This window comes from Ornithorhynchus anatinus, chromosome X3 (assembly GCF_004115215.2).
Source record: "Ornithorhynchus anatinus isolate Pmale09 chromosome X3, mOrnAna1.pri.v4, whole genome shotgun sequence".
Classification (NCBI taxonomy): domain Eukaryota; kingdom Metazoa; phylum Chordata; class Mammalia; order Monotremata; family Ornithorhynchidae; genus Ornithorhynchus; species Ornithorhynchus anatinus.
In genome coordinates, this window is record NC_041751.1 from 31,371,598 (window position 1) to 31,441,898 (window position 70,301).

Consider the following 70,301-nt stretch of genomic DNA (forward strand, 5'->3'; position numbering starts at 1 on the left):
GCAAGTCACTTCACTTCTCTGTGCCTCAGTTACCTCATCTGTAAAATGGGGATTAAAACTGTGAGCCCCACGTGGGACATCCTGATCGGTTTGTATCCCCCCAGCGCTTAGAACAGTGCCTTGCACATAGTAAGCGCTTAACAAATACCACCGTTATTATTATTAGTAGGTTGAATGAGAGGGATGAGTAGAAGATAATGCCAAGGTTAAGGGCTTGAACGACAGGGAAGATAATGGTTTTGTTTACAGTGATGAGAGAAACAGGCGGAGGACAGGACTTGAGTAGAAAGATGAGGAATTTCTGTTTTGGACATGTGAGCTTTGAAGCGTCAGCGGGACATTAGAGAAGTTCTGAAGGCAGGAGGGAATGTGAGACTGCAGAAAAGCAGGAGAGGGGTAGGTATAGGAGTAGGAGGAGTAGGAGAGGGGTCAGAGCCTGAGAGAGAGATTTGGGAATCATCTGTGTAGAGATGGCAGTTGAAGCCATGGGAGCGAATGAGTTCTCCAAGGGAGTGGGTTTAGCTCTGCACACAATAAGCGCTCAATAAATACGACTGAATGAATAGAATAGGCTCCTGGCCTCTTGGCTCTACACCGTCCACTGCGGCCCACTCCCCCAACCCCATTCCATTACCCTCTCCCGCCAAGGGAGGTGGGAAGGGAAACGGGTAAGCCTGCAGCGATGAAAGAGAGGGAAGCAAAAGAAAAAGAAAGAAATATTTGTGGAGATTTTATTTAAGGGGGGAAGTGGGAGAGAGATACGCCAGAGTGTGATCGCTGCTGCCTCGGCTTTGGCTTGATAACCCTGGGGAGGCGGGGGGGTGGTGAGTAGCAGGCGCTCCACAGCTAGTAGTTGACGGGGACAGAGAAGGGCTGGGGTTGAGGGTTTTGTAGCTAGCGGGGGTGGCAGCTATTTATGGGCCTCATGCCATTATATTCCCCCTATCCAGCTGCTTGTGGCCACTGGGGAGGTGGGGGGAGGAAAGGGAGGAAATTCAGCAATCACCTGCAGGGGAGTCCAGACACAAAGAGAAAACTCAGATAGAATTTTTCCAAATAACATGCGAAACTCAAAATCTCAAAGCGAGAACAGTCCTGATAACCATTCATTATTTTTTGTCAGGAATAGTCCTTGGATTCTCTGAAGGACGAGTAACAGCATGAGGTCTGGCCACTCCCCTGATATTGGAGTGAAAGACCCGCCACCCGGAAGACACCCTGCAGCCTCCGTTCCCCCTCGACATCAGGGCCCCACCTGCCCTCTCCACTGCGGCCGTTGGACTCAGAACAGCGCTGCCAAAACAGAGAGGAGCGGGAATCTCGGCCTTTAGCCACACTGTGCTGCTACTCCTATGCTGTTTGTTCTTTATCCTGCTCTTTTGATAGAATTTTTCTGTTTTTTATTATTTCAACCTTCTCCTTACGTGTCTGTCATCAACCCTCTACCTTTTATTTCTTTGTTTTTATGGTATGTAAGCGCTTCCTATGCACCAGGCACTGCACTGGGGTAGATACAAGCAAATCAGGTTGGACACGGTCCCTGTCCCACATGGGGCTCACACGCTTAATCCCCATTTTACAGATGAGGTAACTGAGGCCCAGAGAAGTTAAATGACTTGTCCAAGGTCACACAGCAGATAGGAGGCAGAGTGGGAATTAGAACCCATATCCTTCTGATGCCAGGCCCGTGGTCTATTCACGAAGCCGTGCTTCTCGTCACGTACAAGCCCCCAGCCGCCGTCTCGGCTCCAGGATCCTTAGGTTAATGGCGAAGTTAGAGCTATGTTCCCCCCGACCCCATTTCTTTTCATACCCCCAGGTTGGGGCTGCCCACTTAGCCACTGGAGGTAGTCAGGTTGGCTCCTCCGGGCTCACGGGGCAAAAGGCTCAGCCCTCTTGGCCACTGGCTCTTCCTCAGAGAATCAACTCGTGCTCTGCTCCGGGGCCAAGATGGGCAGGACAGCAACTGCAGGCTCTCAAGGTCCCAGGATCCCGGGCGGGATCAGGCGGATAGGCTGGGATTCCCACTGGGCTCTATAATCCTTCTCTATGCATGCTTCCAGGACTGAGGTTGGGCTCTGGCCACCCATGCTCCCACACAGCGGGCAAGTGGTTGAGCAGGGATTAGAACCCAGGTCCTCTGACTCCCAGACCCGGGCTCTTTTTACTAGGCTGCGTGCCTCCCACCCGTGGGATCTGTTAAGCACTTACTCTCTGCCAAGCCATCTACTAAGCACTGGGGGTAGTTTCAAGTCAGCCGAGCCTCCCATGGTGCTGGCAGTCTAAATAGGAGGGAGAACAGGTATTGAATCGCCATTTTGCCCATGAGGCAACTGAGATGCAGAGAAGATGAGTGGTGATTAGGGTTAGAGAGGAAGGGTGGAGAAGCAGCGTGGCTCAGTGGAAAGAGCACGGGCTTTGGAGTCAGGGCTCATGAGTTCGAATCCCAGCTCTGCCACTTGTCGGCTGTGTGACTGTGGGCAAGTCACTTCACTTCTCTGCGCCTCAGTTCCCTCATCTATAAAATGGGGATTAAGACTGTGAGCCCCACGTGGGACAACCTGATTCCCCTATGTCTACCCCAGCGCTTAGAACAGTGCTCGGCACATAGTAAGCGCTTAACAAATACCAACATTATTATTAAGTCTGAAATATTCCTTCAGCCTTTCTGCCCTCATTTTATCTTTAACCCCTAGTGGTATGAGTCCTTCTAATGTTGGCTTTGACTGCCCGGTTCAGTCATCACCCCTATTAGCAAAGCACTCAGCATTAGGCTGCTCCGTGGAGATTCCGAGCAACAACAGTATTTGCTACAGAAAAACTCGCAACTAAAAGCTCACCCCTCCCTGCAGGCAAGTCCCTTGAGTTTTCTTCCCCAGTCATTTGCAGAGGCTGCCTGCCATCTCCTTTTCTCCCGAGTGAGGAAAACAAATGGGATGGAATTTTAAAGATTCAAAGTTTTCTTCATTCTGCAATGAAATTATTTTCTCTTGATTGTCCTCAGACCTCTACCCCTCTTGATGACTAGTCGTGTAAAATAGAAATCAGCTTTCATCTTTTGCCATTCATCTTCTAACTATGCTTTTTTTTCTAAAAGCCAATGGCTGTTTTAGTCAGATCTCTCCCACGTGGTGTAACTATGTGTAAGTATTCGGTTAAAAATAGCTCTCTTGACCACTGCCCTAATTTGGATTTTATTGCTGGACGGAAAGAAATCAAAGTCCAGTAGATGGCAGTCTTTCAGTTCTATAATTAATCGGCAGTTGTTTCAATTAAGCCCCCGGGAAGTGTTTTTCTTAAATCAGCTGAAAAGTCAGAGTCTGAGAATCAAATTGATTTCCCTTCTCTTGAAAGCATCTTGTTGTTTCACATCTCCCTCCTCTTTTTTTTTTTTTTTTTGCTTTGTCTCAGCTTCAACTAAATCTCCTGCCCCCATGTTTCATTTATTCATTCAATCGTATTTAGTGAGCGTTTACTGTGTGCAGAGCACTCTACTAGGCGCTTGGGAAAGTATGATACAACAACAAACTACAGTGACATTCCCTGCCCACAACGAGCTTACAGTCTAGAAAGGGGGAGACAGACATCAATGCAAATAAATAAAATTACAGATATGTATGTTGAGTGCTGTGGGGCCGGAAGGGGGAAAGAGCAAAGGGAGCAAGCCGTTTTCCTCCTTAGTGGGACCCAGCCCTCGGCTCAGCTGGGAACAGGCAAAGGTAGACTGCTGAAATCTTTTTTTTTTAATGGTATTTGTTAAGCACTTACTATGTTCCAGATACTGTACAAAGCGCTGGGTAGATAAGCTTATCAGGATGGACACAATCCCTGTCCTATATGGGGCTCACAGTCTTAATCCCCATTTTACAGACAAGGTAAATGAGGCCCAGAGAAGTGAAGTGACTTGCCCAAGGTTACACAGTAGACAAGTGCTGGAGTGGGGATTAGAACCCAGGTCTTTCTGACTCCCAGGCCTGTGCTCTATCCACTAGGCCATGGTGCTTCCAGCTGAATTCCAGGATTAAGGATAGCTGGGTGTTTCAGCTCTCACCACTAAGTCCTAGGGTTACTTTGAGAGCTTTTAGGGCTTGCTCCATGATTTAGACCAGGACTACGGTGGATTCAGGGAACACCCTTCGGCAACAGCGGTCTTAAGCCGTCCGCTGCAAGCTAAACTCACCCCTCTCTGTCCACAGGGAGGTATGGCCTTAGAACCACCCTACCAAAAGAAGGAACCTTCCTGAATGGCCCCAGGATCACATCCTTCCTCGGGACCTCTGGAGTTCACAACTCTCTGGGATTCTTGGACTGAGAATTAGTCCAATCTGACCACCGTCCATCAGCAGTGAGGAAAACAAGGAGGGAAAAGAGACGTCTGGGCAGACTCTATTTGGAGGCTGAAATGCAGCGTGACCATCAGGGTTCCATCTGTTAAGTTGGGATCATTTAGCAGTTCAGATTATTTGCCGTTAGTTCCCGAGAAAAGATCAGTTGCGGGCTTTGGAGCGTGCAAAACCAGTTTAGGAAATATTGAAATTTGGCATCCTTATGTTTTTTTTAATCAGTGCCACAGCATTCCGTGAAGCCCAGATAGAAGTATTTTTGTCGCATGTTGTATGAGTTTTACCCTAGGTTTTGGAGAGAGATTTGGGGATTCTCTTCACCTCTCTCTTGGAGCGGGCAGTGGGCATGGGAGTGGGTGGGCTGGAGGGGGGAGGCGGGGTGGGAGAGGGAGAAATCGTGTTGCTGAGAAGTACCTGACACTTTTTTCACTTCTGTCTCTTGCTAGTCTGATTTTCCAAATGTCTCTGGACTTAGGGTATCGCCCATTTATATTTGCTGCAGCCCAGACTTGTCCATCAGCTGTTATCTCCTGTGTGACCATCGTTTGTCATGGTATTTACTGAACACTTACTGTGGGCAGAGCAATGTACTAAACGTTTAGGCGAGTACAAGGTAATATGGTTGTTAGAGATGGCCCCTGTCCACAAGGAGCTTACAGTCTAAAGAGGGAGATACGTAGGAGGAGGGAGTCCCATGTCGGAGGGAGGGCGTGAGCAAGGATAGAGGGCAAGAGAGAATGGATAGAGAAGCAGCGTGGCTTAGTGGAGAGAGCATGGGCTTGGGAGTCAGAGATCATGAGTTCTAATCCCGGCTCCGCCACTGATCAGCTGCGTGACTTTGGACAAGTCACTTGACTTCTCTATGCCTCAGTTACCTCATCTGTAAAATGGGGATTGACTGTGAGCCCCACGTGGGACAACCTGATTACCTCGTCTCTACCCCAGCACTTAGAACAGTGCTCGGCACATAGTAAGGGCTTAACAAATGCCATCGTCATTATTACTATTATTAAGAGAGAGATGGCAACAGAATGAGGTACAGGTTAGTGTGAGAGGAGTGAAGTGTGTAGGTTGGGTTGTGGGAGAGGAACGAGGATAAGTAGTGGGGAAGAGAGTTGTCTGAGTGTCTTGAATCTGATGGTGAAGAGTTTCTGCTTGATGCAGGGATGAGTGGATAAACATTGGGAATTTTGAGGAGTGGAGAGATGGGTGCAGAACAATTTTTTCCAAAAAATATTCCAGGCAGGAGAGTGAAGTATGGGCTGGAGAGGGGAGAGGCCGGAAGCAGGGAGTATAGAGAGGAGGCTGATGTAGATGCTGATGATGGGACTGGATTAAAAAAAAAAAAGAGGGCATCGTGGCCTAATGGAAAGAGGATGAACATAGGAGTCAGAAGACCTAGGTTCTAACCCTGGTTCTGCCACTTGTCTGCTGTATGACCATGGACAAGTCACTTAAATTCACTGTACCTCAGTTACCTCCTCTGTACAAGGATTAAATCCTACTCCCTCCTACTTAGACTTTGAGCCCCATGTGGGACAGGGACTGTGTCCAATCCTATTATCTTGTATCTACCCCAGCATTTAGTATAGTGCTTGGCACATAGTGCTGAACAAGTACCGAATGATCTTTATTACTATTATTATTATTATTATCATGTACTGGAACCAGTGTGATAGCAGTATGGATGGAGAGAAGGGAATTCTGGAGATGTTGTGAAGGTAGAATTGACAAGATTTAGTGATTTACTGAATATGGGGGTTGAAGGTCAGAGATGAGTCAAGGATACTGCCAAGTGACCTAATTGGTGATATCAGAACCTGTGGTGGTCGTCTCTTAATTCATCCTCACCCTTAGGTTCCAGTTACCTTGAAAGGGAATCTACCAAACTGCTGCAGCAAACACCCCTAGCATTTTGGGAGGATGGATAGAGGTAGCAAAAATAAAGATAAAGAAACAGAGAGAAACCAAAATAAGTTGGAAAAGGAAAGGGAAGAGACAAAAATAAACAAGAGACAGAGAAGAGAGAATGGGTAAACTTATTAAACAGTCCTAGAAACAATTTTTTTTTCTAGAGGATGGAAAGTAGAAAAGGCAAAGGCAAACATATGAAAAGGCCACCGTAATGGAAAAAATATAATAGGGAGAAATAGCAGCCAAAACAGAAAAGCACAGAGGTAGTAGAAATAAAGCCAGTGAGTGAACAGAAAAAGCATCTCCCAGCCCTTCCCCCACCTCACTTTCCCCCCTCCACCCACCGTAAACAGTTTGACTCTGATGCGGGCTAACACTTTCAAAACCAATCACGCTTTTGGCTTTGAGGAGAAAGTCAGTGTAGAGCACAGCCCACTGTCCCCTTATTACCTGCAGCCCTGGTTGTGAGAGGGAAACAGCCCCAAATCAACCTGTTCTGTACCTGAAGATGAGGAGAGATTTGGCTACCTTTTCTATTCTCGGGGCGAGAGAAGGTATGATCTCCTTGAGCTCACACAAAGGTCTGAAATTTGGGCAATGGAAGGGAGTGCGCTGTTTTAGTTCTTTCTCATGCCAGTCCATGCTATCATTTTTCTAAAAAAATGAATCTGCACACTCTTCCCACTCCTCAAGTGCCTTCAATGGTTGCCCACGCATCTCCGCATCAAGGAGAAACCCCTCACTATCAGATTCAAGGCACTTAATCAGCTCTCTCCACACTACTTATCCTTGAATTTCTCCCATTACACCCCAGCCTTCTCACATCACTCCTCTAATACCAACCTACCCGCTGTCCCTCGATGCCCACGTGATTTTCCCTCCCCACTGCCTCTCCCATACACTGAGTCCCACCCCAAAGCACTTAGATGCTCTCCCCATCTCCACCCCCACAGACCTTTTTGTACACATCTTTTTACTCTGTTGCTTCCCTCACCTGTAATTTATTTTAACATCTGCCTCCCCCATTAGACTGTAACCTCCTGAAGGGCAGAGATGAGGTCTGCCGACAGTATGTACTTCGCCAAGTGTTTAATACAGTGCTCGGTACAAAGTGAGTGCTCAGTAAATACCATTGACTGACTGATTGATAGATGTTGGGCCACGTGTAATCCAGACAAGTATTTGGCAAGCAGAAAGCCCAGTGGACCTAGTAAGGTGGGAATTTCAGGAAATTGCTTTCTTTCTGAGGCATTTTTTAGAAGAAGTAGTAAAAGGTTCATATTGAGTATCCAGACCCGAGCTTGGGAGTCAGGGGGCCTGGGTTCCAATCTCGGTTCCGCCACCTGGTCTCCTTCGCTGGAGCCTCCTCCCCCTCCCATCCTTTAACTGTTGGAGTTCCTCAAGGGTCAGTTCTTGGCCCTCTTCTGTTCTCCATTTACACTCACTCCCTCGGTGAACTCATCCGCTCTCATGGCTTTGACTACCATCTCTACGCAGATGACACGCAGATCTACATCTCCGCCCCTGTCCTCTCCCCCTCCCTTCGGGCTCGCATCTCCTCCCGCCTCCGGGACGTCTCCACCTGGATGTCGGCCCGCCACCTAAAACTCAACATGAGCAAGACTGAGCTCCTCATCTTCCCTCCCAAACCCGGTCCTCTCCCAGACTTCTCTATCACCGTCGATGGCACGACCATCCTTCCCGTCTCTCAGGCCCGCGATCTCGGTGTCATCCTTGACTCGTCCCTCTTGTTCACCCCACACATCCTATCCGTTACCGAGACCTGCCAGTTTCACCTCTACAATATTGCCAAGATCTGCCCTTTCCTCTCCACCCAAACGGCTACCTTACTATTACGGGCTCTCGTTATATCCCGGCTAGACTACTGTGTCAGCCTTCTCTCTGACCTCCCTTCCTCCTCTCTCGCCCCGCTCCGGTCTATTCTTCACTCTGCTGCCCGGCTCATCTTCCTGCAGAAACGATCTGGGCATGTCACTCCCCTTCTTAAACAACTCCAGTGGTTGCCTATCGACCTCCGCTCCAAACAAAAACTCCTCACTCTAGGCTTCAAGGCTCTCCATCACCTTGCCCCTTCCTACCTCTCCTCCCTTCTCTCTTTCTACCGCCCACCCCGCACACTCCGCTCCTCCGCCGCCCACCTCCTCACCGTCCCTCGGTCTCGCCTATCCCGCCGTTGACCCCCGGGTCACGTCCTCCCGCGGTCCTGGAACGCCCTCCCTCCTCACCTCCGCCAAACTGATTCTCTTTCCCTCTTCAAAACCCTACTTAAAAATCACCTCCTCCGAGAGGCGTTCCCAGACTGAGCTCCTCTTCCCCCTCTACTCCCTCTGCCATCCCCCCTTTACCTCTCCGCAGCTAAAGCCTCATTTTCCCCTTTTCCCTCTGCTCCTCCACCTCTCCCTTCCCATCCCCACAGCACCGTACTCGTCTGCTCAACTGTATATATTTTCGTTACCCTATTTATTTTGTTAATGAATTGTACATCGCCTCGATTCTATTTAGTTGCCATCGGTTTTTACGAGATGTTCTTCCCCTTGACGCTGTTTATTGCCATTGTTCTTGTCTGTCCGTCTCCCCCGATTAGACTGTAAGCCCGTCAAACGGCAGGGACCGTCTCTATCTGTTGCCGACTTGTTCATCCCAAGTGCTTAGTACAGTGCTCTGCACATAGTAAGCGCTCAATAAATAATATTGAATGAATGAATGTGACCTCGGGCTGGTCACTTAACTTCTCTGTGCCTCAGTTAACTCATCTGTAAAATTGGGGTTAAGACTGTGAGCTCCATGTGGGACAGGATCTGTATCAGACCTGATTATCTTGTATCTACCCCAGTGCTTAATACAGTGCCTGGCACATAGTAAATATTTAACAAATACCACCGTTATTATTATCCACTGGGTGAAATGTGCTGTACTGTATGAGAGAGCACAACAGAAGCATGAGACTTTTTTAAGCTATTTAAGTGCTTACTATGTGTCAAACACTGTTCTAAGTACTGGGGTAGGTACAAGTGAATTAGGTGGGAAACAGTCCCTGTCCTGTATGGGGCTCACAGACTAAGTAGGAGGGATAGCAGGAGAACTGAGGCACATAGAAGTGAAGTGATTTGCCCAAGGTCACACAGCAAGCAACTGGCAGAGCCAGGATTAGAATCCAGCCCCATGGACTTTTCAGCGGGCCATGCTGCTTCTCTGCCTTCCCTGCCGACAAGGAGCTCACATTTTAATGGGCTAGGCAGACATAAAAATATTTACAAATGGGGAAATCAGAATTAATAAGTTGTATACTCTATCAAGCAGTGCAGTAATGTACTCCCTGAGCTCTCAGTAAATACCCTTGATTGATTAATCATCCATAGGTACATGAGTTCTGAGTGGGGTATAACCAAATAAATACATACATAAGTTCTGGAGGCCACTGATGGGTTGAAGTGACTTGGGTTTGGGGAATTGGAGAGGGTGGGATTTTAGAAGGGTTTTGAAAATGAAAGAGAGCTGTGGCCTGTTGTGATGGGGAGTCCCAGTCTGATGGAACAGCATAAGCAAGTGAGCAAGAGGACAGAGGCAGGAGAATCGAGAAAGGGCCACAGTTAGAAGATCTGGATAGTAGCCGGTGAAGAGGGCTGATGTGTAAGATGGGGAGAGTTGGTGGAGGACATTGAAGCTGACTGTGCTCGATGCAGAGAGAAACTGAACGATGTTTCGAAAAGATGATCTGTGAGGTAGCTTGTACTAGGGACTGGAAGGAAGAGTGGCAGGAGGCAGGAAGATCAGCGAGGAGGCTGAGATGGTAATTTAATCATGGAATGACAAGAACTTGGACCAAGATGGTAGTAGTTTGGATGGAGAGAAATAGGTGGAGTGGGAAACGTGAAGGAAGAGCCAGGAAGATTTAGTGGTAGTTTGAATGTGAGAGTTGAATAGTGAAGAATTTTTTGAGTAGGTTTTTTTATGTTATTTGTCAAGCGCTCGCTGTGTGCCAAATTTTGTACTAAATGCTGGGGCAGATATGTTACTTAAGTGGGACAGAGTCCTGTTCCCACAGGGGGCTCACAATCTAAATAGGGAGTAGGATTTAATCCCCATTTTGCAGATGAGGAAACTGAGGCCCAGAGAAGTTTAGTGACTTACTCAAGATCACACAGCAGACAAGTGGCAGAGCTGGGATAAGAACCCAGGTCCTCTGACTCCCAGGCCTGTGCTCTTTCCACCAGACCATGCTGCTTTTGAGGAGTTGAGGATCGCTCCAAGGTTGCAACTTCTGGGACAGGGAGAATAGTGGTGCCATCAACAGAGGTGGGAAAGTTGGAAGGAGGAATGGGTTTAGGATGGAAGAGGAGGAGTTCGGTTTTGGACTCTAACAAACGAAACTGAAAAGGAGTGGTCAGGGAGGTAGAAAGAGAACCAAATGAATATCGGGCTGGCAAAGCCCATACCTGAGAACATTTCAAGGAGGTGCGAGTGGACCACAGTGTCAAAGGCTGCTGTAAGGTCAAGGAGGAATAGAAGAGAATCCAGCCCACTGGATTTAGCTATTTTGCCTCTGATAGACAGTAGGGTAACAGACGCCACTACAACACGCTGAAATCTTCTGATGTAATTAGCTATTATTAGTAGGACAATAATCTCCATGAGCTTAAGGGTTCCCAATGTAAAGCTTTAAATGTCCCCAGTCACATGGTTTAATCTGCTGTCGTAGGCACCCAAGGGCCAATTGTCAGTCACTCGTACTTATTGAGCACTTACTGTGTGCCAAGCACTTGGGAAAGTACATTGCAGCCCACAATGAGCTTATGGTTTACGTTCGACAATCAATCTAGGTGGAAAATTCCCCAGTGTTACGCATGGAACTGAATAACACAATTTTAGGAAGGAAAAAGAGTTATTATGGTATTTAAGTGCTTACTATGTGCCAGGCACTGTACTAAGCACTGGGGTGGATCCAAGCAAATCAGGTTGGATACAGTCCCCGTCCCACATGGGGCTCTCAGTCTCAATCCTCATTTTACAGATGAGGTAACTGGGGCCCAGAGAAGCGAAGTGACTTGCCCAAGGTCGTGCACAGCAGACAAGTGACGGAGCCGGGATTAGAACCCATGATCTTCTGACTCCTAGGCCCGTGCTCTATCCACTACGTCATGATGCTTCCCACAGGTAATTCAAGAGATGGGTGGATGGGGTTTTTATGGATTCCCAAAAGCAGGAATATAGCTCAGAGCATTCCAACCCACCCATCAGAATCAGGAACGAAAGATGCCTGTCACCTCTCCACATGGTAGGAAATTTTTTCAGTTTGATAGCTTCTCAAAAAACATGGACGTTTCTAAACTCTTTTTTGTATTCTATTCTATTTGTATGTATTCTATTGTATTGTAGTTCTCTTTAAAAACTGCTGAAAATGCTAGAGACCTCTAGTAATGTATAGAAATGCACAGAGAGGTATGAAAAGGAAAATGGGGAGATTGACATAATTAGCATCATCAGCATATTGAATGTACTTGTTATTTTTGTTTAATGGTAATTGTTCAGCATTTACTATATGCCAGGCACTGTACTAAGTGCTGGGGTAGATGTAAAACAATCAGATTGGACACAGTCCATGTCCCACATGGGGCTCCTAATCTTAATCTCCATTTTACAGATGAGGGAACTGAGGCCCAGAGAAATGAAGTGACTTGCCCAAGGTCACACAGCAGATCAGGAGCAGAGCTGGGATTAGAACCCAGGTCCTGTTCCTCCTAGGCGCATGCTCTTTCCATTAGGCCATGCCGCTTCTCTACTTTAAATATTATTCAAGACCCAGTGTCATCACAGGTTGAAATTAAAGATCACTACTAGTGATAGTAACACAAAGGTTTATTTTGACTTTTGATTTGTAAATTCAGATCCAATCTGTCTACACCTCACTCCCCACCTCAACTCCCCTCTACAACACAGGGATGGAGTGAGAAGACAAAAGGACAGTGGTGGAATATCCTGGGAAGAGACAAGAAGAAGCAGCATGCCCTATTGGAAAGAGCATGGGCCTGGGAGTCGGAGGACCTGGGTTCTAACGCAGCTCTGCCAAATGATTGCTGTGTGACCTTGGATACATCTCTTGACTTCTCTGTGCCTTGGTTCTCCTGTTCTCCCTTCTACTTAGCCTGTGAGCCCCATGCAGAACAGGGACTGTGTCCAGCCTAATTTACTTGTTTCTACCCCAGTGTTTAGAACAGTGTTTGACACAGAGTAAGCACTTAACAAAAACCACACACACAAAGATTTGTTCTGAAGCTTCCGCTATTTATTTCCTTAAATGGGCAAGTTTTTTTTATCATAAGACAACAAAGATTGATTTTTTTTTTTTAATCTTCTGTCCCTTTGGGACTGTTATTTCAGGAGCTCCAAGGGTTTAGAACAGAAATAGGCAACTGTTTTGTGCAAAAAGCCCAACAAAATTGTGTCATGTTGCACCTGGCACAACCTGCTGTGCCCTAAATATGCAGCTGCTCCAGAGCAACAGCTGTTGATGTCAGCCTGGCTAGCTCTGTCACGTCACGTTCCCCCATCCCACCAAACTCCTCCCAGCCCGATCCCTAGCCGAGAAGGGAAAGCGGAGGTGTAGGGCCACTGAACGGTACTGGCATCCCTACCCAAATCACCACCAGCGGCCCTCAATCCTGCCCAGATCCGTCCCTGTCTCCCACAGGTGGGGCTGGGGAGGGTGGGTGGGGCTCCAACTGGGAAATAGAAATCCAGTCTTATGGCCGACCTGAGGTTATCTCGTGCCCCGGCTGATTTTTAAAAACCTCAGCTCACCCTGATAGAGCCCACTATCGACAAGAGGAGCCAATCTCCTCCCGGTGTGTTCCAATAACTTGTCGGAAGTGTAGGCAAACCTAGCTACTTTGCCCCATGGGTATTGTAGTCCTGTGGCTATGCCTCCTTCCCTACAACCCTTCAGCCCAAACTGTCTTGAAAGTATTTCTAAAATAAATGACATTTAGTATTATCGGCCCATTAGGAGTACTTGTTACCTTTTTTTAAATAAAAAAAGGTATATTTGGCACTTACTATGTGCCAGACACTGTACTAAGTGCCGGGGTAGATAGAAGCTAATCAGATTAGACACAATCTATATCCCAGATAGGTTTACAGTCTTAATCCTCATTTTATAGATGAGGTCACTGAGCCCCAGTAAAGTGACTTAACCAAAGTCACTCAGCAGACAAGTGGCAGAGCCAAGATTTAGAACCCAGCACCTTCTGACTCTCAGGCCCACGATCTATCCACTGGGCCACACTGCTTCTCTCTTCTTCTACTGTTTACTCTGTGCAAAGCACTGCACTAAATGCTTGGGAAAGTGCCGTACAAGAGAGTTGGTAGACATAACCCCTGCCTGCAAGGAGCTTACAGTTTAGAGGGAATTCAATGTTTGTGAACCCCCTGGTCAACATGCAGGATAGGTGGCATTTTTTACCTGGTTAAGGGAAGCGTTTCAAAGGAAAAGTGGATGCTGCAGACTCTCACCCTGATTTAGATGGATTTGTACCGGTTTAATGTAAATCGGCAAAGCAATTAGTCCATCGCACTGTCACTCAATTCTCCAAAATGGAGCCATCCATATAAACTCTGAAAGACAGAGTTATTTTTTCTTTCCTCTTGGGGCTCAGGAATCAGCTGATGGAATGCATGCAGACAATCGGTGTAGATACAGAAGAAGGTTTGTACCAGAATGAAAAGAGGATGATAACAAATAGTTTGGAGGTTTGTTGTTAAGTTGTGCATAGAAATGGCCATGTGGTGGGAGGAATTGAGTAAGTAAGAAGCAGTGTGGATAGAACAGGGGTCTGGGAATAAGAAGGAACTGGTTTCTAATCCCGGGCCTGCCACTTGTCTGCTCGGTGACCTTGGGCAAGTCATTTCACTTCTCAGTTACCGCATCTGTAAAATGGGGATTAAGACTGTGAGCCCCATGTGAGACATGGACTGTGTCAGTCAACCAATGGTTCTGAGCAAGTCACTTAACCTTTTTGTGCTTCAAAAAGGGTGGGGGTGGGGAGGGTGCCATGATGCCCCAATGAGTGAAGGCCACGGAAGGCTAGGGGATCCCATTTTGTTCCTCACAGGAGACTCGCCCCATGGTGCCCTCTCTGCCTGCAATTCCAACCTATCATTTTTACAATTCTAACACTGGTGGCAGGAACCTTGGGGGTAAAGGGGAGACGGGGGCAGGTGCCCCAAGGACCGGGGCTCAGCTTGGGAATCTGTGTCCCTATGGGCGGGGCCGAGGGCAGGGGATGAGTTGGAGCCAGCAAAAACCCTTACTCCTGGTTCCAACAGCCATGGTCACCTCTGGTGTGGTCCATCAAATTGTGTGCAAACACAGAGATGCCACGAAAGCTACCCTAGCTCTGCTTGCCTAGGGAGACATTCTCCCTCCCTCCATTAAGGCAGGAGGAACAAACTGTATTCCGCTCTATGCTTACAACGACACAGGCTCACAACAGCCTTTCTCCCCTTCCCCGGTCAAACTATCACTCCTGACCTTTGACGGAAACACTTCCTCCATGCAGAAAGCTCTGTGTATGAAAAGGTGGAATTGAGATAGGAGTCATTTTGTTAGCTGGGGATTATTATCCCTTATCTGGGGATTAGACTTCAGGGGCATATGCTTATTTGTATTTTAAAGACCTTCCAGTGTCTAAAATCTCCCTACAGAGAGATATCCCAAGTGATGTTCTTGATTTGCTGTATTGATTACACTAGGTTCGCTTTGGCATTTTGGAGAAAACTGAAGTAAGAATGTTTTTAAGTGCTGAGGGAGAGGCAAGAGTGAATTAACTGGCAGATTTAGTGTGAGTCATCTGATCTGTTTGACTGAGAAGATCTGTCCTCCCCCAGATTCCCCATAATCATCGTTAAGAAATACTTTGCTGATGACAGTAAATTTGTTCAGAGTTGTCGCCCTGCTGGATCCTCACCAAGACAAGTAGCTGCTCTGGTCCCATGAATGTCCAGGAGAAATAGTCGTCTCCAACGCGATTCTGGGATTAGACCTTCCTACCTAAAATCCCATTGATCCAGAAGATTCACGATGAGCGTTAGTAAAGAAGAGGTAGAGAAATTTCTCGACGACAACCCTGCGTTCGTAGAGCGATACTTTGAAAAGAAACTGAACCCCGAGAATGTAGCCACGGCATCGGCGGGCGGCCGGCCTGCTGATTTTGCAACTTTCAAGGAACTCGGTCAGCTGGAAGAGAGTGAGATCCTTTTTGAGGTGATTCAAGACATGCAGGAAAACATTAACATGGAGAAGGTCGTTTTCAAGATCCTGAGGAGAGTGTGTGCTCTCATCTCGGCCGAGCGGTGTAGTCTCTTCATGTACCGTCAGAGAAACGGCGTAGCCGAGCTGGCAACGAGGCTCTTTAATATCCACACAGATAGCACCCTGGAGGAGTGCTTGGTACCTCCAGATTCAGAAATTGTCTTCCCTCTGGACATTGGCGTTATAGGGCACGTTGCTCAGACCAAGAAAATGGTGAACGTCAAGGACGTGAACGAGGTAGGTTTCCCAGTACTTTGTTAGCCGGTGCACACCCCGTTGGTACTTAGAGGGTTGAGCGAAAAGAGATCAGTAGGTAGTTCTGGAATGCCATTCCAGATATCCAGACTGGAATGTCTGTGCAATTCTGTTAACTCTGCTCACGTTTAAACTTCATCCTTGCATTTGGAAGTAGTGAGCCACCAAACCCCAAAAGAGAGAGTTTACTGATGTGTGTGACAGAAACACGTTTCTCTGTCTGCTCAAACATGAAATTATCAACCAGATAAAGAATTTAAATTGAAATGGCAATAATGACGGCAATCCATTTATTTTAATCTGTTAGAAATAAATCCACAATCCATGTGACCTAAATATAGTATCTGGGATTAATCATCTTTAGTTCCTGTTTTGGCAAGTGGGTCACCTTTGAATCGAGTGGCATAGAATGAATAAAATATAAATACAAAAACAGAAAATTCTTGAGAACCTATTACTCAAGACATCTAGTGCCCAAGGCACTGGAAAAGCTTAATTCACTTTTTCTTTTCCTTTTGTAAGCGAAGGCAAAGCATTTCAGGACATGTCTAATTTTAGGGAGGACCAACAGCCGAACAATGGACCGCACCTTCCTGCTTGGAAAAAAGCTGGGAATTGGGCATTAATTACCACTAGGTAAAGAAAGGCTACTCAAGTGTGGAAGACGCATCAGATTTGTCTAAATAAGAGGATGAACTTCAGATTCGTAAACTAAAATGACAGTCTGGGGGATTCATTAGGATTTATTGAATACTCACAATGGTCTTGCTCTATCCAGAACATCCTGAAGATCCAGATACTTAATGCACCCCAATCTTTTTTTTCTTGGTATTTGTTAAGCACTTACTGTGTGTCGAGCACTGTGTTAAGTCCTGGGGGAGATATAATCGGGTCCCACATGGGGCTCATAATCTAAGTGGGAGGGAGCATGGTGATTCGATCCCCATTTTGCAGTTGAAGAAACTGAGATACAGATGAGTTAAGTGACTTGCCCAAGATCACACAGCAGTAAGGCAGTCCTTTAGACTTATTATAAGCTTATTTTGGGCAGGGAATGTGTCTGTTTATTGTAATATTGCAATCTCCCAAGTGCTTAATATAATGCTCTGCACACAGTAAGCGCTCAATAAATATGACAATGAATGAACGAAAGAAGGAAGTGGCAGAGCCAGGATTAGAACACCTAGGGCACTTAGGGTGAAGAGGGGGAGGAGAAGAGGGGGTCTAAGAAGGTCAGGTAAAGGAGCAGGAGGGTTCCCAATCCTGGCATTAGGGAATGTTGGGCGGGGGGGGAGGTGAGTGGGCCCATATGTGACAGCAAGCACAGCTCCTCCACAATCAATCAATCGTTTATTGAGCACTTACTGTGTGCTCAATAAACTGTACTAAGCACTTGGGAGAGTACAATATAACAGATTTGGTAGACATATTCCCTGGCTACAGTGAGCTCACAGTCTAGAGAGGGAGACAGACATTAATATAAATATGTACATAAGTGCTGTAGGTTTGAGGGATGGGTGAATAAAGGGTGGGAATCCCAGTGCAAGGGCTCTGCAGAAGGGAGTGGGAAAATAAGAAAGGATGGTTTAGTCAGGGAAGGCCTCTTGGAGGAGGTGGGCCTTCAGTAAGGCTTTGAAGGTAGGGAGAGTGATCATCTGTTGGATATGAAGAGATAGGGCATTTGAGACCAGAGGTAGGAGGTGGGTGAGAGGTCGGTGGCGAGATAGACAAGATCGAGGTAGAGTGAGTAGGTTCATTCATTCATTAGGTAGTATTTATTGAGTGCTTACTATGTGCAGAACACTGTACTAAGCGCTTGGAATGTACAAATGGGTAACAGATAGAGACAGTCCCTGCCCTTTGACGGGCTTACGGTCTAATCGGGGAGATGGACAGACAAGAACAATGGCAATAAATAGAGTCAAGGGGAAGAACATCGCATTAAAACAATAGCAAGTAAATAGAATCAGGGTGACATACATCTCATTAACAAAATAAATAGGGTGATGAAGATATATACAGTTGAGCGGACAAGTACAGTGCTGAGGGGAGGGGACGGGAGAGGGGGAGGAGCAAAGGGAAAGGGGGGAGAAGAGGGTTTAGCTGCAGAGAGGTGAAGGGGGGGTAGAGGGAGCAGAGGGAAAAGGGGAGCTCAGTCTGGGAAGGCCTCTCGGAGGAGGTGAGCTTTAAGTAGGGTTTTGAAGAGGGGAAGAGAATCAGTTTGGCGGAGGTGAGGAGGGAGGGCGTTCTAGGACCGGGGGAGGACGCGGCCCAGGGGTCGAAGGCGGGACAGGCGAGACCGAGGAACGGTGAGGAGGTGGGCGGCAGAGGAGCGGAGCGTGCGGGTTGGGCGGTAGAAAGGGAGAAGGGAGGAGAGGTAGGAAGGGGCGAGGTGACGGAGAGCCTCGAAGCCTAGAGTGAGAAGTTTTTGTTTCGTGCGGAGGTCTATAGGCAACCACTGGAGTTGTTTAAGAAGGGGAGTGACATGCCCAGGGCGCTTCTGCAGGAAGATGAGCCGGGCAGCGGAGTGAAGAATAGACCGGAGCGGGGCGAGAGAGGAGGAAGGGAGATCGGAGAGAAGGCCGACACAGTAGTCTAGCCGGGATATTACGAGAGCCCGTAGCAGTAAGGTAGCCGTTTGGGTGGAGAGGAAAGAGTGGATCTTGGCGATGTTATAAAGGTGAGACCGGCAGGTCTTGGTAACGGATCGGATGTGCGGGGTGAACGAGAGAGACGAGAGGAGCAAAGTGTGCGGGTTGGGTTGTAGTAGGAGAGCACTGAGGTACGGTAAGAGGGGGCAAGGTGATCGACTGCTTTAAAGCCGATGGTAAGAAGTTTCTGTTTGATGCGGAGATGGATGGGCAATCCCTGGAGGTTCTTGAGGAGTGGGGAAATATCAACTGAACGTTTTTTCAGGAAAATGATCCGAGCAGCGGAGCGAAGTATGGACCGGAGTGGGGAGAGACAGGAGGCAGGGAAGTCAGATGGAGGCCGACGCAGTAACCAAGCCAGGATAGGATAAATTCTTGGATTAATGTGGTAGTAGTTTGGATGGAGAGGAAAGGGCGGAATTTAGCCACAACTTCCCTTCAGTTCTGTTCCAGGATTCGGTGTATTGTCAAAAAGAAGGAAGCCACTTTCCTTCTAAAGGGAAGTTCTAGGGTGCTTGATTAGCCTCCCTTTATACGCTCATCCTAGTGGGGGATTTGGAAATGTGGGGATCGAAGTAGAGGTGGATGGGAGGATCTGTCCCTGTTTAGAGTGCCACTCAGCCTGGGGGAGAGAGGGATTCCCCCAGCCGGCCTCTTGCGGTTCTGAGGTTGAGTCAGGGGAAAGAGAGAGCCCAGAGGCCTCGCCGAAAGCAGATCAAACCTTCGGAGCCTGGACGGTTGCGGGGTGGGGAGGGAAGGTGCCCCCTAATGCAAGAAGCCGTACTTAGAAATCACAGTGACATCTGCATCTAGATAGTCATAGTTCCCTGTCTGAACGTCAACAATCCTGAAGGCTGTGTTTCACATTAAAAGAAAAAAATGCCTTGCTCTCATTTCCCAGCACAAAGCAGGCTGCCTCTTGAAGAAAGGCTGAAAGGTGATTTCACCTAGCATTTTCTGCAACGATATCACCAAAATCATACCTCGTTTCTGATTTCTTTTTAAACCAGTGCTCCCACTTCAGTCCGTTTGCTGACGAGACTACGGATTACGTTACTAGAAACATTCTGGCGACACCCATCATGAATGGCAAAGATGTTGTCGCTGTAATCATGGCTGTGAATAAAACCGATGGCTCGTTTTTCACCAGCTCAGATGAAGATGTGAGTATTCGAAAGATATGGGAAGAGAGTGTGTGTGTGTGTTTTTTTTTTTTTGGAGGGGGGGTGCATGTCCCTGTATTGGTCTTGATGGAATTTGGGCTCTTTATTATAAAATTAAGATGGCATTTTCTCTGTCCTCTTCAATTTGAACTTTGAGTTCTGTTCTCTTGGCGTTTGCGATTGAATTTGGAATTTTCCTTATCCTCTGTATTAGATGACACTATTCACAGGAGGATTTCATCCTTGTGTGTAAGTGTGACCAAAGGAAGGGCCTCTCCCATGCAGTCGTTTCACTCATTCCCATTCATCAGTGCATGCCTGAGCTTGGCACGCCAGGTAGCGGGCACAGGGTTCCAAACTGACTCCAGTTGCTGAGAGGAGGAGAAAATATGGTGTGTGCATGACAGTTATGACTGGCTAGTAGCCTATTTCAATACTAGTTTTGTAAGGCTCTGTGTAAACCTATAAAGTCATAAATGTGATTGAGATTTTTCACTGTCTTTTCAGATTTTCTTGAAGTATCTGAATTTTGCCTCCTTAAATCTGAAAATTTACCATTTGAGTTACCTTCACAACTGTGAGACACGAAGAGGCCAGGTAAAATAAAGAGGTGGATTTTCTTACCGCTTCCTATTTTTAGACTCAGATGGGTTTTTCTCAGACCTCTTCAGTTTAGCAGAGTTTTAACTTTGAATTCTGTTTTATTGGAGTTGGGGAAGTTGTACTGGGAAATCAGAAGCACCTTGTTAAGCGGATCAAGCATATATTAAGTATTTTAACAGATGACGGAGTGCTTCTCCGGAAGAATGAAAACATGATAACAAACTTGGAAGGAGGTATCATTTCTGCAGTTCTAGCGCCACATTGCTCATTCTTATTGGCCGTGGGCCTCTATGGGGCAGGAGTAGTTTGGTTTGAATTTGCCCAAGACAGATATAACATCTGTTGCCAAACTGTACATTCCAAGCGCTTAGTACAGTGCTCTGCACATAGTAAGTGCTCAATAAATACTATTGAATGAATGAATATAACATAAGTGTCAAGCTCACATCAGTGAGGCTAACTAACACTGTGCGGACAGACAGAGAAGCAGCGTGGCCTGGTGGATAGAGCACAGGCCTGGGAGTCAGAAGGCCTGGGTTCTAATCCTACTGTGCCACTCTGCTGTGTCACCTCGCGCAAGTGGCTTCACTTCTCTGTGCCTGTCACCTCATCTGTAAAATGGGGCAGGGACTGTGTCCAACCCAATTTGCTTGTATCCACTCCAGGGCTTAGTACAGTTCCTGGTACGTAGCAAGGGCTTAATATCACAATTATTAATGATTATTGTTTATTACAGAATGGATTTTTAATGGTATTTGTTACCGTGCGTCAGGCACTGTAGTAAGCCCTGGGATATTTTGCGATCCACCTGTCACTAGTCTTCCCTGTGAGCCCACCTTCGGGAGCCAAGACATCAGTATACGCAATGACACAAAGACAGCATTTCAGAGTCTTCCATACCCAGCCCCCTTCATTTGGAACAAAGCCCTCTGCCCGCCAAAGGGAGGCCATCCCTGCCCAATCAGAGACTGCACCATCTCCTCACTTGGAATCCTCTTTGACTGGAGGTTCTGGACAAGGGAGAGAGAGCTCCTGGTGGGGCTTGGGAAGGTGGGCACGCAGCTGGAGGCAGGGGAATTCCTGGGAATGACCCTCTCCAGAGGTCAGAAATGTGGGCAGACTTCAGGTTAGTGATTCTATGGGGTTTCCATTGTCTTGGGTCCACCAGAGTCTTAATCTCACTCTGGCTCTGACCCCTGTCTCGAAGCCAATCCGCTCCACTCCAGCAGCACCGAAGTAACTGCTAGTGGCAATAGGTATGGCAGAGGAGGATGAGTGTAAGAGGAGGTTAGGAGGGTGGTGATGGGGAGAAGGAATAACCTCTTTCTCTTCCCTCTCGCCCTAATAATAATTATGGTATTTGTTAAGCACTTACTATGTGTCGAGCACTGTTCTAAGCGCTGGCCCTACCAACAAAGGTTAGGGAAAAGGGACTTACGGAAAGGGGAAGATTGTAATTGGGGCTGACCAAAGTAGAGGATCCCAGGGTTGTAGTTCATTTACTGGGATTGGGATTGTATTTTGTTCTGGAAAAAGATTGAAAGCTGGTGGTTCTTGAAACTGAAAGAGGGCTCCACATAGCAAAGGAGCCAGAAAAAGCAAAGGGTGGAGCAAGGGATGAAGGACTGTGAAATCATTAAATCTACTTTCAGCCTTGGGTATGTGCTTTTCTTGGGCAATTCAATGTTGTCAAAACGTAGGCACTGGGGAAATGCTTTCACGGAGGTTTTTGTTCGTTTGTTTCCTGCACGTACGGCCGACACTCCATCTTTCTGAGGAAAGGTTCTCATGTGTTTGCTCCTCAGGTGCTACTGTGGTCAGCTAATAAGGTCTTTGAGGAGTTGACAGACATCGAGAGGCAGTTCCACAAAGCTCTTTACACAGTGAGAGCCTATCTGAACTGTGAGAGATACTCTGTGGGGCTTCTGGATATGAGCAAGGAAAAGGTAAGCCCTTACGAGTAACAGAAGATGGAATAATAATAATGTACATATATTATTATTATAATGATATCATTTACTAAGTGCTTCCTATGTGCTAATAAGGGCTAGTTCCTAAGAAGCTGCTAAAGAAAAGACCAATTATAAGGTCAGGCTTTCCCCTGCCTACTTCAGCCAGTGAAATGTAGCTTTCCTGAGCTCTAATGAATGGTTCTGTTTCTGTCTTTTCTCTTCAGGAGTTCTTTGATGTGTGGCCAGTTTTAATGGGAGAAGTCCAGCCCTACACAGGACCTCGGACCCCAGATGGAAGGGTAAGTCAATTACCTCAGTATGAGTCCTTCTTTATCCAGCATGATATATGCTTCTGAAAGGCCTATAATCAACCCATTAATCATTGGTATTTATTAAGCACTTACTGTGTGCAGAGTACCGTACCACATGCCCGGGAGAGTACATACAATAGTCGGTAGACACATTCCCTGCCCACAATGAGCTTACAGCCTTAAGGAGGAGACAGACATTAATTAATCAATGAATCAAGCACTTTAAAGCCCTCAATCACCTTGCCCCCTCCTACCTCACCTTGCTACTCTCCTACTATAACCCAGCCTGCACATTTCGCTCCTCTAATGCCAACCTACTCACTATATCTCGATCTCGTCTATCTCGCCACCGACATCTCGCCCACGTCCTGCCTCTGGCCTGGAACGCCTTATATCCGACAGTTACTCACCCGGCCTTCAAAGCCTTATTGAAAGCAAATCTCCTCCAAGAGGCCTTCCCTGACTAAGTCCTCTTTTCCTTTTTCTTCCACTCCTTTCTGCATCGCTCTGACTTGTCCCTCTAGTCCCTCTCTCCTCCCAACCCTACAGCACTAATGTACAGATCCGTAATTTAATTATTCTAATGTCTGTTTCCCCCTCCAGACAGTAAGCTCTTTGTGGGCAGGGTATGTGTCTGTAATATTGTTATATTGTACACTCCCAAGCTCTTAGTACAGTGCTCTGCACAGAGTAAGTGCTCAATCAATATGATTGATTGATAATTAGTGGTATTTATTGAGCACTTACTGTCTGCAGAGAACTGTATTAAGCACCTGGAAGCGTACAGTACATTAGAGTTGGTAGACACGTTCCCTGCCCTGAGGAGCTAACATGTAGTGGAGGAGTTTACAGTCTAGTGAAATAACTTGTTTGTTTTTTTTTGTAGGAAATACTCTTTTACAAAGTCATTGATTACATCCTCCATGGAAAAGAAGATATTAAAGTTATTCCGTAAGTAACAAACTTTATAGAGAAAATGCTACAGTTTAAAATGAAGGGGAGACATAAGCCAAGCAAATCACCTTAATCCACATTTCGATCTGCTGCTGTGCTTTCTCTTTCTCATTCACTATTTCTAGACAGCCTGTGGAGCCATTTAGTTTTCTTTTAAAAAAAAAAACATATTCATTAATCCCTTACTCTGTAACACTATAATAAGTGCTGGAGTAGATACAAGCTATTCAGGTTAGACACAGTCCATGTCCCATATGAGTTTCACCATCCCATTTTATAGATGAGGAAACTGAGGCACAGAGAATTGAAGTGGCTTGACTGAGGTCACACAGCAGACAAGTGGCAGAGGTGGGATTAGAATCAAGTCCTCTGTCTCCCAGGCCCGTGCTCTTTCCACTAGACCATGTTGCTTCTCCAGTTACTTAGTTATTTTCACCTCAACAGTAAAGGTAGACCACATTTTTCCAGAGTCTTTTTTTTTCTTTCAAAACCCCTCTTCCTTAGGAAGCTGAATTGTGGTTGCCACCAAATTGTCTCTCCTCTCTCTGCTACTGGAGAATAATCCCATTTTGCAGCCTAAAAAATGACCTACAAGGGTTCTGAAAGGCTCTCAGGCCAGGTAGTGGGGTTAAATAAAAGGACATGTGAGTTCTGGCCCCCAGAAAGGTATTCTCCAACCACTCTGGAAGTGAGTTGAACCAGTATTTTGCTTGTTTTGGAAGATCTGGAAAATGTTTGCTCCTGTCCTATTCTGAATGAATGGGATTTACCTGAAATTAGATTTGTTTTTCAAAAACGCTTCAAAATGTGAAACACTTTTAAAGCAACCTGCACCACTCCACACCTCCTCCTTTGAACCAGATTAGTCGATGGAAATATTTCCCAATAAAGCCCTCTCACCCTGCAAATCACCCCATCCCAGGATTGTGAGGTGATGTGAATAGAGAAAGAGGGATCATCTCAACCTTTGACATTAAGCAGTCTGGAAAGTCTGCCTTCAGCAAGTTCAAAATACCTGGAGCTGAAAGGAATGCTTAAGAACTTTGAGCGGGGGAGAGGACAGTGAGGCAAAGAGAAGGCAAGCCCAACTCTACGTCAACGAAGTGGTAGGCTACTCCATGCCAGTTGAACAAGTGAACTGAATTGGGAGTGGAGAGTAGAGGACAAATGTTACACACCCTCCAACGATTTTTAAGTCAGTAAATTTGGTAGTCAAAAGTCTACATTTGGTTCAACGATGCCTTCTCATATATCGCTCAAAGGAACAAGGAATCAAAGATGGCTCCAGGCTTCCACTGTGGCCTACAGTGGAAGCCTGGAGCCATCTTTGATTCCTTGTTCTTGTTCTGCCTCACAAACGTGGTAAAGGGGGACTCGAAATATTAGTATTAGGCAAAGATAGGAGAAGGACCAGTTTGCAGAGGAATGATGATTAATCTGTCTCGGACTGTGTTCGGTTTGAGACAGGTCATCCAACTGAAGGCATCCTGGCCACTGGGAAAGATGCAAGACAGTGAAAGATGTGGAATTGAAAAGCATATTAACAGTCAGGACTGGAGACATATATCCAGGCTTCACCGATTTGCTTTCTTATGACAGCCGAAGCCCTCTGAGGAGGAGAAAAAGGGATTTTTCACCCGGGAACCAGTGACCTGGGCTCTTTTGTCTAGTGCATGGTGAACTCTGAGGTACAGGAGAAAGGGTGTGGCTTTCTGCAGTGTTTTGGGTAAAATCAAAATTGCTATTCCCTGTGAAGCTCTCATTCAAAGCAATTCTCTAGAAGGGGGGGGGGGAACCCAAAAAACTGCTCCCTGGGCAACACACGGTCATGGCCAGACATGGCCATGGGGAGATTTCTAAAAGAGGGGAGGTTGGGGAGGGACTGACAACTAGGGAGCCCAGTATTCAGCTCGGTCATCTATCTCCTTCCTTGACATTTTCTGCTTCAGTTTCTCTCCGTCTCTAGAGGCCCTGCAGTCTGGGCACTAGAAAAACATCTAAAATTTGATTAGTGCTATTGTTCAACCAAGGAGGAAAAGAAATGCCAAGGGCCTTCCACAGGGAAAGCTTGCCTCCTTGTCCTCGAGCTTAATCTCAACTGTCTTGAGTCTATCATGTTCTCCCTTTTTGGCTTTTGGAGCTCATCAGGGCTTCACCTTTCTCTCTTAAACTGCATATGCTTTCTCAAAAAGATCCGGGCCACGTTGGAGTTGCCTAGGCCATACAGGCCTGGGGTTACAGATTGGCGGTCCGAATCCATAATCTGCCGCCTTAGTCTGTGGCTGGGGCGTTTGGGCCTCGTGGTGGTGGACTGTGATAACCCAAGCCTCCCACCTCTCCCACTGCTTCTCATTGCCAGGCCTGACGGTATGGAAAGAGTTCTCAGGAGAGGCGACTTGCTCCCTGCTAATCCTCCTCCTCCCAGGAGGTTGCCGTCTATCTTGAGATCCCATCTGAGTCGCGGCAGGGAGCCGACGGCAGTGTCTGTGACTTCCATTCCTCTACGGCCGCCCAGTTCCCCACTTGGTCAACAGCCGGCAGGAGGGTCGGGGTATCACAAAAGTTCCTCCCTACAGTGGAGCCCTTGGAGCTTGCCGCACTTACTTCACCCCATCGGCCCGGCCCTGCCTAGGGTGATGAAGGCCGTCCCAGAATGGGACACCACTGGGAACCCCAGGGAGATGTGCAGCTTCTTGATCACATTGCACCAGCACCTTAAGGATCTTAGGGACCTCCAAAGGATCCCCTATCCCTAGGGGCCATTCAATCAACTACAAGGTTAGAGACTTGGAAGGTCTGCATGATGCCGATGGCAACGCTGAAATAGCATCAATGCTTCATGCTGAGGCTGATGTCATTTATAATGTCTCGCCCTCCCCTCATCTCTCACTCTGGACTATGGAGTCCAGTGATCGACTATACCACCTAACCCTGACTCTCTGCTGCTTATTTCAGTGCTAGGGAGTCCAGGGCACCTAAAGTCTTTTAAGCAGTGCTCTCTAAACTGTAGTTTGGGGTTATTAGTGGCCCCTATAAAGGATTTTGGTGGCCCTCATCACCACCCCCAGTACCCTTATCCTGGCTCAATCGATCTCCTTTTTCTGGTGTAGAAGACTTGTGCCCACTTGTGTGGTTGACAGTGAGCAAAAGAAGCATATACCTTGGAATGACCACCACAGGATAGAAATGATCCAGTTGGAACTTAAAAATTGCCTGAGACTAGATGGCACAGTCTCTAGATGGTGAATTATCGGCCAAATGTACCATAGGGTGCCTTTTTCATACACTCTGGGGAGGCCCTTAGATATATCCTGAAGGAAATAGGGGTGAAACTTATCTTGGACAAGTGGGGTGGCTGCCCCAGGATCTCTGAGTCCTGCGGGGGGTTTGGGAGAGGCTGGGGGGCAGGGAGAGGCTTTCATCACTCTGGGTGTCACATCCCTCTCCTTTCCCCTCCCCTTCCACTGTAGTTCTATGACAGAACAAGTCGTTGGGGTTTATTTGGGGTTAGGAGAATGTACCTTACTATAATTCCTAATCCATGGGCTCTATGTCCAAACGTTTATTGACCTGGTCTCCTAGTGGCCGGGCAAATGTTGAGTTATTTTTTAATCAAAAAGAGGTGTTCTGCTTCAGACTTTTTCCGGAGTGTTTTCGTGGACATGAATTCTGCATTTTTCTTTTCATTCAGAAACCCCCCAGACAATCACTGGGCGCTGATCAGTGGCCTGCCAACATATGTAGCAGAGAGTGGCTTTGTAAGTTCCTTCCTTCATTCAAATTTCACTGAATGCTTTAGACCATGGGTCAGCCACCCTGGCGCAGGTACAAGAGGGTGGCCCGCCCAACCGTCCTGGCCGGCTGGCACACTGGTGCTGCTGATGCCCTTTTCCGGCATGCTAGGCTACTTCCAGATCCACAGTGCCACTGCTTGTTCAGAGCTGCTGCTCCAGAGACCTACAGGAGGTCAAACCGGCTTCAGATTTATTACAGAGAAATCCCACATACAGGCAGCGGGGATTGGAGGGGTGGAAGTTTCCCCCACTCCCAATGACCAGTCTCTTTAACGGCTCCCAGGAGCTGCCTGCTCGGATCAAAACCACTTGCAGCGAAACATGACCCCGAGTGGTCCTGAGAGGCCCTGACAGATGCACCAGCCCACTGAAATTTTCCCAATATCCCACTGGGCCTGGGCAACTATCCGGGTCCCCTCCTTGACTCCCTCCTGCAGCTGGGCAGGACACAAGAGCAACAGCTACGTCTCAGCCCGACTCAGAAGCGGCAGCCATAGCTATGCCTGAAACTTCAGCTCCTCTCTATAGGAGCCTGGCCTAGGCTTCCCTGAGAACGGCATAGCTCCGTGGCATTATCGTGCAGTGATGGAATTGAAACTCATATTTGTACTTTGCTAACTCCGGGCACATTAAATTATTCTGAGGTGCATTGAATCATTCATTCTTAATCTGAGAGGGCGAGTGGCCAGTTTGCTTATTCTTATCCAGTTACCGGTGCGATTATTTGTGTCGGAAAGTATCATTTAATGTTAATGTAAAATAAAATAATCTTTCTGTTCCTCTTCCAGATCTGCAACATTATGAATGCTCCAGCAGAGGAGATGTTTAAATTTCAGGTAAGTTTTCATCTAGCTGTTGAGAGGAATTATATTTTGTTATTCTCAGAAGTCTTTCCTGCCCCAAAATAATGCATAAAAGATCGTTTCGATCTATAGGATGCTGCGTTCCTGAAATTCACATTCTCAGTTTAATACACCAAAATAAGAAGATTCAAGTACCATCATTTATTTGTTCTTAGCAGACTGTGTTGGCTCATCCTTTAGACTCTGCATTGTAACCTCATTGTGGGCAGGGAATGTGCCTACCAACCGTATGGCTGATTGATGCCAAACTCAGGTGGTTCAAGTGGGCCTAGTCACCTCACTAATAATGATAATAATGATAACTGTGATATTAGTTAAGTGCTTACTATGTGGCAGACATTGTACTGAGCGCTGAGGAGGATACAAGCAAATCGGGTTGGACACGGTCCCTGTCCCACATGGGGCTCTCAGTCTTAATCCCCATTTTACAGTTGAAGTAACTGAGGTACAGAGAAATGAAGTAACTTGACCAAGGTCGCACAGCAGACAAGTGGCAGAGCTGGGACTAGAACCCAGGTCTTTCTGACTCCCAAGCGTTGTGCTTCTCACAATAACATGGCTGACACGTGCCAAACTCTTGGGATTCAAGCGGGCCTAGTCAACTCACTAATAATAATGATGATGATGATGATGATTGTGGTATCTCTTAAGCGTCTACTATGTACTAAGCACTGGAGTAGATGCAAGATAATCAGGTCGATCACAGTCCCTGTCCCACATGGGGTTCACGGTCTAAGAGGGAGGGAGAACAGGTCTTGAATCCCCATTTTACAGATGAGGAGACGGATCAGAGAAGCAAAGCAACTCGCCCAAGATCACACAGCAGACAAGTGGCAAAGCCGGGATCAGTAGCCAGCTCCTCTGGCTCCCAGGCCCGTGCCCCTTCCACCAGGTCACCCTGTTTCCAATTTCGCCCTTATTCGAGGTTGGAGGCTGGATCCGTCACATAAACCATTATCCCCTAGTCTCCTGGCCCTGCTTCTGGATGGGACCAGTCTCGTCATTCTGAAGCAGCGTGGCTCAGAGGAAAGAGCCCGGGCTTGGGAGTCAGAGGTCGTGGGTTCTAATCCTGGCTCTGCCACTTGTCTGCTGTGTGACCTTGGGCAAGTCACTTCACTTCTCCGGGCCTCAGTTACCTCATCTGGAAAAATGGGGTTTAGAAAATGTGAGCCCCAAGTGGGACGATCTAATTACTTTGTATCTACCCCAGCGCTTAGAATGGTGCTCCGCACATAGTAAGCACTTAACAAATGTCATCATTATTATTATTATTCTTGTCTGGCTCGGCCCCAAGATGCCAGAGGCAAAAACAGATCCCAGATCGGGATTGGAACTGGGCTTGCACTTCGATCCGTACCTTTTATTCACCCCTTCACTCAGCCCCACAGCACTGATGACCATATCCACAACTTTACTGCTTGCTATTAATATCTGTCCTACCCTCTAGACAGTAAACTCGTTGTGAGCAAGGAACGGGTCTACCAACTCAGTTACACTGTATGTTCCCAAGTGCTTAATGCAGTGCTCTGCTTGTATTAATAAATACACTTCATTGATCGATCAGAACTAGGGCAGGCCAAGTTGAACTAGGCCTCATCTATTTGGTCCGTGTGCTGCTCCATCTAGATGTGGTTTTTCTCCCCTCCCCACCCAGGGAGTTTAATGGCCGGGGACGGTGAGGACCGGGACCTTAGCTGGTGTCGTGAGAAAGAAATGAAGCCTCAGTAAGGGCAGGGGAAATGGGGCAAAAAAGAGAGGGCTCATTCATTCATTCATTCAATTGTATTTATTGAGCACTTACCGTGCACGGAGCACTGTACTAAGAGCTTGGGAGAGTACACTCTAACAATGAACAGACACATTCCCTGCCCACAGCGAGCTTATAGTCTAGAGAGGCTGCCACTAGGGCTGCAGTGGGAAATGAAGGATGAGAGCAGAAGGAAAGGGATGGCAAGGATTGGTTGGAAATCTTACCTCAAAACCATTTTCAATTCTGAGCCAGATTCCCTGTCTGTCACTGTGCTGCACAGACTATCGTTTAGCATGTTAGCATTTAAGAAGCCGAAGGGAAAAATACATCCCGTTTCATCCAATTGCATTTTCCCAGTACATGTGTTCTTCCCCGTCTTCTTTAGATCGTAAACATCTCCAGGGCAGAGCAATTCACTATAGCACCTAGACCCAGTACAGTGCTCGGCCCAGATTGATAGCCGATAAATACATTTTTTGGATGATAATTCATCTTTTTTTATTTATTTTTAGGAAGGCCCTTTAGATGACTCTGGGTGGATTATCAAAAATGTCCTTTCCATGCCAATAGTTAACAAAAAAGAAGAAATTGTTGGTGTCGCCACTTTTTACAACAGGAAAGATGGAAAGCCATTTGATGAACAGGACGAAGTACTCATGGAGGTAGAAGTGTTGATTACAGTACATCTGAATGAGCTTTTGGAAAAAACAAACCCAAAAACCTTAGGCTAAATCCCTGGAACCCCACAGTGCAATGGTTCAGAATATTTTTGCAGTTCACTTGCCCCAGAGGATGCCGGGATGTTCAGGAGCCATATCACTTGTGTGAACACTTGGTGTTGATCCCAAACCCTGAAGGACCCATTGCTTAGGACTGGCAGGCTGACCTGAGGGCACACGGTCCAGTCTTGGTGTCGTTGGGAATTATCCAGTTGGGTCCATGTTGAACTGGAGAGCCTGACTTCCCTTCCGACTTTAAATCACCTTGTCGCGAGTCATCCACCAGGGATGTGTGATCCAGTTCAGAAAGGAGGCTGACAGGGTCCACTTCAACCTATTTTGTTGTCGAATTTTTGAATTTGAAACAAGATAGTTGTAGTTCTCAAAAAGTCATTTGGGAGGTGATGAACTTGAAGGTGAGAAGTGGGATGGGGAGGAAAAGCTGGATAAATCACCATTTTATCGCATAATTGAAGAATTTGTGGAGAATATTTTTTCTAGAACTATGAAACCAGATTAAAAAGAAGTATTCAAATAAGTGGCATTGGAGACCTATAGTTCAACTGCTCTGTTTGGTTTTGAAGTCTCTAACACAGTTTCTCGGCTGGTCTGTACTCAATACCGATACCTATGACAAGATGAATAAATTAGAGAATCGGAAGGACATTGCTCAGGACATGGTGCTGTATCATGTGAAATGCGACAAAGATGAAATTCAAGAAGTCCTGGTATTTGCATTTTAGATCTCTAGAATGCTAGAGCATTAGTCATATTTAGATGACTAGATTAAAATTCATAGCATGATTCATATTTGTGGGCTATTTAAATGATCTTTAATCGTAATAAAAACAAATTTGATTTTTGAATTAAATTTCCAAACTATGGTTGCATAATATAGCAATATCAAATGATAAATGTTATTATCCTGGAAATATAAACAAGCTGGAAAAAATGAAAAGCAGCATTTTTATTATATCATTAAGGTCAGAAAGTATGATAGTCTCAGATCATGTTAGGGCAACATGAAGAATCTCTCTTTAAGCCTACATAACTCATTTCTAAAAGGAGTCTGCTTTCATATTTTCTCCAGAGGTGAAGGATTATACAGTGATTTGATAGGATTGAGCTCAAATAGCTTTTTTTTTAATGAATCTAGCACTTACGTTGATGATTCCTAAGATTTAATTAAAGCAGTTTAGATGGGTTGGTCCTACTCAGGAGACTCACCATATAATATCTACCGCTTTAAATATGAAAATTTTCACAAATACATAAAAACAAATATCATTCTCTCTTTAGCCAACACGAGAGAAACTGGGGAAAGAGCCGGCAGATTGTGATGAAGATGAGCTTGGTAAAATATTGGTAAGAGATCGACCTCCAAGTTTCCTGCCAAAGAAAGGGATGGAAAGGTGCAGCTGGAGCCCCGAAGGAGTTTGGGCAAGCCAGGGATCCCACAGATCTGAAATGCTAGAGGGGGGTATGATTTACACAAAGCTGACTCGGGCCAGCCATTCCCGGCTGCTCATTCATTCATTCAATCGTATTTATTGAGTACTTACTATGTGCAGAGCACTGTACTAATTTGGGATCACAGCATGGCAACCCCTGAATTGAAAATTTGTGGGGTCAAACAGGAAATGGCTTCAAAATCACTTCTAGGGAATGCTGTGGCACATGACAGCTACCCTACGGGGCAGCAGGAAGTACTATGATCGATTCAATCGGATTTATTGAGCGCTTATTTTGTGCTGAGCACTGTACTAATCTCTAGGGAGAGCACAATACAACAATAAACATATTAGTGAAGAGAACATTGATTTGGGAATCAGGAGACCTAGTTGCTGCCCCTAGATCTACCCCAGCCTGCTGAGTGAACTTGGGCAAGCCACCTTTTTAAAAAAAGAGTTTAAAAAAAGGTATTTGTTAAGCGCTTACTTCGTGCCAGGTACTGGGGTAGATACAAGCTAATCAGGTTGGACACAGTCCATGTTCCACATGGAGCTCACAGTCTTAATCCCCATTTTACAGATGAGGTACCTGAGGCACATAGAAGTGAAGTGACTTGCCCAAGGTCACCCAGCAGATAAGTGGCAGAATTGGGATTAGAATCCAGGTCCTTCCGACTCTCAGACCTGTGCTCTATCCACTTGGCCACGCTGCTTCTCCACCTGTCCTCTCTGGAACTTAGCTTTTCTTTCCTGTAAATGGGAATGGTAATACCTATCCCTCTCTACCTCAAATGAATGTGGGAGAATAAAACAAGTTAGCCGAGGTTAAAGTGCTTTGGAAAAATGAAAGAGTTATCCACATTCTAGGTGTTATTCTTATAGAATTAACGTGCGTGAGTAGCAGTGCTCTTGAAAGTGGTTAAATTAGGTAGCCTAAATGGTAGGGGATGCTATAATTCTAGGACAAAGGTTCTTCAAAACTCCCAGCAAAGAGAAAGCACAGTAGTCATTCAACTTTCTCTAATTCCTTAGTGAGAAGGAAAGCGGTGAAAGGGCAGTTTGTTAAATTCCACATTCCTTTCATGAGGGAGAGAAAGTAAGAGTTGTGTAAACTTTTACAGAAGTGAGAATGGAAGCCCAGAGAGGGAAAGGCACTCTCTTTGCATCGCACAGAGAGTTAATGGCAGGAAGCAAAATTACAAGCCAGGCCTCTTGACTGCTGGGCCCAGGCCCTTTATCCTCCATTGCTGTTGCCCTTCTGGATTGTTTCGTCTGGACCAGCAATTTCAGGGCCGGAAACCATATTATCATCTAATAATTGTGGGGAATCTGAAAATCAATAGCTGTCTTGGTGACCTGATTATCTTGTATCTCCCTCTATTATTATTCCCTCTAGACTGTAAGCTCGTTGTGGGCAGGGAATGTGTTGTATTGTACTCTCCCAGGCGCTTAGTACTGTGCTCTGCACACAGTAAGCACTCAATAAATACGGTTGAATGAATGAATGAAAGTGGATTTCAAGCCATTTCTGACCGGCCTCACTCCTGTTCCGTGCTTTGATCCATACTAAATGGATCTGGAACGAGCAGGGGCCGGAACTCGGTTGAGCACAGACAAGGACTGGACTGGGCTACATTCTGGGATTCCCAGATGGCGGGGAATGAGTCTCTAGCTCCTTGAAAATATTGTCCTTAACCAGTGAGAGAGAGAGAGAGAGAAAGAAAGTGTGTGTGTGTGTGTGTGTGTGTGTGTGTGTGTCTACAGACGGTAGATTCCAGCAAAAATGCTTTTGAACATGTAATTGAGGTAGGGACAAGAAATGCAGCGTGTGACTCAGAAGTGAATTTTAATTAAAAAATAATTTGATCTCCCCTCAGTGGCATGGAATGTATGACAGAATGAGTCTCATTTTAATTTGATTGGCTGTTGCATAGCAAATATGAATGCTTACGTTCGAATAGCTAAATTCGGGTTCAGTATATGACTACAGCTATGATTGCCATTTCAAGGAAAGGGTGGGAGCAGGAAGTCGGTGGAAGGAGAGGCGAGAATGTGGGTATTGTGAGTAGATTAGCTTGAGAGGTTGAAGACTGAGTGTTGGGGCGTAGTGGGAAAGCGAGTTGATATGTAGGATGGAGAAAACTAATTGAATGCCGTAAAAGCAACGGTCCCATCTGAAAGAGAAGCTGTTCCTGTAACACTTAGCTTTAAGAGGAATTTGTGATATTGATTTAAGAAATGGCTGAAGCACTGAAATTCTCCCTAACATTTGTTTTCAGAAAATGGAATTGCCAGGTCCTAACAAATTTGGGATCTACGAGTTCCATTTCTCTGATTTGGAATGCACCGAACTTGAGCTTGTGAAATGCGGCATTCAAATGTACTACGAGCTTGGAGTGGTGAAGAAGTTTCAGATTCCACAAGAGGTAGGTGACCGTCTTGATTTAAAAATGAAAATAGGGGAAGACATTTGAAGACAACGACAATTGGAGGTTCATAATGTTTCCTGTATGAATGGATTACAGTAGTCCCTCTCTAAAGCACTGGCGCTCTGCTATGATCACTTTGGCTGTAAATGAGTTTTTTTACATAAAGTTTTCCGTGCACGTCACTCTCGCCATCTGCTGCACCTCTGCCCATCTAATCCCTTGTTGCACCCACTGCCCCAGTGGGAACATGATTGACAGGGGGTGAGAGTGTGTCAGTTTGCACAACCACTAGCACTAAAATCATTTCCTTCTCAGGGGGTTCTCAATCCCAAAATCTCCATGCTTTACACAGGAGACTCCATCGTCATCCCTCCCTCTCTAATGCTACCAAATATGGTCTTCAGAGGCCATACTGTGGTAACATTTCAACCCTCAGTCAATCAATCAATCGTATTTGACGGAGCACTTACTACGTGCAGAGCACTGTACTAAGCGCTTGGGAGAGTACACTACAACAGAAATCCGTCCATAATGAGCTTACAGTCTAGAGGGGGAGGCAGGCATTAATATGGATAATATTCAATATCCAATAATATGAATGATATAATGTGAATTAATATGATTTACTCTCTCCACCAACCTCCTCATTGCCCCCATATATACTTTTCGTACCTGTTAAAATTTATACAAATATGTCAATTCTGTTAGGATACTTTACAGTAATAAGATAAGACTACGTAAGAATAAATTTAATAGAGTAATTATATAGTTGTAGAGACAGTAAAAATGAACTCTTACTGTGAAGCGAAACCAAAATTCGGGAAAAAACTCACTGTTTAAAAGCACAATACCACAGTTTTCCGTAAGGTTTTTTTTTTCTTTTTCATTATTTTCCTCAGACCATTCACTTGCAAACTCTCCTCCATACTTACAAAATTTGGTGCCCAAAAGTAAATAATTCAAGTGCAAACCTGATGATATTGAGACCAACGAAGTCATTTCCTGAGTCTGAGTTCTTTATTCTAGGTCACCTTTCTGTCTATCCACCTTTGACAGGTTCCTACGCTGTGTCTAATTCCTCCAAAAAGAATGACTGGATAGCTTATGCTCCAAAAACTGTTATTGACTGTAACAGCATATTAAGTCTGCAAGTCATGGTGTCAGGCAACCCTTAGCACTTATGCAGATATCAGTCGACATGCTCCACTTATTTATTCATTCGTTTCATTTTTCCATACTTGTGCTATTACCAGTTTCATCTCAATTTTTCCTCCTGCTCCTGGTGTATTCATACAATTTATATGTGCCTGTCTCCATTGCCACTTGACTGCTATGTGACCTTGGGCAAGTCAGTTAGCTTCTCCGGGCCTCAGTCGCCTCATCTGTAAAATGGGGACTGAGGCCCTGAGCCCCGTGTTGGGACGTGGATTGGGTCCAACCTGATTATCTTGCATCTACCCCGGAACTTAGTACGGTGCCTGGCACATAGTAAGCGCTTAACAAATACCGTAAAAAACAAAACTCCCGAAAAGCGGGTCTTTCCTGCCCTCTCTCCTGCCCTTTCCGCAAACATCCCGCTGCCGCTCCCCAGCCGACCAGATTTTTATCTGCTGGTTTTAGAGAAGAATCTAGGCGTGGGAGAAAGGGAAGGAAGAGGGTTTTTCTCTACTTGGTGTGCAGTAGAGGATATCACTGGTATGACGAATCGGGATCAATCTGTTGTTTGGCAACTGTGTTGCTCTCCTTCTCTTTGTGTCCAGGTGCTGGTGAGATTTCTGTATTCAATCAGCAAAGGCTACCGGAGGATTACTTACCACAACTGGCGTCACGGTTTCAATGTGGCACAAACCATGTTCACCCTTTTAATGGTAATTTACTGGGGTTTTAAAAATTTTTATTCTCTTTTCCCTTCCATTTCTTGTAAGGCCATGCACTCTTTCTACCGGGCTTGGCCTCCAGGATTGTCCCAGTGTTAGAATGCCCAAGATCACGAGGATGTGCAATATCGTGGATGCATGGGAATTTGAGGAAGGTACACTCCTCTGCTTCCCCCTCTAGACTGTAAACTCACTGTGGGCGGGAAATGAGTCTGTTATATTGTACTCTGTCGAGCATTTAGTACAGCGCTCTGCACAGAGTAAGTGCTCAAAAAATACGATTGACTGACCTCTTCCAATCCTGAGTAAACTGCCGATCCACTTAGCAGCGGATCATCTTCGGTTTGGAGGAGACAGAAGCAGGTGGCTCTCTCAAATTGCTTTGCTGTGACCACCATCTCCTCCAAACAGCTGATCTCTAATCAGCTCTTGAGTAGATGGGCCCGGCAGCATGTAACAATGTGATTCTTGGCCGTAATGATGTGGAATATTTTTATCCTTGACATTTTTCCATCAGCATTACCGAAGTGGCAATTTGATAAGTATCCTGAGGGAATAAGACCAACTTCTAGAGCAAGCAGCTGCTAAGATCACTCTAATTCCAGCGGCAGCCTTGGGGTAAACCACATCTCAAAAACATGCTATTTGTAAGCCTTTTTCTGCTGTAGAGGAAAAATCATTCTTGCCTACAAGAGATTGCTGCTGTGGCTGCTGATTAAAGGGGCGGCGCCCAAATGCGAAGACTGATAGTTTACGTCTTCACATTACTAAAGAGCCAACTTTCAAACTATTATTCATTTTTACTGGATCTATAATCTAGCTTCGGCTTTAAATCATAGAAAAATCGTTATCCTTTTAGATCATTTTCTTCCTAAACTCTGACTTGGGGAACCGCAGCACGTTTTCTGGTGCCCCGGTCAACTGGTCAATCAATCGATCGATCAGTTGAACTTATTGAGCACTTTTGGTGTGCAGAGCACTTTGCCAAGCCCTTGGGAGAGTATAATATAACAGAGTTGGTAGATGCGTCCCCTGCCCACACCGAGCTTACAGTCTAGAGGGGGAGACGGACATTAGCATAAATAAATAAATGACGGATACGCAGGTAAGTGCTGGGGGGCTGAGGGAGGGATGAATAAAGGATGCAAATCCAAGCACAAGGGCCCTGCGGAAGGGAGCGGGAGGAGCGGAAAGGAGGGCTCAGTTAGGGTCCATACAAAGCCAAGTCCCACCTGCGATGAAAGGTCGGAAAGCCAAACTAAGACGGGGGAAGAAACAGTTAAAGGGGATTTTTTGAAACTGGATGGATTTAAATCATCAGACCCTGATGATGTGAATCCTAGAGTACTTGAGAAGTCGACCGATGTTACCGCAGAGTCGCTAACCCTTATTTTTGAGGGCTCACGGGAGCCTGAAGTCCTCAGGGATTGGAAATAGAACAAATGTTGTTTCTGCCTTGAAAATGAGATGAGAAAGATGACGATTCGGTATAGATCGGCCAGATTAAGATTGAAACCTCTTTAACAATCAATTTGCAACCACTTGGAAGAGCATACGTTAGTAGGAGGCAATCGACAGGGTTTGTGAAGAGCAAATCTATATCGGACAAATTTAATTCCCTTCTCTAATAGAGTGACAGACCATACAAGCAAGGACGAAGAAGACTTTTGATTCTATCCAACCTGATGCCCTTAATGACAAGCTCGGAAATGCTAGGCTCAACAATATTACTGCTAGGCGGATGTCCGGCTGACTTGAGAGGGACTGAAAGGGCAATCAATCAATGGTATTTATTGAGCGCTTACCCTGTGCAGAGCACAGTACTAAACATTCGGGAGAGTCCAAGACAACAGAGTCGGTAAACATGAAGCAGTATGGCTTAGTGGAAAGAGCACAGGCTTGGGAGTCAGAGGTAGTGGGTTCTAATCCTGGCTCCGCCACTTGTCTGCTGTGTGACCTTGGGCAAGTCACTTAACTTCTCTGTGCCTCAGTTACCTCATCTGTAAAATGGGAATTAAAAAATGTGAGCCCCACGTGGGACAATCTGATTACCCTGTATCTATCCCAGCGCTTAGAACAGTGCTCTGCACATAGTAAGCGCTTAACAAATACCATAATTATTATTATTATCCCTGAGATCTTTAGGGAAAGAACATTCAACCATGAATAATCAGTTTTTTACTAGCCTGAAGGCAGGGAATCAGAACAGATTCATGAGCCCATGATTTAAGAATTCCTTTCTTGGCATAGCTTTTTACCTACGAACTCTGTTACACTGTACTCTTCCAAGCTAGAAATATATTGAATTAACAGCATAAGATCACTTCTTCCCTGATACCTAATCGGAAGCTTGTATACAGTATCAATCCCTTAACTCCTATTTTTAAAACTAGTAAACCAGTCTTTTAGTAATTCTAAATGAATCTACCTCTTTTTTTAAGACGAGGTTTTGCCACAAGACAGTTCTCAAACAGTCAGAAGAGGAATCACCGTGTTAGTCTGAGAGATGCAGTCGTATACGGAAGTGGCAGCCGGCTTAGTACAGCGTTCTGCCCATAGCAAGCGCTCAATAAATGCCATCGTCGATGACGTCGAACCGACCACGTGTTCAGTAACTTCGATCTACGGGAGGCACGTCAGAATTTCAGAAGAGTGAAAGATTCAACGTTGCGGGAGAATAATATGACTTTGAAATTTTGTCGGTGTTTACGCATCGGACCATAGCATTTAGTGGAGAAAATACTGACCCCGGAATCAAGACCCCCATATGTGAAAACCGCACTGCCGAAATCTTTGGAATAGAGAAAGCGAGCGGCTCCATTAGAATCGTCACTGGATAGCCGGCATTATTAAATCCTCTTGCCACGTTTGCAAAATGTAGTTTTGCCTTTCAGAAGTTAGAAACAGAAGAGGAGTTAACGCAACGCTCTGATTCTTTCTTTGCAGACCGGCAAACTGAAAAGTTACTACACAGATTTGGAGGCTTTGGCGATGGTGACTGCCGGTCTGTGTCATGATATTGACCACAGGGGAACCAACAACCTTTACCAGATGAAGTACGATTTCAGTGATTCTGTTCGTCCGTGGGGTGGTAAGGGCCGCGAGGAGTCCGAATTGAACCGGGCCCGCTCCTTCTTGCCGGAATCGAAAGGGTTGCCATCTTGCGGGATCTAAACCCTCCCGGAGTGTAATTGATTATTTAGGAAAACAACACCAAACAAGCCTCTTATTCCAAATTTGCCATAGGCACTGTAAATCACTGGCAGTCTGATCGATTGTACATAGAGGAGAGGCGAGAAAGAATCCATCAAGGCTCGGCCGGGGAGCCATTTAGCGGGCTGGGAAGGGCTGAGTCTGAGGTGAGGTAATGCCACCCTGTGGCCATTTTGCTTTTCTCCTCTGCCAGCGGGCACAGCCGTGCTAAAGTTTCCATTCTGGGGGCCAGTCCATCACTCGATGGCATTTATTGAGCGCTTACTGCATGCAGAGCACCGTACTGAGCGCTTGGGAGAGTACAGTACAGCAGACACGTTCCCTGCCCACGGCAGTAGTAGGACTGGCTCTTGGTAATAACAGTAATAATAATGTTGGGATTTGTGAAGCGCTTACTATGGGCAGAGCACCGTTCTAAGCGCTGGGGGAGATACAGGGTCATCATGTGAGGTTCATCCCCATTTTCCAGAGGAGGTCGCTGAGGCCCAGGGAAGTGACGTGACTTGCCCACAGTCACACAGCTGACAAGCGGCAGAGCGGGGATTCGAATCCATGACCTCTGACTCCCAAGCCCGGCCTCTTTTCACTGAGCCACGCCGCTTCCCTAATAATGGTGGTACTTGTTAAGCACTTACTATGGGCAAAGCACTGTTCTAAGCGCTGGGGGATACAAAGTGGTCAGGTTGTACCACGTGGGGCTCACAGTCTTCATCCCCCTTTTACAGATGAGGCGACTGAGGCCCAGAGAAGTTAAGTGACTTGCCCAAAGTCACACAGCTGACAAGCGGCGGAGCCGAGATTAGAACCCATGACCTCTGACTCCCTAGCCCGTGCTCTTTCCACTGAGCTGCGCTGCTTCTCCTCAAAGTATTTACCAGACCTCAGTTGGGCCTAATGGAGAAGCAGCGGGGCTTAGCCGAAAGAGCCCGGGGTTGGGAGTCAGAGATCGTGGGTTCTAATGCCGCTTCGGCCACTTGTCTGCTACGTGACCTGGGGGCAACACACTTAACTTCTCTGTGCCTCAGTCACCTCATCTGAAAGAGGGAGATCAAGACTGTGAGCCCCACGTGGGACAACCTGATGACCTTGTATCTACCCCAGCACTTAGAACGGTGCTTGGCACATAGGAAGCGCTTAACAAATAGCATCTTTATTAATGGGAAAAAAACTGAGGCTCAGTCACCACTGAGTGGTGTTTTCAGCATCACTATGTGCTATGAGCTAAGTGTACTTGCTTGGATCGCTTAACCTCTGTAAAGAGGAATAAAACCACTTAGGCCCTAACTGACTAATAGATCAAGCCTTGGCCAACCCAGAACAGACGGATAGCATTTATTCCTAAAGACCTAATGCTGCTACCAATCGAGAGAGAGAAGAGGGAGAGAATGTTTTCCTTTGTATTTGAAGAGACACCATTGATCGTGAAAATTCATCTCAGAGTTCACTTGTGGCTGAAAAGGTCAATATTAACCCCATTGTCTTGGCTGCATTGTGCACACAAAAGGCTGCCCCTTGTTGGGTGGTTGTGTTTAATGTTGCAGCACCTGGCAGTTTTCTCTTTTTCCTCACTGTCTCTCATTCCTTAAGGACCAATATTCTATATGCGCCTGAATCTTGACTCATAATACGCTGCTGTTTTTATTCTGGGAGAAGACTTGATTGTCTACACTTTCTACCTAAATGTCCAGATCTCAGTTCCTCAAATCCATACTGTATTGCGCTAAGATCGTTTCCTCAGAACCGCAAAAGAGTGCTTGGGGAAGGCAGAAAAATGGAAGACGATTGATTCTTCAGCAATATGCTTGCTTTGAATGGGTCTGTTTTGTCTGTTTTACCATAGCAGAGGAAAGTCTGGGGCCCAGATAGTTGGCATTTGTGAGGGCACCTCAGGTTCTCAGCCCTATTTGTGACTTGTTTTACGGCATGACTGGGGTACAGTTAACATGTGAGACTTCACCCCTACAGCTCCTTTCTACTTAACCCACCAGAATGAGGATTTAATTCTAGCTGGAAAGACAGTCCACCTCCATAGTGAGCCCTCAAAAGGTTTGGAAGAATGAGAATCTCGCTTGTAAAAGCAATTTTTTGGATTACTTGTTATTAGTAAATCCACACATTTTTCTGATATCAACTAGACGATGTCTTACTTTCCTAACTGAGTTGGTTGTGAATGATAAGTTGTCATAACTTGTGAACAATGTAACCTCTGAGTGGGGTGAGTTTCTGTGAGAGGGTGCAGGTGTGTTTTGGGTGGGAAGGGTTGATATGTATTGATATGTTCTAATAACTTTTTTTCTACAACCAGATCTCAGAATCCATTAGCAAAGCTTCATGGATCATCCATTTTAGAAAGACACCATTTGGAGTTTGGGAAGTTTTTACTTGCAGATGAGGTTTGTGATATAATGCTAATCAAGTTGATTAGACGATAATAGCCAAGCTCAGTTACTAGCTTTCCATAAGCCGCTTATTTAAAAAGTACAAGTCCCAGTCTTAATAACGCTATACAAGTACTAAATATCTTGTTTACTAAACCAACAGCCTCCGTAATGCTATACGCGTTTTTTGAAAACTCCCTTAAAAGGTGCCGTCTGATAAATTGGGGTTTTCTTCTGAAGCAAAATTCTTCTTTGGGGCCAGGGTGGCTACTAATAATAATAATGATAATTGTGGGATTTATTAAGTGCTAACTGTGTGCAAAGCACTGTGCTAAGTGCTGGGGTAGATAATGTACGGAGATCAGACACAGTCCCTTTTCCTTTAGGCAACCCTGCTAGATTCTCTCCAGTTCCAGAACAAAATAAACTCAAAGCTCCCAGCAACTCCATGCTCCAGAAGGTGGAGGGGGTTTGTTCTGCTCAGTTCATTCATTCATTCAATAGTACTTATTGAGCGCTTACAATGTGCAGAGCACTGTACTAAGCACTTGGAATGTACAAATCGGTAACAGATAGAGACAGTCCCTGCCCTTTGACAGGCTTACAGTCTAATCGGGGAGACAGGCAGACAAGAACAATGGCAATAAATAGAGTCGAGGGGAAGAACATCTCATAAAAACAATGGCAAATAAATAGAATCAGGGCGATGTACATCTCATTAAACAAAATAAATAGGGTGAGGAAGATATAGACAGTCGAGCGGATGAGTACAGTGCTGAGGGGGTGGGACGGGAGAGGGGGAGGAGGAGAGGGAAAGGGAGAAGAGGGTTTAGCTGCGGAGAGGTGAAAGGGGGGGGATAGAGGGAGCAGAGGGACCAAACTCTGGCCCCAGAAGTGCAGGGTTAGCTGTTGTACGTTTATCCAACTCCACAGCTAACGCATCCTATGCCCTCTGGGGTCACGTCCCTTTGGACAGGCACCCCTTAGACCAGCACTGAGGTACTGCAGAGCCGAGAGGGCGGGTGGGAGATTTATATCAGCCTCTCTTCTAACCAGGAGGGAAAGTCGAGTTGATTCTCTCCTTCCAAAATAGCTGGCTTCAAATAAAGCCTTATCTCACGTTTGTTGCTGTACGAATGATACTCATATTGAGAAGTAGTGTAGCCTAGTGGATAGAGCAAGGGCCTGGGAGTCAGAAGGACCTGGGTTCTAATCCCAGCTCTGCCCAGCAAGTGTCTGTTTTGTGACCTTGGGCAAGTCATTCCACCTCTCTAGGCTTCAGTTCCCTCATCTGCAGAAAGGGGATAAAGACTATGAGTCCCATGTGGGACATGAGCTGTGTCCAACATGATTAGCTTGTACCTACCCCAGAGCTTAGTACAGTGCTTGGCACATAGTAAGCACTTAACAAATACCACTAAAACAAAAAAAAGATACTCCTAGGGGGACTGGCAGTTTTTTACTTTGGGATCCCCGAGTGCATTTTAAATAATCTGCAGGCTAATTAGTAGACTGAGGGCCCTTAGCAGACTGCATGACTCTCCCTGGAAAATTTCCATTCCTGTTATTATACCCAAATAGCATAGCTCAAATCCCCTACTCAGGGGTGGTCGTGGTGATACTGTGCTGTGATGACTTTAGAAATGCTTCCGCTTTAGACTCTGAACATCTACCAGAATCTCAACCGAAGGCAGTTTGAACACGTGATCCATTTGATGGATATTGCCATCATAGCCACGGATTTAGCGCTGTACTTCAAGTAAGTGATGTTCATAGGCAAAACACCGTAGATGAAAGCGGAAGTTCCTAGTCCACTGCAGCGCTCAGACTAATGAATGGGTTTTAGAGTGCTAGGATGACAGCCGAGCCAGCCTTCCATCCCTCAGAAATGGGGGCTGGTCTTAGTGGTTTTGGTCAAGTCTAGATTCAGGTGCAGACAACCCTGGCCGCAGTTTAGAAAAGGACAGGGTTCCGGGAGGGGGTGGGGATGCATCTGATTGTGCCCACCCTAACCAACTTTGTCAACACCCATACGGCCTCCCCAGCATCCGAGTCCCACTCCGAAGAGTCAGGCGGCACTGATGTGCCCAATCATGCTAATCAATCAATGGTATATTTATTGAGTGGCTACTGGGTGCCGGGCACTGTATTAAGCACTTCACAGTTGTCCTGTGAAGTGAATTATTAAGAAAATACTTCATAGATGACAAGAGTGATAGGAATGTGAGTAGCCTGGCTCTTCAAGAGATAACACGTTTCATGCTTTGAATAAAGTTGGTGGAGCATGGCCTTGGGGAGTTGAGAGGATGGGAATATATATCCAAAGGAAAATGGGTTTTTTTTCAACACTGAAAATGAATCCATAGGGCCATTTTAACACTGCATTTTATCCCTTTCTTTTTTGTGCTTAAAGGAAAAGAACTATGTTTCAGAAGATCGTTGATGAATCCAAAGGGTATGATGATAAAAAGAGCTGGGTAGAATATTTATCACTGGAGACTACGAGAAAAGAGATTGTTATGTAAGTAACTCTCTTTTAGAGTATTAGCATTTTGTTGGGGGGTGCGGGTGGGCCTGGGAATTTGTCATGGGGAGCAAATCCTTATGACTTAAAGCAGGCTTATCCTCGATCGGGGGGTAGAATCTCATCTTCTCTCACTCCCCGGGGACAAACTGGGAAAGGGGGAGGAGTCAGCTTCATCTTCCTTTGAAATCCATATCATCCGCCTCTGCTACCCACCCCGGGTCCTAGACACGGTCATCTACCTCTCCATCAGGCCCCTACTCCAACTCGCTGAACCATTTTGATCCCTTTCTCACAGTCAGTCAATCACTGGTGCTTACTAAGTGCTTATTAACTGGGTGCAGAGCACCGTACTAAGCACTTGGGAGATTACAACGCAACAGAGTTGGTAGACTCGTTCCCTACGCCCGACGAGCTCACAGTCTACAGGGTTGGAGAGGTAAATTTGGGAATCATCTGATGTCAAATAGAAGAATTGACAGTGTTGAACGGAGTCTCTGTATTTGGCCTTGAGTTGTTCATTCATTACTTTAATGGTTATAGAAACTGCCGGAATGGGAAACTGGACTGAAGAGGATTTAAGGAGAGAGATTGAGGATAGGAATTAAAGTTAGCAGAACAGAAGCCCATTCTAACAAGAAATGAGACCCCGAAGAAAGGAAAGGTTGAAATAGGGTTACAGCAGGATGACTAAAGGGTCGGTTTCTATAGTTGGGTATTGCAGGCACTTATAGACCTCACACTTCCTTCATTTATTTTACCACGATTTATTTGGGGCCAGAAGTCTACAGGGCATTGAAACAGAAAGTCCATCTCCTGAGTGGATGCTAAAACTCATTTGCTGGTTGTTTTCCAGGGCAATGATGATGACAGCGTGTGACTTATCAGCTATTACCAAGCCTTGGGAAGTCCAGAGTAAGGTCAGAAGTCTCATACACTACCTCCCTCCAATTTTTAGATTTGTTAAATTACAGTGCTGAAAATGACAAAAGTTTCTAAATATCCTATACTATTTTGATTGCCTCCGGTGTAAAAAACGAAGGCTATCTAAGGCCACTTGTAGCTGGCTTTTTAGGGTTTGTGATACTGTAAGAATTATTAAAAGGGAGAACTTGAGGATTTTAATGTTGACTGATGACTAATGTTCGTCCGATCGTATTTATTATTCATTCGTTCATACTTATTAGGCGCTTGATCAATGATGTATTCTAATCAGTGTACCTTTTGATGGTATTTGTTAAGCATTTATCATGTGCCAAGGACTATACTAAGTGCTGGGGTAGATACAAGATAGGTTGGGCACAGTTCCTCTTCCACATGGGGCTCACAGGTTTAATCCCCATTTTTCAGATGAGGTAACTGAGGCACAGAAAAATTAAGTAACTTGCCCTAGGTCACGTAGCGGACGAGTGGCAGAGCCAGGACTAGACCATGCTGCTTCTCTACCCACCATTTATGCCACAATATAACTTTCAAGACTAATCAGTGGCTTAGCAACCTCTTCTCTATCTGCATGTCCAGCAGGTAGATTCTCTTTATTAACAGGGCTTTTTTTTAATGGGCTTCAGCCCAGTCAACGGTATTTATTCAGCGTTTACTGTGCGGTGGGAAGCAGCACGGAGTAGAGGCTAGAGCATGGGCCTAGGAGTCAGACAGTCATGAGTTCTAATCCCAGCTCCATCACTTGTCTGCTCTGTGGCCTTGGGCAAGTCACTTCACTTCTCTGTGCCTCAGATACCTCAGCTGTAAAATGGGGATTAAGACTGTGATCCCCAAGCGGGACAGGGACCGTGTCTAACCCGATTTGCTTGTATCCACCCCTGCGCTTAGTACAGTGTCTGGCACTTAGTAAGCACTTAATGAATACCACAATTATTATTATTATTACTGTCTGCACAGCACTGTACCATACAATCGACTGGCAAACATGATCCCTGACCACCAGAAGTATACAGTCTAGAGAGGGAGATAGACATTAAAATCAGTTTCCATTAGGAGAAATAGTAGAGTATAAGGATATGGATATAAGTGCTGTGGGGGGGAATGTATGTTCTCCAGCCAGCGAGTCCCAGAGCCTGTCATGGATGGTGGGACTTAACACTAGGATGAGATCGGATAATCTAGGAGGCCTACAACCAGCTCTGTCCTCGCTATGCTGTGGGAGTCCAGAGCCAGTTTTGAGGAATCTCACAGAGTTTGGAGAATTGAGAACCTGAGGGGTGAGTGAGAGCAAAGAGCAACCCTGCTACCTAGTCTAGGCTATAAGAAAAATCTTCCCCCACAGCCTCTAGAAATTTTCTGTCCTAGTCTATTTTTTTTAATAGTATTTTTAAGTGCTTACTATGCACCGGGAACTGTACTAAGCTCTGGGGTAGATACAAACTAATCAGGTTGAACACAGTCCACATGAGGCTTACAGTATTAATCTCCGTTTTTACAGATGAGGTAACCGAGGCACAGAGAAGTTGAGTAATTTGCCCGAGGTCACTCAGCAGACAGGTGGCGGCGCTGGGATTAGAACCCAGGGCCTTCTGGCTCCCAGGCCCGCACTCTATCCATTAGGCCACTCTGCTTCTCAAGTCACATGGAGTCTCAGTGCTTTTGTGCCCATCACTTATCACCAGTGAGCACGCACGTGCTTTACTGCACTCCCAAATGCTTGGGATTCAAGTTGTGTAAAACGTAAGTTCATCTAGGAAAATGCATGCTAGGTAACCCTCAAATTAACAGCAATCATAAGTCAGCAGGAGCTTTCCCACAGGCCCCTTGCCATTCTCAATAATTTTCCAATTGTATGCTAACTGAGCATTGTGGTATCAGAAGATCAGACAAGAGGAGCAGACCTGATTTTTTTGCAGACCCTCACAGCGAAGGAAACTTCGTTTAGCGGGAGGACCCTGTAAAACGACAAAGAAGGAGGGAGCTGGGCTTTTTGAGGAATCCTGATTGTGTGGTGTAGAAGCAGAGCAGTGAGGATTACTTCTGGGAATGAAAGCGATGTGATAGCTGAGGTCCCTGTAGAATAGAAAAGCTACAGGTGTAAAGTCAAGGAGGGACTGTGAGTAATTTCTTATTAAGTTGTCACACGGAAGATGTCCTGTTAACGTGAGTTCTACTGTTTTGCAACGTAGGTTGCTCTTCTTGTGGCAGCTGAATTCTGGGAACAAGGTGACCTGGAAAGAACGGTCCTTGATCAACAGCCTATTGTAAGTAACATAAACACCTCACGTACAGCTCACACAACACAGTAGTAGAAATGTGTTAGAAAATATGTCATTAAAGCAGCTCATCATCCTTGTTGTTTTTTTAATGGTATTTGTTAATCGTTTTGCCCTAACTTGCTTTTATTCACCAGTACACCCTGGGCCCCACGGCATGTTACGTACATATCCATAATTTACTTATTTGTATTAATGTCTGTCTCTCTCTCTCTCTCTCTCTAGACTGTAAGCTCATTGTGGGCAGGGAACGTGTCTGTTATATTGTTGTAGTCTCCCAAGCGCTTAGCACGGCGTCCTGCACCCAGTAAGCGCTCAGCAAATACAATTGATATGTGCCACGCATGCCACCCCCTAAATTCATATGCTACAGATCACCACTTGGATGAGGCTTGTGCCTCTAAACCAGCCTCTACCAAGTCTAAGCAAAATCTTTAGCCCTCTTAATCATAATAAGAGTAATATTTCACTCAGTTTTTGCTACCTACCACAAACTTTTTTTAACCTTCTCTCTCCAGCCTATGATGGATAGAAATAAAGCGGCTGAGCTTCCAAAACTTCAAGTTGGTTTTATTGACTTTGTATGCACATTTGTATATAAGGTAAGCTAGCTAGTCTTAGAAATAACCACTTGCTTGCTTGCACTAAGTAACAATTTCTACTAGAAAAGGAGAAAAGAGTCCTCGGTCTATTCATTTTACTTCCAGTAAATCTCCCTGTGGGAAGGAGGTCTGGTAAAAATTTGGGGTCGGCTTATAACTTTTCTCTCCTTTCAGGGAGGAAATAATGTGGCCTAGTGGATAGAGCCCGGGCCTGGGAGGTAGAGGGACCTGGGATCTAAGCCCGGTTCCACCACTTGTCTGCTGCGTGACCTTGGGCAAGTCACTTCACTTCTCGGTGCCTCAGTCACCTCATCTATAAAATGGGGATTAAGACCGTGAGCTCCATGTGGGTCAGGTACCTGTCCAACCTGATTAGCTTGTAATAATAATAATAATATGATGGCATTTGTTAAGCGCTTACTACGTGCCAAGCGCTGTTCTAAGCACTGGGGGAAATACAAGGTAATCAGGCTGCCTCACATGGGGCTCGCAGGCTTCAGCGCCCAGCACATAGTAAGTGCTTAACAAATGCTATTAAAAAAAAAAAGATACTTGGGCATTGGCGAAAAGCTTTTCTTACAGTATTGTTTATGTGGGAGTGACGGGGAAATGTGCAGCTATTTTTTATGGGGAACAACTCCCACTATTCTGCAGCCTCTGTAGGTATTTTTTAATGGTACTGGATTAAGTGCCGAGGTAGATACAAGCTAATCAGGTAGGACACGATCCATGTCCCACATGGGGCTCACAGTCTAAATCTCCATTTTGCAGATGAAGTAACGGCGGCACAGAAAAGTGACTCCCCCAAGGTCACACAGCAGACAAGTGAAAGAACTGCAGTTAGAACCCAAGTCCTTCTGACTCCCAGGCCCGTGATCTACACACTAGCCCACACTGCATCTCTTAAAGAAAATGGGTTTCTCACTCTTTTTTTAAAGACAGGCGGAAAATCCACCTCCAGCTCTTTGATTGTTTTCAATATTTTGTTTAGGAATTTTCACGTTTCCATGAGGAAATTCTGCCAATGTTCGAGAGATTGCAGAATAATAGAAAGGAGTGGAAAGCCCTTGCAGACGAGTATGATGACAAAATAAAAGCACTGGAAGAAGAAAAGAAAAAAGAAGAGGAGAGACTCCCTTCAAAGAAAGGTTTTATTCTTTAGCTCGAATTCACGTCAAGGAGAAATTAAAATTTAAACTAGGGCCATCAATAAATTTGCCATTAATGTACTTGTAGATTGGCAGATCTAGATGAAATCAATTCAGTGTATTATTGGGACTCAAAACCAAGCAGTGTTTTCTCAGATTAACTCATTTTTAATTGGGAAAATGTGTGTCATATAAAAGAACAGAGCTACAGACAGACCTGTGGGAGTCAATTAACTAAGCTATCGGTGCAATATTAGGTTAATTGGTCATTTTCATGGGAAGATGGCTGGCTCTCATGTCTTCTCTCATATGTGAATCGATATTCAAAAAATAGTCTGGACCATAAAAAATCAGATAGATCTACCAAGTCTGTTGTATTGTACTCTCCCAACACAGTAAGCACTCAATAAATGCCATCGATTGATTGATGATTGATAGGCAGGAGGGTTTAATAAAAATAATAATAATGTAATGTTGGTATTTGTTAAGCGTACTATGTGCAGAGCACTGTTCTAAGCACTGGGGTAGATACAGGGTAATCAGGTTGTCCCACGTGAGGCTCACAGTTAATCCCCATTTTACAGATGAGGGAACTGAGGCACAGCGAAGTGAAGTGACTTGCCCAGTGTCATACAGCTGACAAGTGGCAGAGCCGGGATTCAAACCCATGACCTCTGACTCCCAAGCCCAGGCTCTTTCCACTGAGCCATGCTGTTTAAGGGAGCTAGCATTGGCTAGTTCAGCAGGATCTGGCTGGAGAGGTTTGACTTCCCACCACCTGCACGGGTCTGAATCTGAGGGAGCGTCTCCCAAGAGCGCTCCATTCATTCATTCAATCGCATTTATTGAGCGCTTACTTTGTGCAGGACACTGTCCTAAGCGCTTGGGAATTCAGCAACAAATAGAGACGATCCCTGCCCACGACAGGCTCACAGTCTAGAAGGGGGGAGACAGACACTAAAAAGAGTAAACAGGCATTCATTCATTCAATAGTATTTATTGAGCGCTTACTATGTGCAGAGCACTGTACTAAGCGCTTGGAATGAACAAGTCGGCAACGGCATCAGTAGCAGTGTCAATCATATTTAGCGAGCGCTTACTGTGCGCAGAGCACTCTACTAAGCACTTGGGAGAGTGCAACAAACAGACACATTCCCCGCCCACAAACGAGCTTACAGTCTAAGAGGGGGAGACAGACATCCCAACTCTGCCACTTGTCAGCTGTGTGACTGTGGGCAAGTGACTTAACTTCTCTGTGGCTCAGTTACCTCATCTGGAAAATGGGGATGAAGACTGTGAGCCCCAAGTGGGACAACCTCATTCCCCTGTATTTACCCCAGCGCTTAGAACAGTGCTCTGCACATAGTAAGCGCTTAACAAATACCAACATTATTATTGATATAAATAAAGTGCAGGTACATAAGTAGTGTGGGGCTGAGAGGGGGGATGAATAAAGGGAGCAAGTCAGGGTGACCCAGAAGGGAGTGGGAGAAGAGGAAAGGAGGGCTTAACCAGGGAAGGCCTCTTGGAGGAGATGGGCCTCTAATAAGGCTTTGCAGGGTAAAAGATTTCTCTGGCTCTGGCTAGGAATTTTGCATGATCGAGTCTTACCTCAGACTTTCATTTAAAATCTGACATACTACCTTCCTTTGAGTAAATACACAAAGTCACACCTACCCTCAAAAACACTCACAAACGGTGCAGAGACTTAACCACATCCACACTTGATGGCACTTCCACACATTCGGATGATACGGAGTCTCCCATTTACAACAGAAGTGACCAGAGCAAAGCGCTACTACTATGGTGCCGTGACAGGTGGCTGGTGGCCTTGGTAGCCACTGAGGTATTTCCCTGCCCATGTGAGCCGGCTGGACTGCTGCTGGGCCTAGCCATTTTGCAGAATTGTCGGGTCGGTCCTTCGATCGGACACTTTCAACCACTGCTGGCATAGCTATAGCGGGATTAGAAGCCGGGTCTCCCGATTCCTGGATCACTAGCGGGGCCCCTCATTGAGATACACACACCGGCACGAGACTAACGAGATGTGGCATGACAAAAACTGGGCGACTAAAATAACAATGAGATCAAGAAATGATTTGGAGCCAGAGAGAGTTGGATGAGAGAGAGAGAGAGCGAGCATGTAAGGAAGTGGAAAAGAATGGAGAAATGGCAAACTTTGAGATCATGTGGGAAGGAAAATGAGTGGGTGTTTGGCAAAAGGTCTAAAGGCAGCTAGAAGGTGACTTAATTTTTAATTAGAGAAAAAAACAAGAATGACAAGAGATTTCAAATGATCAGTACTCAAGACTCATGAGATTTCTTTCTCTTCTCTTTCAGCGACCACACACGTTTGCAATGGAGGCCCCTCACCTCAGTCTTCAACCTGCACCATCCTTTAAAGCTATTTATTATTTTAATGTATCAGGTTGGAAGTTCTAATTCCTAGTCGTGTAAATCCAGATAAAATGATTACAGAGCTGCACGTTGTTTCTTAGCTCTTTATCGTTCAGTAAAAGACGTTCGAAACCCAAAGGTGATCAAAGTACGTTTTACAGTTTGGATACCGTCTGCTGCTGTGTCCTGTTATTTCTATAAACTCCAGCTAATGACAAAGAAATGTTCTCCTTTTTTTTAAACGATATTTGTTAAGTGCTCACTATGTGCCAAGCACTGTACTAAACGCTGGAGTAGAGTCAAGTTAATCAGGGTGGACGCAGTCCATGTCCCACATGGGGTTCAGTCTTAATCCCCATTTTACATTCATTCATTCAATAGTATTTATTGAGCGCTTACTATGTGCAGAGCACTGTACTAAGCGCTTGGAATGTACAAATCAGTAACAGATAGAGACAGTCCCTGCCCTTTGACGGGCTTACGGTCTAATCGGGGGAGACGGACAAGAACAATGGCAATAAATAGAATCAATTTACAGGCATAACAGGTGCAGAGAAGTGAAGTGACTTGCCCAAGGTCACACCGCAGACAAGTGGCGGAGCTGGGATTAGAACCCAGGTCCTTCTGACTCCCAGGTCCGTGCTCAACCTACTAGGCCACGCCGTCTACCGTTCAGCACACGACACCTTTGTCCAAAAAGCTCCGTTCAGTCAAAACACTAAAGAATGCCAGGTCCAAATCTCCACCGGCAAAAACGCTGGGGCTAAAGTTGTGGGCAGAAAATAGAGACTATACTCCCCAAACGTCTAAACTGCTAGAAAGAAATCAGTATTCAAAGTGAAACAGATTTCCGAGTGCGGCTTTATGCTAGAGAAATGCCTAGGGTCAAAGGGACAATTCGGAAGCAACAAAGCCTGTTATGGGCAGGGAACGTATCTGTTAATTCCGTTGTACTCGCCCAATCAGTTAGTACAGTGCCCTGCACATAGTAAGTGCTCAATAAATACCATTGATTGATTGCTTTTAGCCACCCGCCCATACACAAACACCGATTACCACCCAGGCACTCCTAGAAATACATTCCCCCATCGCAGCTTCTTCTGTTGCTCAGCATTAACTATTTCTCATAACCCCTGAACAGCTCCTAGGACGCTTCACAAGATGCAGAGAAGCATCTAATGGAAAGAGCACAGGACAGGGAGTCAAAAGAGAGTCCAATCCCAGGTCCTTTTGCCTGCTATAAGATCTTGGGCAAGTTAGTTCTTTGCCTCAGTTTCCACCTTTATATAATGGGGATCCAATAGCTGTTTGACTGTGAGCCCCCTGGGGTACTGATCTGATTGTATTGTCTACCAGAGTGGTGGCCGACCGTAAGCATCTGGAAATCAGCGTGGCCATTCCTAGTGGAGTCAGAGGAGTTGGCCTCTAATCTTCCTTCTGCCACTTGCCTCATGTGTGACCTCGGGGAATTCACTTGACTTCTCTGGGCCTCGGCTTCCTTAACCGTAAAACGGAGATTCAATATCTGTCCTCCTTCCTTTGTAGACTGTGAGCCCAGTGAGGGATAAGGACTGTGGTTGACATGCTGTATCCAGCCCAGCACTTACTATAGCACTTACCACAGAAAATTATTATAGTATTTAAGTGCTTACTATGTGCAGAGCACTGTTCTAAGCGCTGGGGTAGATAAAGGGTAATCAGATTGTCCTATGTGGGGCTCATTTTTTTTTAATCCCATTTTTACAGATGAGGCAACTGAGGCACAAAGAAGTTAAGTGACTTGCCCAAGGTCACACAGCAGACAAGTGGCGGAGTCGGAATTAGAACCCATGACCTCTGATTCCCAAGCCCGTGCTCTTTCCACTGAGCCATGCTGCCTGGGGATAAGCACTTTAACACCAGTATTAACAGGGGCCTGGGCTTTGGGCTTCCAGTCCTTGGTGGTGTCCGGGATTAAAATCTAAGCAATTTATTTTGCCGGTGTTTTTGAGTTCCCACAACACACTAATAAAACTTTAGTCTTGCCTGCAATTTGCATTAATTCCCAGAACAGGAAGTGTCTTCAAGTGTTGTGCCCTATCTGTACTACTTGACTATTTTGCAATCGTTTCTGCCACGGTGTATGTCATCGAATGTTATTTTACATTTTCACGTAAGTTATCGAACACCCAATCTCACGTCAAATATCAATTACATATTTGTGGAAAAATGAAGACTGGCTGAATCATTCATGTTGACGTCCTTGGATCATGGTTTGTGAATAGTGTGAACTCTGGCTACGTTTCTAAGCCTCCGGGTTTGGCACGTAAGGGCAATGAGCCGGAAAGCCCTGCATCATGGCCTAGCGGATAGAGCACAGGCCTGGAAATCAGAAGGACCCGGGTTCTAATTCCAGCTCCGCCACGTGTCTGCCGTGTGACCTTAGGCAAGTCACTTAAAATTTCTGTACCTCAGGTACCTCATCTGTAAAAGGGGAATTGATTGGGAGCCCCATATGGGATACGGTCTGTGTCCAGACTGACTAGCTTGAACCTACGCTAGTGTTTAGTACAGTGCCCCAGCACATGGTAAGCACTTAATGCTGCTCAAAAATATATATAACTGAACACTTCTGGAAATGTCTACTCCACCCTTGCTTCCTTGACTGGCTGGCATCCATCTAAGAAATGAGGATCAGTAGCATTTTCCATGACACTGCATGATACCTAGAGAGTGGTGCTCTGTCCATCAGACAAGATCTTAAATTGTAGCTCACCAAGACATTCTGAGCAGGGAGGAATATGCTCCCTATCCTGTACCTATTCCAGACCTTACTCTGAATAATTTGTTTATATTAAGGTATATTTAATATCTCTCTCCCCCTCTAGCCTGTAAGCTCCTTGTGAGTAGGGAACATGTCCACCCATGCTGTTATATCGTACTCTCCCCCATCACTTAGTACAGTGCTCTGAACACAGTAAGCACTCGGTAAACACAACTGATTACTCTACGGCAGAGGCAGCATAAACAAAGGACAGGTGAATGGGACAAATAGCCCTCTGAATGGGCAGTAAGTGTGAGAAGGTCGAGAACTAAAACTTGTCTCCTTTAAGGGATAGGTGTCTAAGATACACGTTCAAGAGGGGCCCTTAGGCTCTTTCAAGAAGCCAAGCAAATTCCATGGATCCCGAGGTCAAGAAAGCTTTTCAGAGGTTTTACTGTTGCTGGAAATGATCCACAATACTAGATGCATCACTGAAATCTTTATTAATCCACTGCCCGGGATGGAAATAAGGACCAACGTGACCTGTTCATTTCAATATGCTGTCATCATTGGCTAAAAGAGAACACAAAAGAAACCCCGTTAGGTTTTACGCTAGAATGATGCAACAAATTCACCATAACAAATTCACCATCTAAGAGTATTTAAGATGGTTTCGGGAGCAAGTACACCCAATTCAGGCATAGGGTTTCCTACTATTTCGCTTTATGAATGTTTGTATGTACATTTCCAAAAATTCAAATGGAAATGTGCATACTAAGATCAGTGGAAAAATACAGAAGTTCCTTTAAGCATAATCTCACATCTCTTCTCCTAAAAGTGGAGCAGTCAGCACAGCTCTGGGGCTCTAGTCTAAAGGAGCAAGTAAGGTGTCCCTCAAAGGACTCACAATCTATGAATATAAGTGGGGGAGGAACTCCTTTCCCCCTCCCCCCAACATCTGGGGCAAAGATATAGAGTTCTCACCCCCCTGCCTATTCCAGCTTTTTTTCCAGGCCTTCATTCCGGCCTACGACCGACCCCTTCCCTGAAAAAGCGGCCGACGTTTTAAAAACAATGTTTCGACTCTGATCAGAAGGCAATACCTTCTGCCAGTTCTCTCTCGATACGTTTCAATTCATCCTGGCGCTTTTTCTCCTCAGCGGCAACTCTTCTTTCCTCTTCAGCTCGGGGCTTCAGGTAGTCTGTTTTTAGGAGAAATATCTCAAGTGTCAGTTTAAAGAAAACCACTTAAGCAATAAGCTGAACCTTTAGGCTCAACCTCGAGTCTTGCTGCTCCTGGTTAACGAACACCTTCCGACCCCTCTTCATCTGATCGACTAAAGTCCCTCCCTTACTTCGCCACGCAAATTCCCCTGTATCCTAGGGTCAGAGGAAAATAGAGCAGGACTCGGCAAAAGACCGAATGCCTTGCCACGATGTGAAGCAGCGTGGCCTGGTGGATAGGGCACGGGCCTGGAAGGCCTGAGTTCGAATCCCGGCTTTGCCACACGTCTGCTGTGTGACCCTGGCTTCTCGGCGACTCAGTTACCTCATCTGAAAATGGACACAATGTCTCAACGGGCCATCCTATGTGGGTAATTTTCCCGTCTGTTAAAGTAGTAATCTGGCAGGGTGGAACAGAGGAGTGGGTTGGATATTTTTAAGGCCAAAGGTGAGCGCGCCGGCAGCGTTAATAAAATGGTCAAAATGACCGCGTTCCACATTGCTCTATAACCAAGGTGACCCTGGCTGAGGCCCACGGGAAGGTCACGGGGCCGACGTTACTTTTCCTTCAGAAAAGCACCACCACCTCCGGTACCGAACTCCCCCCCCCCCCCCCCCGGCCCCTCCTCCCCTTAACGTCCCCTCCAGCCTTTCGTCACCGAATGGGGACGGGGAATGGGCCAGAACGGAAACGTGTCCATGCGGGCGGAGCGGGCCTGTACCACCGCTCACTTTCCACGGAGAAGAATGCGAGCCCGGGATCAGACGGGCCTCAAATACTACCGCTCCCGGCCCCGGTGAGATGAGGCCGCGGGAAGAGGATGCCGCGGCATAAAACCTCCGACGCTTTCGGAACCAAGCGGAAAGGGCAGCCCCCGCCCTTGACCCCTGTGACCTCTACGGAGAAAACGATCGGGGATCCGGGGGAGGGGGAGAAAGCGGGCCTCTGCAGCTCCACCGCCACGCTTCTAAATCCGAGCCCAGATGAGAGAGAGGCGAAAATCCGGCCGCCCTCCCGAAAGGGGAGAGTCGGGGCCCTCCGGGGCTGAGGGGACGGCGGGCGCGCTGCCCTCCGCCACCGGGCGTGGGGGGCGAGGCCCCCGTCTTACTCACCGTACCGCTTGGCTCCATAGACCACCCCTACCAGCAGCGCCGAGTAGCGGCCGAACTGTGAGGAGAGGGAGACAAGAGACCGGGTCAGACCGGGAGGAGAACAACGGCGCCGCCGCCCCCGCTCCGCCAGGGACCGTGGCGCCCGGAACGCGGGGCGGGAGGAGAGACGGCGGGGCGGGGAGAGGGGGTTCACCTTGATGAGGGGAGACACTTGCACCGGAGGCACCATCTTGTCCCCGACTCTCCCGCCGGAAGCAGAAGCTGCGCCGCTGAGCATGATGGGGAAGGGGGCGGGGCCAAGGGCGATGCGGTTTCCCGAAGTCCCGATCCGGACGGTATGGCGGAAAGCTCGCCCCTCTCCCGCCCCGTTTCCGATCCCCGCGTCCTCTTTTTAGGAGAGCGGCTCGGCCGGATAATAATAATAATAATAATGTTGGTATTTGTTAAGCGCTTACTATGTGCCGAGCACCGTTCTAAGCGCAGGGGTAGACACAGGGGAATCAGGTTGTCCCACCTGGGGCTCACAGTCTTCATCCCCATTTTACAGACGAGGTAACTGAGGCCCAGAGAAGTGAAGTGACTTGCCCACAGTCACCCAGCTGACGAGTGGCGGAGCTGGGATTCGAACCCATGACCTCTGACTCCAAAGCCCATGCGCTTTCCACTGAGCCACGATAGTGATCTTACCTATATTATACGTATGTGACTATATATGCTTCTCCTCATATTTGTCGAGCGCTCACAATGAAAAGCAGCGCGGCGCAGTGGGAAGAGCAAGGGCTCGGGAGTCGGAGGTCATGGGTTCCAATCCCGCCTCTGCCACTTGGCAGCTGGGTGACTGTGGGCGAGTCACTTCTCTGTGCCTCAGTTTACCTCCTCTCAAATGGGGATGAAGCCCGTGAGCCTCACGTGGGACCACCTGATGACCCCGTATCCACCCCAGCGTTTAGAACGGTGCTGTGCACGTAGTAATCGTTTAACGAATACCAACGTTCGTGGCTCAGTGGAAAGAGCCCGGGCTTGGGAGTCCGAGGTCATGGGTTCGAATCCCGGCTCTGCCGCTTGTCAGCTGTGTGACTGTGGGCGAGTCACTTCACTTCTCTGGGCCTCAGTGACCTCATCTGGAAAATGGGGATGAAGACTGGGAGCCTCACGTGGGACAACCTGATGACCCTGTATCCGCCCCAGCGCTTAGAACGGGGCTCTGCACGTAGTAAGCGTTTAACAAATGCCAACATTATTATTATTACGAGCAAATCACCATTCTAAGCGCTGGGGAGGATACAAGGTCATCAGGCGGTCCCACGTGGGGCTCACAGGCTTCATTCATTCAATAGTATTTATCGAGCGCTTACTATGTGCAGAGCACTGTACTAAGCGCTTGGAATGGACAAATCCGTAACAGAGACAGTCCCTGCCCTCTGACGGGCTTACGGTCTAATCGACGGGCTTACGGTCTTCATCCCCCTTTATTCCAGATGAGGGAACTGAGGCCCGGAGAAGTGAAGTGACTGGCCCGAGGTCACCCAGCTGACAAGCGACGGAGCTGGGATGATGGTCCCGATCCCCCAAAGCGACTCCCTTATCCTCCGGTGGGCACTACTCGCATCTGCTCAGGCGGCTACCTCGGGACGAAACTGGGAGCTCAAGCCCCGATCTAAACTAGGACGAACCTTCGATTTTTGGGGTTTTGTCTTTTTTTTTTTTTTGCTGAATATGATCAGCTGCGGTTCCCCGCTGGGCAAGCCCTCCTGGGACCCACGCTTCGACGCGGTCCTGCATTCCCTCCTCTTGTTCGGCTCCTCCTGGAGCGGGGAGGTCAGAAAAGGGACTGGTCGGGTGATTGAGCATCCTTTTTATTCAGGGGAACTAAGGACGCTTGGACTATCTGCAGCTCTTTCAGAGAGGGCAGTAGGAAGGGTTAGGTAGGTGCCCGATGGCAATCCACCGATCAATCAGTCAAGCCATAATCCTTGGCTGATGAATCGTGGCTTGGCGGCAAAAATTCTATTACAAAATAGTGGTATTTCTAAGCACCTACTGTGCGTCAAGTGTCGGGGTAGCTATAAAACGAACAGAGAGGACAGACTCCCGGTCCCCTTTCACAGAGGAGGAAACCAAGGCTCAGAGGGGGTAAGCGACTTGCCCAAGTTCACAAAGTAGGCAAGTTGCCGAACCAGGCGCTGAACCCTCCGTCACCCGGCTCCCAGTCCTCTGGTCTTTCCACTAGGCCGTGCTGCCCCCCCGACCGGGGGCTGCCACCTGCCCTGGTGACGAGCGTTTTCAGATTCTGGAGTGCAAAGTAGGGTCGGAATCATCGTGATTCCATCGTTGAGTGCTCAGTGTGTGCCAAGACATGTACTAATTGCTAGGGGAGAAATAAGCAGATCTGGTACAGTCGAGCGTAAAGGAACAGAGGCACCATTTCAATGATTTGATGCTCTGTTATACTTCTTGCTGTTGCTGTCCAGTAGCCTATTGATGAGGCTACTTGATCGTCCCGTCGGGATCCCAACGGGCCTGTGAAATCAAGGGGGAGGGTGTCTCGGGCAACATCCCAGGTGTACAGCTTCGGGGTTAGAGGAGGAATGCCGTTCTCGCTTCCTCAAAGACTATAATTCTTCCGGTGTTGTCGTGTGCTGACATGGAGGGATTTTACATCCACTTATGATTACTTCCCCTTGAGGTATCATTTAACTCAGACCCTTGAAGGTTCCGTGATCTGTTAAAGAAAAAAATTACGCTCAGCCCGAGAAATAGTGATCTCCTGGTTCCTCTCCAGGTTTGAACAAAGTTGAGAAACTACTGTTTAATTCCTCTCTCCCAGCTGCCTGGGTAGGTAACTCTTGCTAGTCATGCTGTATTTTGATATCCTCTCTGGGTTTCAATTAAAGTCACAAGAGGCTATCTTTAGCTCTTGTACGATTCCTTTTGAACCTGTTTGAGAAAGTATTTTTAAATCCTCTTTTGAATCGGTCGCCCTCGTATCTAGATCACATTTCCACTTCTGGGGGAGAGTCATTTAAAATCCACTAATGGGTCAAAGGGAATACCAAATACAATTATGGCCATCTCAGCTACCAACATTAGTTTACCAACATTTGCTGTAGCAAATGAAGATTTGACTTTTTCAGTTCCACATTTCCTGTTGGGTTTTATTAGTTCAGAGTCCTTTTTGATCCACAGCTACTCTTGGACTCCTAAGCGATGACATCTCTAGTCATATATGCCCGTTTCTATTTCCATCGATCACTATCTGATGTCTTCTCACTTGTGGATCTTGCAGGAATTGATCGTGTTCTTCCTCAGCTCCTGAATTCTCTGTTGCAGTTCCAGGAATGGCATTTGGAATCCCAGCCGTCGTTCCAGGATGCGGGGTTGGAATTCAGGATTTCCTGCGGTCCTCTCCCCTCAATCAATCAGGGGGTTTGGGGTTCTCATGAGCCCCTATTCGGGAATCCCTCAGCAGTCGTGATTGGGGAAGCAACCAGTGGCTGGACTTGATTGATCAACTGCTATAGAGACATGGGGGGTGGACACCTCAAACTTAACATGTCCCAAACAGACCTCCTTACCTTCCCACCCAAACCCTGTCCTCCTTCTGATTTTCCCATCACTGTAGACGGCACCATCGTCCTTCTCACAAACCCGTAACCTTGGCGTTATCCTCGACTCTTCTCCCGTTCAACCCACATCCTCAGTCCGTCACCAAATCCTGTCAATTCGACCTTCACAACGTCGCTAAAACTGGCCCTTTCCTCTCCCTCTAAACTGCTACCATGTGAATTCAAGCTCTTATCCTATCCCACCTTGATTACTCTGTCCAATCTGATTAACTTGTATCTACCTCGGTGCTTGGCACATAGTAGGCTTTTAACAAGTACCATCATTATTATTATCAGCCTCCTGGCTGACCTCCCTGCCTCCTGTTTCTCCCATCTCCAGTCCATACTTTAATCTGCTGCCCGGATCGTTTTCTTATTAAAATGTTCAGTTCATGTTTCGCCACACCTCAGGACCCTCCGGTGGGGTTGCCCATTCACCTCCGCATCAAACAGAAACTCCTCACCGTTGGCTTTAAAGCAGTCCGTCACCTTGGCCCTTCCTGCCTCACTTAACTGCTCTCCTACTACGACCCAGCCAACCTACTCACTGTACCTCCATCTTGTCCGTCTCGCCACCGACCTCTCGCCCACGTCCTGCCTCTGGCCTGGAACGCCCTCCCTCCTCAGATCTGACAGATGATCACTCTCCCTACCTTGAAAGCTTTATTGAAAGCACATCTCCTCACATTCTTAGTAGAAGGGACAACAGGTATTGCCTCTCCATTTTGCAGCTGAGGGAACGGGGGCACGGAGAAGTGAGGTGACGTGCCCAAGGTCCCACAGCAGGCAAGGGGCAGAGCCGGGATTAGAACCCAGGTCCTCTGACTCTCAGGCCCGTGCCCTACCCACTGGGCCACGCTGATCCCGTGCTGCTTTCCATTCACAATTTTAATTCAAAAATTTCAGTTCCTGCTGTAATCTCACTTAGCCCATGTCTACACAGGCCAACTGAATTGGAAGATTAAGCGGTTATCTCGTTGATATTTGTTTCCACGCAGACAACCCAAATAAAGAATTCAGAACTGCAAGTAGCTTTGGTTGTCTGCTTAAAGCAAATCTACTGCATATTCGTTCAGTTCTCTACTCGAGTTGGGCATACCTAGCTGCTGTCAGTTTCTCTGTGCATTTTAAAATGAGGTGAACTGTCCTTTCTTTCCGCTGCTTTCGGTGACAGATCTTTTTTAAAAAGGTGAGATATCTGGGCGGAGATCCGCTGAATGAAGTGCCGTATTTAAAATAGAGGCGTGTGGGTGTTAGTTTTTAATCTTGGTAGAAGCCAAGTGAACGTGCTCTCTAGCCTAGTCAGATGAGGTCTTCCTTGAAAAAAAGAAACCGAGGCAAGTACAGGTATCGTAAGAGTCTCTGAATTGAATTCAACTCTTGCTATTTACAATTCGATGTGTTGCCCTCTAAAAGTATTCTGATTAGCACGAGGTGGTTCCCAGGTGACCGAGGGGGATGAAGTTGTGAGAAGCAGCGTGGCCTAGTGGATTGAGCATGTCCCTGGCTGGTAGAGGACCGGGGTTCTAGTCCTAGGTCCGTCACTCGTCTGCTGTGTGAGCTTGGGAAAGTCACTTCACTTCTCTGTGCCTCAGTGACCTCACCTGGAAAACGGGGATCGAGACCGTGAGCCCCAAGTGGGACGGGGACTGTGTTCAACCCCGCTTGCCTGTATCCACCCCAGCGCTTAGTACGGTGCCTGGCACACAGTAAGCGCTTAGCAAATGCCCTTATTATCCTAAGGACAGGCCCCGTATGACCGAAGGTCAAGTACAGACAACGGGCACACGTCGGCCTTGGCTTCGGCCTTTCTTCTGTTGGATTGTCCTCTCCCAACCACGTAATAGGTGCTCAATAAGTACCATTGATTGACGAATTGATTTCCAGGCACACTGGCACGCGCGGAGGGTAGGATCTTACCCTCAGCAGAGTCATCTTGGGAAAACGCAGGACGGCTATATATAATTTGGATTAGGAATGACTTTACAAGGTCAAAACCACAAGCAACACTTGTTCAGCCCCCAGAGCCCCGAGGATGTCTTGAAGTCGGTCCATGTATGGAGTAGGTAGTTCGAGCTGGGGCTCCTCTGAAGCCTGAGCTGCCCTGAGGGACCTCTGAAAAGTTTAAGACGGACGGCGCCCTCCCCCAGTGAGACACAGGTTTCCAGGAGCCTGAGGGAAGCGAGCACCAGGTCCAGACGAACGATCCAGCCTCCCAATGAGCATGGTGAGTATGACCAAAGAGGCCACCTCCCTCTCCCCGTCCCCCTCCAGCTCTTCTCTTTCTTTTTCTTTAGTGGCATTTGATAAACGCTTACTATCTATCAAGCACTGTTCTCAGTGCTGGGATACAAGATGATTAGGATGGATAATAAAAACGTTGGTGTTTGTTAAGCGCTTACTCTGTGCAGAGCACTGTTCTAAGCGCTGGGGTAGATACAGGGTAATCGGGTTGTCCCACGTGAGGCTCACAGTCTTCATCCCCATTTTACAGATGAGGTCACTGAGGCACCGAGAAGTTAAGTGACTTGCCCACAGTCAGGTGACAAGTGGCAGAGCCGGGATTCGAACCCACGACCTCTGACTCCCAGGCCCGGGCTTTTCCCACTGAACCACGCTGCTACACCTGGAGCTCACAATCTAAGTAGCAGGGAGAACAGCTATCCCATCCCCATTTTGCACCTGAGGATACTGAGGCCCAGAGAAGTGAAGCGACTTGTCTGAGGTCACACAGCAGGCAAGTGGCAGAGCTGGGATTAGAACCCGGGTCCTCTGCAGGTGATACCCGAAATTAGCAGAGATCTTCATTAGTTATATGAGCAGTGATGGTTTCCTTTTTTTTTAAAAAAAAATGATATTCGTTTAGCGCTTACAGGCTCTGTACTAAGCACTAAGAGAAGCAGCGTGATTAAGAGAAGCAGCGTGGCTCAGTGGAAAGAGCCCGGGCTTGGGATTCAGAGGTCATGAGTTTGAATTCCGGCTCTGCCACTTGTCAGCTGTGTGACTGTGGGCAAGTCACTTCACTTCTCTGGGCCTCAGTTACCTCATCTGTAAAATGGGGATTAAGACTGAGCCTCACATGGGACAATCTGATTACCCTGTACCTACCCCAGCGCTTAGAACAGTGCTCTGCACATAGTGAGCGCTTAACAAATACCAACATTATTATAAAAGCCAATCGGTTTGGACAGAGTCCATGTCCCGCATGGGGCTCGTACTACTAATCCCCAATTTACAGTTGAGGAAACTGAAGCATAGTGAGGTGACTTGCTCAGAGTCACCCACTGGACGCGTGCTGGAGCCGGGATTAGAATCCAGCTCCTCTGACTCCCGGGTTCTTCCCGCTAGACCACGCTGCCACTTTTGAACTGTCTGTTGCGCTATTTCCTAGTTCCCTAGATCGTGGAGAGGGAAAGGTAAAAGAAATGAAACTCAAACCCGTCACGTTCACTACTTGCAGGCGGTTCTGTTGAAAGGCGTGGTGGCATGGAAAATTGTACTTTCTGTATTGGCTGAAGTGTAGTTTGGGATTTTCTGTGGATTTCAGTTATCCATACTCTCCCTCTTTCCCATTCTGCTAAGATTATCGAGTCAGCTGTATTCTCGATTTGCTTGTATCCACCCCAGCACCTAATACAGTGGCTGGCACACAGTAAGCGCTTAACGGATACTATCATTATTATGATGATGATGATGTCAGGACTGCTCTCCCATTTTTTAAAAATTCATTATTCTCATCAATTCTTTGAGGCAACCTGGACTTTTTACAAATGTCCTTTCAAAGAAAAGGGTAAAGTAGCAAGTCAGAGGCCAATCTGGAATTAGAAATCCTGGCCTCTGCATCCACAGTCTATTTAGTTCTCTAAACGATGGTCTAAAGCTATTTAACAAAGAGGCTGGACATGTGGATCTTCAGCAAACGTGAAAGATTTATTAACTGCTAACATTAAAAGTAATAGGAATTTGAACAATTCCCAGTCTTCTTTACAGGAAATGTAAGGAAAGATTTTAGCGGGATATTTTGGTATCATCCGGACACTTAAAAACTCCTCGGGTGAAGAGGGGCCAAATAGAGAATCGTTTTCTCCTTGTTTTAGGCCAGTAGAAAGCCCAAGAAGAAGGAAGGAGGTGGTGTACGAACCCAGAAAGCTTCATCCAGTGTTTTCTCCAACTTTGAGCAGACACAGATCCAAGAATTCAAGGAAGTAAGACTATATTCCATTTGTCCAAAGACAAAAAAACCCATTTATTGATGGCAGGCCAAAAAACCTCAGACTTCATAAAAGTGTCGGGGGTGGGGGGTGGATTGGGGAGATACAGAGAAGAAGGGAAAAGGAAAAGGGTGGAGGAGGAGGGAAGCAGAGACCCAGAGAAAGTCAAGTCCACATTTCCAGAGATTCTGGACGCCACTCCAGTGACTGTTCGTGTTTGGATGACTTGGTGGGGGGAGGAGAGGCACGCACGGAAGCCCAGAGGGAGTCAGAGATTCAGGTCTATTGCCCTCCTTTGCTCCCCGTTCCTCTGACATAGGTGCCGGGCCCGAGAGCAGGGAATTCTGGGGCTCCTGTTGGCCCCGGGGTCTTTTTGTCCGAGTCCCAGTCCATACCGATTAGGAGAGAGGCAGGACCGTGGCAGTGGCTTCTATAAATTCTTGGCAATCCCGATGATCGATCGACCAGTGGCATTTATTGAGGGCTTACTGTGCGGCAGAGCACTGTACTAAGCGTCTGGGAGAATGCTACAGGGTCGGTAGACAGGTTCCCAGCCCACGAGGCGTTTGCGGCCTAGAGGGGGAGACACACATTAAAATAAATTACAGCTATGTCCATAAGTGCTGTGATGCTATTTGTTAAGCGCTTACTGTGTGCCTGTTCTAAGCGCTGGGGTAGATACAGGATAATTGGATTGGACGCAGTCCCCGCCCCGCAGGGGGCTCGCGGTCTTACCGTTTTACAGATGGGGGAACTGAGGCACAGAGACTTGCCCAAGGTCACCCAGCGGACAAGTGGCAGAGCCGGGACTAGAACCCAGGTCCTTCCGACTCCCAGGCCCGGGTTCTATCCATTAGGCCACGCTGCTGGTGGGCTGTCCGTCGTATGGGGAGGAGGGGAGGGCGACACGGGGCCCCGAAAAGGCGTTGGCCGTGGCAGAGGGTGTTTTTTCGGCTAATCCTGCCGCCCAGTGAAGTTCCCCGGGTTGGTTAAGGGACTGGGTTATGCCAGCAGAAAGGTGGGCACAGTAAGGGCCCAGGCCAGTTTGCTGCCTGTCTCTACCCCGACCAGGCCCGGACCGACACCCGCTCCGGGCACACGCTTTAGGGAAGACAGCCAAGCCCTAGCGCTGCCGTGGAGCCGTCTCGCTTCCACCCGAATGCCAGTCTGCAAACCAGCGGGCACACTCTCGGGCACTGATCCAGAGAGAGACGAGTTCTCTCTCCTGTCCAGCCCAGTCTATTATAGCAGATGAGAACGCGTCGTGCAAAGCAAGAATTAGATGAAAAGCTTTGGCAAATTCCGTAAATAACTGGTCTGGTGAACACGGCGGCAGGGTGAGCGAAATAAGCGTGTTTTTGGTTTTCCAGGCTTTCACATTAATGGACCAGAACAGAGATGGATTCATTGATAAGGAAGACTTGAAAGACACTTATGCCTCTCTGGGTATGTATTTTTGAAATAAATCCCTAGCAGACTTTGAAAAATATGAAAAGAAACTCTTTTTACAGATGAGGTCAATGAGGCTCAGAGAAATGAAGTGACTTGCTCTAGGTCGCACAGCAGACAAGTGGCAGAGCCAGGATTAGAACCCATGACCTTCTGACTCCCAAGCCCGTCCTCTATCCACTGCGCCATGCTGCTTCATGCTACGCAGGAACGTCTCCAACAAGATCTTTGATATCGATTTTTTTAGGGTATTTGTTAAGTACTTATTATGTGCCAGGCACTGAACTAAATGCTAGGGTCGATACAAGGCAGTCGGGTCCCTGTCCCACGTAGGACTCGGCCTTAATCTCCATTTTACAGGCGAGGTAACAGGCACAGAGAAGTGACTGGCCCAGGGTCACACAGCAGACAAGTGGCAGAGCCAGGATTAGGACTCTGGTCCTCTGACTCTCGGGCCCGTGTTCTTTCAACTAGGCCACGCTGCTTTAGAAGTCCAAGAGAAGCCTGCTTTTCCACCTTTGTATCAGAGCTGTTTCTCATAAAGGAATTCCAAGATGGGCAACTGACCTCAGTTACATTTAGCCCGATCCCTCCATCTCATGGGACAATCTGCTCTGGCGATGCTGGGTTTCACACGTGCAACACAAATATCATCAAACAAACCCAGCTGAGAATCGACTCAGTCGGGCCAGGCAGGCAAGAAGTGGGGCGTATTCATCAGTGATATTTATCGAACACTTACTATCTGCAGCGCGCTGTACTAGGTGCTTGGGAGAATACAGAACAACAGAATTAGCAGACACGTTCCCTGCCGGAAATGAGCTGATGGTCTAGAGAGGAATATTTGCCAAGACAGCTTAGTACAGTGCCTGGCGCTCAGTAAGTGCTTAACAAATACCATGATTATTATTATTATTTTCCCACATCCCTTCCACCGGTCCCGACTCTGCTCCTTGTTCTAAGCCGGACTTGTCCTGATTGACGCTCGCGCTCCTACTCGTTCAAATCAGGTAATGCAGCGTGGCTCGGTGGAAAGAGCACGGGCTTTGGAGTCCGAGGTCATGGGTTCGAATCCCAGCTCCGCCACTTGTCAGCTGTGGGACTGTGGGCAAGTCACGTCACTTCTCTGTGCCTCAGTTACCTCATCTGGAAAATGGGGATTAAGACTGTGAGCCCCACGTGGAACAATTCCCTGATTCCCTTGTGTCTACCCCAGCGCTTAGAACAGTGCTCTGCACCTAGTAAGCGCTTAACAAATACCAACATTATTACTGGATATAGGATACGTAGTCGGAGCAGGAGAAGGTGACTACAGGGATAGCACTTCTTTGGGAAGCTTCCTCCAAGGAAGAGTGAGATCAGGGCAAGGTAGAGTCAGGGCAGTAGCCCTCCCCTGCCCCCAACCACCCCCCTCCAACTTCACCCCCAGCTCAGAGGGGAAAATTGGTATTCCTGTCAGTCCTATTTATTGAGCGCTTACTGTGTGCAGAGCACCGTACGAAGCGCTTGGGAGAATACGGTATAACAGACATATTCCCTACCCACAGTGAGCTTACAGTCTCGAGGGGGAGACGGACATTAATATAAATAAATTACAATGTCTGGGGGGAGTCGCGGTGAATAGCGGAAGATCAACCCAAGCCAACCGTGTAAAGCTGGACAAATATGCGGTAGAAATGAACGAGCAGGATTATGGCAGGTCGGAGTCATGAGGTTTTAGACCGATGCTCATGCACCCTGTCCAGGGTGGGATTCCACAGTGAGAGGGGACGTTCCAAAATTTTGAAAGGATTTGGAGGAGAGCCTCAAAGATGATGATTATGGTATTTATTGAGCACCTACTACGTGTCAAGCACGGTTCTAAGATGACTGAGACCTATACACTTGGTGGTAACATCGAAGAGAGCTAATTTGGGATACCCAGAAACTTGTGCCAAGAGGATGTATTGTTCTGGGGCCAAGATACGTGGCTCAGTGGAAAGAGCCCGGGCTTGGGAGTCAGAGGTCATGAGTTCGAATCCCAGCTCTGCCACTTGTCAGTTGTGTGACTGTGGGCAAGTCACTTCTCTGTGCCTCAGTTACCTCCTCTGTAAAATGGGGATTAACTGTGAGCCTCACGTGGGACAACCTGATTACCCTGTATCTCCCCCAGTGCTTAGAACAGTGCCCTGCACATAGTAAGCGCTTAACAAATACCAACATTATTATTATTAATATTATTGAAAAGGAAAGGCAGTATCAAGAGATCTTGGTGTTATTATGACTAGAAGATTTACTGGTTATCTGAGTCCATGGATGTGAATTCACTGTTTTTCTGGACATTTAGGTAAAACAAACGTTAAAGATGATGAACTGGATGCCATGCTTAAAGAAGCCACTGGACCCCTTAATTTCACAATGTTCTTGAACCTATTTGGAGAAAAATTGAATGGTAAGTTTAACACTATTTTTAAGGCAATAGAAATGAAATTCTTCACTTGAACCTCCCGTTAGGTCAGATTTTTCAAAACAGGGGAGAACCAGGGACTAGGATCTAGTTGCTTTCTCACTTACGTCACATCTCCGATACTGGATTTTACAGAAAGTTCTCTGCCTGAAAACCAGAAGCAAAACAAATACCATATTTTCTTTGGATTTCAAATCTGGGGGGGAAGCAGTGGAAGACAGTGGTTTGTCAAGCACTTATAAGCGCGTTGTGGGCAGGGAATGTGTCTGTTTATTGTCTCCCAAGTGCTTAGTGTAGTGCTCTGCACTCAGTAAGCGCTCAATAAATACGAATGATTGAACGAATGAATGAAAAACACTGTATTAAGCCCCGGGGTAGAAACAGGATAATCAGGTTGGACACAAACCCTGTCTCACCTGGGGCTCACAGTCTAAGGAAGCAGTAGTTTCCAAGTGGGCAGAGGAAAGCCAAATGATATATTCTCTTCCTAGCATCGTTCCCCAAAAGTTAATGTGGTCCCAATTGTTATGGGCAAATGCTGTAAATAAGGAAAATGCCCTATCCTATTGCCCTTTTCTCCAAGTTCCATGAAGTTGAAACTGTTCATCTTGTCAGCAATGTATCGGGCAGAAAAGACCAGAAATGGGGAGAAAATAGAATACCTGGTCGTTCTACTTTCCATTAGCTCCAGGGGCATGTATCCGGGGAGTCGTGAGCTACTGGCCCCATCTGTAAATGACTACTGCTTGGGTCTAGATCTCGGGTCTTTACGGGGTTCCCTGTCACCCGGGGAGAAATGACTCCTTGAAATGATTGACGTTTACGTTTCCATTTTAGTGAATTTACCAGAAGTTGCTCCGCCCTGTCCTTCTTAGTCCAGCCCCGTCCCATTCGGCCAAGTCTCCTGGCCCCTTTCCGACACCTCGCCCTCGCACCCACTCTCCGGTCCCCCCGTTTCCCCCCCCCCCATTCTAAATCTAGGAGTAGGAGGTGGAGGCAGAAGGTCGGGCGGGGGGCTCCCCTCCCACCCCTTTCCACAGTGGTGTTTGTGGCTGACGGGGAGGGGAGAGAGGGGAGGAGAAAGTCCGAGGCAGATGGAGGAGGGGGAGGGACTCAACCTCTCCGTTGTTCTGCCTCCACTGTGGCCTGCTCTCCGATCAGTCGATCAGTCGGGACAGCAGCATCTGCGAAAGGAGGAAGGTGAGAGGCAGAGAAGGCCTAAGGGCTGGGGGGGAGGTGTGGTCCACACAAATTCTGGGCAACTGTCCCACTGGTGCTGTACTAAAGATGGGCCAGGAGGAGGTCTTGTTTGCTATCGATCAGTCCAGCAATTGTACTGAGTGCTTACTGTGTGCAGAGCACCCTACTAAACGCTCGGGAGAGGATAATATAACAATGTAACAGAGCCGGTAGACACGTTCCCTGCCCACGTTGAGCTAACGGTGTACATTTCACCCCGCTGATGACATCAGCCTCTCCGACGCAATACCAGTCGCCCAAACGGTGAGCGAGCATTTGTGAGACGTCCTAAGGACGCCAGTTGTTTTATTCATTCAATAGTATTTATTGAGCGCTTACTATGTGCAGAGCACTGTACTAAGCGCTTGGAATGGACAAATCGGCAACAGATAGAGACGGTCCCTGCCCATTGACGGGCTTACGGTCTAATCGGG

At 46.8% G+C, this 70,301-nt stretch overlaps 3 protein-coding genes across 5 annotated transcripts in view; 2 read left to right on the plus strand and 1 right to left on the minus strand.

The window, feature by feature from the left end:
• Positions 1 to 15,178: 15,178 nt before the first annotated feature.
• On the plus strand, positions 15,179 to 51,925 carry PDE6B (phosphodiesterase 6B). Of its 3 annotated transcripts, XM_001512659.4 has the most exons (22): positions 15,179 to 15,822; positions 19,502 to 19,654; positions 20,162 to 20,251; positions 22,063 to 22,203; positions 22,434 to 22,508; positions 23,407 to 23,471; positions 27,166 to 27,232; positions 28,057 to 28,104; positions 30,394 to 30,543; positions 31,185 to 31,328; positions 31,900 to 31,965; positions 34,331 to 34,477; positions 36,241 to 36,348; positions 39,304 to 39,413; positions 41,876 to 41,963; positions 43,607 to 43,707; positions 44,362 to 44,469; positions 45,329 to 45,392; positions 47,604 to 47,678; positions 48,209 to 48,292; positions 49,284 to 49,440; positions 51,781 to 51,925. In XM_001512659.4, exons 1-22 carry the CDS (start codon positions 15,355 to 15,357, stop codon positions 51,840 to 51,842), a joined length of 2,571 nt encoding a protein of 856 aa, XP_001512709.1. In that variant the 5' UTR covers positions 15,179 to 15,354; the 3' UTR covers positions 51,843 to 51,925. The 3 variants fall into 3 exon arrangements, with proteins under 3 accessions (XP_001512709.1, XP_039766596.1, XP_007671022.1); XM_039910662.1 differs by lacking the exon at positions 31,185 to 31,328; XM_007672832.3 differs by lacking the exons at positions 15,179 to 15,822; positions 19,502 to 19,654; positions 20,162 to 20,251 and adding an exon at positions 21,267 to 21,383.
• Positions 51,926 to 55,060: 3,135 nt separating this feature from the next.
• Positions 55,061 to 57,209, minus strand: ATP5ME (ATP synthase membrane subunit e). Its single transcript, XM_001514299.4, has 4 exons — positions 57,111 to 57,209; positions 56,918 to 56,972; positions 55,684 to 55,782; positions 55,061 to 55,153 (listed from the first exon to the last, which is right to left on the minus strand). Exons 1-4 carry the CDS (start codon positions 57,192 to 57,194, stop codon positions 55,128 to 55,130), a joined length of 264 nt encoding a protein of 87 aa, XP_001514349.1. The 5' UTR covers positions 57,195 to 57,209; the 3' UTR covers positions 55,061 to 55,127.
• Positions 57,210 to 58,400: 1,191 nt separating this feature from the next.
• MYL5 (myosin light chain 5) overlaps positions 58,401 to 70,301 on the plus strand; it is a 16,276-nt gene continuing 4,375 nt past the window's right edge. The window contains exons 1-5 of the mRNA XM_039910665.1: positions 58,401 to 58,509; positions 62,541 to 62,749; positions 64,620 to 64,727; positions 66,104 to 66,179; positions 68,509 to 68,613. Coding sequence (XP_039766599.1) covers positions 62,741 to 62,749; positions 64,620 to 64,727; positions 66,104 to 66,179; positions 68,509 to 68,613 — 298 coding nt within the window. The 5' untranslated portion in view covers positions 58,401 to 58,509; positions 62,541 to 62,740. The remainder of the gene's footprint in view (positions 58,510 to 62,540; positions 62,750 to 64,619; positions 64,728 to 66,103; positions 66,180 to 68,508; positions 68,614 to 70,301) is intronic.

What these genes read in the sequence shown, in the direction of transcription:
- PDE6B (XM_001512659.4), top strand. Translation starts at nt 15,355, where the DNA reads ATGAGCGTTAGTAAAGAAGAGGTAGAGAAATTTCTCGACGACAACCCT. An exon ending in TCACCAGCTCAGATGAAGAT is followed by an intron (nt 19,655 to 20,161) that starts GTGAGTATTCGA and finishes CTGTCTTTTCAG; the next exon opens with ATTTTCTTGAAGTATCTGAA. An exon ending in TGGATATGAGCAAGGAAAAG is followed by an intron (nt 22,204 to 22,433) that starts GTAAGCCCTTAC and finishes TTTTCTCTTCAG; the next exon opens with GAGTTCTTTGATGTGTGGCC.
- ATP5ME (XM_001514299.4), bottom strand. Translation starts at nt 57,194, where the DNA reads ATGCTCAGCGGCGCAGCTTCTGCTTCCGGCGGGAGAGTCGGGGACAAG. An exon ending in CTATGGAGCCAAGCGGTACG is followed by an intron (nt 55,783 to 56,917) that starts GTGAGTAAGACG and finishes TCCTAAAAACAG; the next exon opens with ACTACCTGAAGCCCCGAGCT. An exon ending in CGAGAGAGAACTGGCAGAAG is followed by an intron (nt 55,154 to 55,683) that starts GTATTGCCTTCT and finishes GTTCTCTTTTAG; the next exon opens with CCAATGATGACAGCATATTG.